This window comes from Bubalus bubalis, chromosome 5 (assembly GCF_019923935.1).
Source record: "Bubalus bubalis isolate 160015118507 breed Murrah chromosome 5, NDDB_SH_1, whole genome shotgun sequence".
Taxonomy (NCBI): Eukaryota; Metazoa; Chordata; class Mammalia; order Artiodactyla; family Bovidae; genus Bubalus; species Bubalus bubalis.
The window spans coordinates 74,596,905-74,668,993 of record NC_059161.1 but is presented as its reverse complement, the minus strand read 5'-3'; the positions used below and the strand labels follow the sequence as shown (position 1 = coordinate 74,668,993).

General features: G+C 40.7%; 1 protein-coding gene across 4 annotated transcripts; it reads left to right on the top strand.

Moving 5' to 3' along the window:
* Positions 1-13,243: 13,243 nt before the first annotated feature.
* Positions 13,244-66,139, top strand: LOC112585126. Of its 4 annotated transcripts, XM_044943220.2 has the most exons (15): positions 14,168-17,076; positions 18,833-18,903; positions 19,384-19,408; positions 20,867-20,937; positions 21,390-21,414; positions 23,068-23,141; positions 23,599-23,623; positions 25,914-25,981; positions 26,396-26,420; positions 38,534-38,581; positions 49,110-49,157; positions 59,687-59,734; positions 64,856-64,884; positions 65,577-65,664; positions 66,089-66,139. In XM_044943220.2, exons 1-13 carry the CDS (start codon positions 16,917-16,919, stop codon positions 64,879-64,881), a joined length of 714 nt encoding a protein of 237 aa, XP_044799155.2. In that variant the 5' UTR covers positions 14,168-16,916; the 3' UTR covers positions 64,882-64,884; positions 65,577-65,664; positions 66,089-66,139. The 4 variants fall into 4 exon arrangements, with proteins under 4 accessions (XP_044799153.2, XP_045021695.1, XP_044799155.2 ...); XM_044943219.2 differs by lacking the exon at positions 66,089-66,139 and having other exon boundaries at positions 14,172-17,076; positions 64,856-64,982; XM_044943218.2 differs by lacking the exons at positions 64,856-64,884; positions 65,577-65,664; positions 66,089-66,139 and adding an exon at positions 13,244-14,043 and having other exon boundaries at positions 16,954-17,076; positions 59,687-62,679.
* Positions 66,140-72,089: the final 5,950 nt, after the last annotated feature.

The window sequence follows — 72,089 nt, the reverse complement described above, 5'->3', positions numbered from 1 at the left end:
TACATGTTATTAATGTCAAACTCTATAAAACTAAAAGTAATTCAATTTAGACCTAGCATATTTCACTGTATTGGGTTTTATATTTGAATAGATTAATCTTAAAACATGATTTTTTTCCCTAGTAGACTATTTCCCTGATAACTTAATTTGCAATAATTATGAAAGGAAATTACATTTATTTTGTTGGAAGACTTGATAATATTTTAACTTTTGGATAAGACAGTATGACATTTTAAAAATGAACTATTATTTGAATCAAATTAAATTTGGCAATGCTATTAGAATTAAAAAAAAATAAAAAATCTTGGAACATTGGAGCACACAATTCTGAGAATCTCTTAAAATGCTGAAGGGTACGAAATGTAGAGATGACCATCCATGGTGAGGGTTTTAACATGTTCTACAAAATAACTGAATGTTAGTTAAACACCCTATTCCAAAGGAGTGAAACTCACCTTATTGGGGGTAACTTATATTCAAAGAATTAAAAGTCACAGTATTCATGATGAATGATGAATTTTTTTTGCTCTAAGAAAGTATATTTTACATGCAGCAGTAAGAATTATATGAGTGTTAAGCCATAGAATTCATAAAACAAGTTCTGATTATAAGCAATTATTGATGCAAGAGAGGAAAGAGGCAGCTTCCTTGAAGAACATAAAATAAAAATATCGATTATTCTTTTAGTGAGGAGTCTCAAAAATACTCTTAAAACTTATATTTTGATATGACTTTACTTGGCTTCTAATACTATGACTCTAACCATAAATGCACATCACCTCTGAAACAGCAATGTTAGGGATTGAAATAAAGGTCCATAATAACGATCCTGAAGGCTAGAAAGGAAGAGGGAGCTTAGTATGAAAGGCAGGTACACTTGACAACTGAGGGAGGCATTCCTGAAAATGTGCTGATCTTAGAAAAGCTTTTCAAAAGCAATTTTCTGTATGAAATAATGGGAAAAGATGTCATTATCTAGTTTCAAGATGCTGAACACTTTGTTGCCAGTCTCTGGGCTGCAATGAAGGGCTGCTGGGTGTACCCATGTTTGCTTCTTGTCCAGGGAAGAACTGGTGCTCTGAGCAGAGAGGACCCACTCACAAACCATCCCTGGGTTCCTTCCATACTTACTCTACCTACAGAATACTAGGGATGAAAAGCAATTTCAGTGAATGGCTTTCATGTACCAAATGAAACAGTGAACCAAAATGATGCCAACTTGACAGGTGGTAAGGGCACAGTGCAAGTGATCAGAAAGTCAGTGTCAGCTTCCACCAGCGCTGATGACCATGAAGAGCTCTTCCAGGCAGGAGAGGAAGTGAAGCCTTGTAGGTGGTGCAGCTGCATCTTACCAGCCACTGGTGGTGACGAGTTATCATCCCTCAATGAATCTTAATACCCATCTTTTGAGAGGCAGCCTGTTATTGCACCCTTTGAGATGGTGCTATTTAAGCAATGTGTAGCAGTGCTGTTTTAGAAGGGATCTAACAGTGAACCCATCACTTCATGGGAAATAGATGGAGGAACAGTGGGAACAGTGTCAGACTTTATTTTGGGGGCTCCAAAATCACTGCAGATGGTGATTGCAGCAATGAAATTAAAAGACACTTACTACTTGGAAGGAAAGTTATGACCAACCTAGATAGCATATTAAAAAGCAGAGACATTACTTTGCCAACAAAGGTCTGTCTAGTCAAGGCTATGGTTTTTCCAGTGGTCATGTATGGGTGTGAGAGTTGTACTGTGAAGAAAGCTGAGTGCCGAAGAATTGATGCTTTTGAACAGTGAACCAAAATGATGCCAACTTGACATCACAATGTTGGAGAAGACTCTTGAGAGTCCCTTGGACTGCAAGGAGATCCAACCAGTCCATCTTAAAGGAGACCAGTCCTGGGTGTTCATTGGAAGGACTGATGCTGAAGCTGAAATTCCAATACTTTGGCCACGTCATGCGAAGAGTTGACTCATTGGAAAAGACTCTGATGCTAGGAGGGATTGGGGGCAGGAGGAGAAGGGGACGACAGAGGATGAGATGGCTGGATGGCATCACCGACTCGATGGACTGAGTTTGGGTAAACTCCAGGAGTTGGTGATGGACAGGGAGGCCTGGCGTGCTGCAGTTCATGGGGTCGCAAAGAGTCGGACACGACTGAGCGACTGAACTGAACTGAACTGAACAGTGAACAAAGGGGTTAAATCTTGTTTTCAAAAGAATTGCAGGAAATACTGACAAACAGATAAGCAAACAAACATGCATTATAAAATGACTGAATTCTTCATAGGGACTATGAAGAAAAATAAACCACGATAAGGGGTCAAAATGTGATGGCAATTACTACATTAGGTAAAGGGGTTATGGTAGCCCCATAAATAACACTTTTATGGATGATGTAGTATGTATAAATGTAAAAGAGTCAAAATGCATGGATCATGGTGCGGGAAGGATGGAGTAATTGTGTTTAGTGTCTAGGTTGCTTAGAGAAGAAATCATCTTCCAATAAATCTCAAATCCATCGATATTCCTCTAGACCGGTAATCCAATGCCCAATCATCTCCCACTTGAAGCACACTTTAATTGTGGTCCCTCCTCCCTTCATAAAGCACACCCATGATTTTCACAAAAGTTTGTCTTTTAGCTTTGTGCCTCAACTTGCAGAGTTCCCTCTGCCTGAACTGCTGCATGGCTAAGTCACTTCAATCGTGTCCAACTCTGTGTAATCCCATAGACAGCAGCCCACCAGGCTCCTCCATCCCTGGGATTCTCCAGGAAAGAATACTGGAGTAGGTTGCTATTTCCTTTTCCAATGCATGCATGCATGCTAAGTCACTTCAGTCATGTCCAACTCTATGCGACCCCATGGACAGCAGCCCACCAGGCTCCCCTGTCCACAGGACTCTCCAGGAAAGAACACTGGAGTAGGTTGCCATTTCCTGCTCTGCTGCCTGAACTACTTTATCCGTCTTGCCCCTTACATTTCAAAGGTTAACTACTAGCATCTCCTCAAACCTCAAATATCTGAGCAGTTTCATTCTTTACAAAATCATCCTTAACACTGAAATGATTCCAACCAACAGATTTAGATTTTGTCTGAACTGAACCTCCCTTACCTTATTGATTCTGGTAGAATTTTTAATAAAGTGATTCCCCTCCACCAAAAGGAAAAGGAGACAGCAGAGGATGAGATGGTTGGATGGCATCCTTGACTCAATGGACATGAATTTGAGCAAACTCCAGGAGTTAGTGGAGGACAGGGAAGCCTGGAGTGCTGCAGTCCATGGGTTCACAAAGGGTTGGACACAACTTAGCCACTAAACAACAATCTCTGCCAGGGTAAGCATATTTGCCAGGCTAAATTTAAAGAGCCCCTTACACCCCTGAAGTCAGTGATTGTTCCAAGAAATGGTGCAAGGTCTACCAATGAGCAGTCAAATAGTCTGTGACATACTTACAAAATGATAAAGGAAAACCTTCTAAAAAGGAGCCAATGATAGGGAAGAGAATGAAAAATGGAGAGAAAGTGAGACAGTGCTGACAACAGTGATCAGTCTGTGGCCCAGCCTTTCCTGAAGCCAGTCAGCCTTCAGAATCCCTGGTTTTATATGAGAAAAAGACACAGAAATGTAATGGGTTTTAAAACTTAATTTAAAATTAAATTTGCTAACTAATACTGCTCTCCCATATCTTCACCAACAAAGCACATAAGACATAAGTTTGTAACTCTTCCTACTTATTCCTCCCTAGACAAGTGGGGTACAGTCTGTGGGGCTGCAAAGAGCTGGACACAACTGAGTGAGCACATACACACAGACTCTAAAATATGGTGGGAGAAGGAGAATGTTGCTCGTTTCCTGTACTAGTCCCAGAGATCAGTGTTGTGCCTATTATATTTTATCATTTGGAAAATATAAGAATCTGAATCAAAATAAATGATCTTTATCATGTTGTCCATGTCACTTTATATCATAACCCTGAGCTGGACACCTCCAAGTCTATGTTGAGGTTTTTTACTTTTGTTTCTTCTTTTTATTTCAGCGGAATTGTCTCTCCCCCTTCTGTTGATCCCTATAATAACACATTGCAGGGGCTGCAGGTTATTCTCTCCTAACTATAGTAATAGTTAGGATAGACATTTCTCCAAAGAAGACATACAGATGGCTAACAAACACATGAAAAGATGCTCAACATCACTCATTATCAGAGAAATGCAAATCAAAACCACAATGAGGTACCATTTCAGGCCAGTAAGAATGGCTGCAATCCAAAAGTCTACAAGCAATAAATACTGGAGAGGGTGTGGAGAAAAGGGAACCCTCTTACACTGTTGGTGGGAATGCAAACTAGTAGAGCCACTATGGAGAACAGTGTGGAGGTTCCTTAAAAAACTGGAAATAGAACTGCTTTATGACCCAGAAATCCCACTGCTGGGCATACACACCGAGGAAACCAGAACTGAAAGAGGCATGTGTACCCCAATGTTCATTGCAGCACTGTTTATAATAGCCAGGATATGGAAGCAACCTGGAGAAGGCAGTGGCACCCTACTCCAGTACTCTTGCCTGGAAAAGCCCATGGACGGAAGAGCCTGGCAGGCTGCAGTCCATGAGGTCGCTAAGAGTCGGACACAACTGAGTGACTTCACTTTCATTTTTCACTTTCATGCATTGAAGAAGGAAATGGCAACCCACTCCAGTGTTCTTGCCTGGAGAATCCCAGGGATGGTGGAGCCTGATGGGCTGCCATCTATGGGGTCACACAGAGTCGGACACGACTGAAGCGACTTAGCAGTAGCAGCAGGAACCAACCTAGATGTCCATCAGCAGACGAATGCATAAGAAAGCTGTGGTACATATACACAATGGACTATGATTCAGCCATTAAAAAGAATACATTTGAATCAGTTCTAATGAGGTGGATGAAACTGGAACCTATTATACAGAGTGAAGTAAGCCAGAAAGAAAAACACCAATACCGTATACTAACGCATATATATGGAATTTAGAAAAATGGTAACGATAACCCTGTATGTGAGACAGCAAAAGAGACACAGATGTATAGAACAGTCTTTTAGACTCTGTGGGAGAGGGAGAGGGTGGGACGATTTGGGAGAATGACATTGAAACATGTATAATATCATATATGAAACGAATTGCCAGTCTAAGTTCGATGCATGATACTGGTTGCTTGGGGCTGGTGCACTGAGACAACTCAGAGGGATGGTACGGGGAGGGAGGAGGGATGGGGTTTGGGATAGGGAACACGTTTTATACCTGTGGCAGATTCACGTTGATGTATGGCAAAACCAATACAATATTGTAAAGTAATTAACCTCCAATTAAAAGAAATAAATTTATATTAAAAAAAAGGAAAGTCTCAGTAATTGTTGGGGATTTCCAATCAATTTATGACCTATTTCATAACAGAACATTTCTGATTATTTAGACCACCACTAATAAAATAGCACTCAAGTATCTAGGGGCTTTCAGTCATTCATGATTACTGTTGTGGGTCAGTCACTCAGTTGTGTCCAACTCTTTGCTACCACATGCACTGCACCACACCAGGCTCCTCTGTCCTCCACTATTTCCCAGAGTTTGTTCATCATCATTGAGTTGATGATGCCATTTAACCATCTCATCATCCTCTGTTGATCCCTTTGGTTCCTGCCCTCAATCTTTCCCAGCATCAGGGTCTTTTGCATTGAGTCAGTTCTTCACATCAACTGGGCAAAGTATTGGAGCTTCAGCATATCCTTCCAGTGAATATTCAGGGTTGATTTCCTTTTGGATAGACTTGTTTGAGCTCCTTGCAGTCCAAGGGACACTCAAGAGTCTTTTTCTGCACCTCAATTTGAAAGTATCAATTCTTTGACATGTAGCCTTCTTTATGGTCCAACTCTCACATCCATACTTGACTACAGGAAAAACCATAGCTTTGACTAGATGGACCTTTCTCAGAAAAGTGATGTGAAAAAATAAATAAATAAATAAAAAAGAAAAGTGATGTGACACTTTTGTAAGTACCAGTTATCTATATTATATATATATATTTGCTTGAAGTACCCAAAGTAGGCAGTGGTTTCTTCACAAAACTATAAGTGAAATAGACTAGATCATCAAAGTGTTTCCAATTAAATAACCATGAAAAATGGTAACTTGGATATCTTTTTGTCCATTTGGGGTTGATTTTTGTGTATGATGTAAGACAGAGACCTGGTTTCATTTTTAGATGTGACTTTCCATTTTCCCCAATATATTTATTGAAGTGACTATTCACAATTAATTGTATTCTAAATTAATCGATCACTGATGAGTGGATTGATTACTGGGTTCTCTATTTTGTTCCATTGATTTATGCCTATTTTTCTATCAACATCATATTGTTTTGACTACCGTAACTTTGTAATGTAATTTTAAAAGAGCATGAAGCATCCAGCTTTGTTTGTTTTTCTCAAGGTTATTCTTGCTATTTGGGCCTTTTATGTTGCTGTACACAAAACAGGATTGTTTCACTCCTCTGAATAATGCCACTGATATTCTGATAGAGGTTTCATTTACTCTGTGGATTCCTTTGGGTAGTATGGTGACTTTAGCGATAATAATTCTTTCAATTCATGAGCACAGAATATCAGTTTGCTTCTTTTGCCTTTCCCAAGTTCTTTTCTCAATGTCTTATTGTTTGCAGTTTAAAAAATTCTCACTTTTCTTTACTAAATTTATTCATAGGTATTTTATTCTTTTTTTGATGAAATTATAATTTAATATCTAAAGTTTAGGTACATTTTCTGCAGACCTTATCTCTTTTTTATTGAATAGCTGTTAGAGAGACCACCATTTATTAAGAAAGTTTGATAAGATATTGATCATGTGGTTATATGAAGTTTTCTTCAATATTTACACTTAAATAAGTGCCTCCTTTATTAAGTTATAGCCTCAAATTTCTATGTGAGATATATATATATATATATAAAGTATATTAGCAAGTTAGGTAGGTAATTAAAAAAAATCAAACACTAGTCATTGATTTTCTTCACTTTGGTAAGACAAATGCAAATTTTATATTAATTCAATCAAGTTATTTGCTGTATTTCTACTTAGGAAAGTTTTAATTCTACTTAGGAAAGTCATAAATAAAAGATTTTTTGTTGTTTGGTTTTTCTGTGTCTTTGGTTCTTTTAATGCCCTAAGATGACCATCATGTATTCTCATTACATCATACCACACTGAATTCTTCTAAAACTATTGGGCTGGCCAAAAAGTTTGCCCTGGTTTTTCCATAACGTCTCATGGAAAAGTCAAAGTGAACGTTTTGGCCAACCCAATACTGTAGTTGACCATGACTACAAAAGAGAAAAAGTATTACCCTTGAGTGAATTATTTTATGTATATTGTCAGTTTCTCATAAAGATTCTTTGATTTTACATCTTATAAAAAGGGTAGAGGATAAACACAGACTGCCTGAGAAACAGTATACTGTTTGCTACTTAAGAAGGAAAATATTAGTAGCTCTGTTTGTCCAACTCTTTGAGACCCCATGGACTGTACCTCACCAGACTTGTCTGTCCATGGAGTACTCCAGACAAGAATACTGGAGTGGATTGCCATTCCCTTTTACACGGGACCTTCCCAATCCAGGGATCAAACCCAGGTGTCTCCAACAGCAGGCAGATTATTTACCATCTGAGCCACCAACGTAGGCCCAAAGAAGGAAAAAACAAGTTCTCATTTCAAAATTCAAGATTAGCTATAGAATACTACAGATAACATAAAGAGTTTGACAACTTCAACCAACCATATCACATGTGAAGACCACATATTTGAAACAAAACAATCAAGGAAATATCTCTCTAAACACAATATCAAACTATAGAAGCAACAGTTGGAACCTTGCATGAAACAATGGACTGTTTCAAATTTGGGAAAGGAGTAGGTCAAGGCTGTATATTGTCACTCTGTTTAATTCACTCCTATGCAAAATGCATCCTGTGAAATGCTGGACTGGATGAATCACAAGCTGGAATCAAGATTGCCAGGGGAAATATCAACAACCTCAGATATGCAGATGATACCAGCCTTATGGCAGAAAGTGAAGAAAAACTAAAGAGCCTCTTGATGAAAGTGAAAGAGGAGAGTGAAAAAGTTGGCTGAAAGCTCAACATTCAGAAAACTAAGATCATGGCATCCGGTTTCATCACTTCATGGCAGATAGATGAAGAAACAGTGGCTGATTTTATTTTTCATGGCTTCAAAATCACTGCAGATGGTGATTGCAGAAATGAAATTAAAAGACACTTACTCCTTGGAAGGAAAGTTATGACCAAACTAGACAGCATATTAAAAAGCAGAGACATTACTTTGCCAACAAAGGTCCATCTAGTCAAGGCTATGGTTTTTCCAGTGGTCATGTATGGATGTGAGAGTTGGACTATAAGGAAAGCTGAGTGCCGAAGAATTTGTGGTGTTGGAGAAGACTCTTGAGAGTCCCTTGGGCTGCATGGACATCCAACCAGTCCATCCTAAAGGAGATCAGTCCTGGGTGTTCAATGGAAGGACTGATGTTGAGGCTGAAACTCCAATACTTTGGCCACCTGATGCAAAGCGCTGACTCATTGGAAAAGACCAAGACCCTGATGCTGGGAAAGATTGAAGGCAAGAGGAGAAGGGGATGACAGAATATGAGATGGTTGGATGGCATCATCTACTCGATGGACATGGGTTTGGGCAGACTCCAGGAGTTGGTAATGGACAGGGAGGCCTGGTGTGCTGTGATTCATGGGGTCGCAAAGAGTCGGACACAATTGAGCAACTGAACTGAACTGAATGGCAGAAAGTGAAGGGGAACTAAAGAGCCTCTTGATGAGGGTGAAAGAAGAAAGTGAAAAATCTGGCTTAAAACTCAGCATTCAAAAAACTAACATCGTGACATCCAGCTCCATCACTTCATCCCATGTAGATGGGGAAAAAGTGGAAAATGTGGCAGATTTATTTTCTTGGGCTCCAAAATGACTGATGACAGTGACTGCAGTGATGAAATTAAAAGACACTTTCTGCTTCAAAGGAAAGCTATGACAAACCCAGACAGCATATTAAAAAGCAGAGACATCACTTTGCTAACAAAGGTCCCTAGAGTCAAAGCTATGGTTGTTCCAGTAGTTGTAGTTGTACAAATGTAAGAGTTGGACTGTAAAGAAGGCTGAGTGCCAAAGAATCGATGTTTTTTAATTGTGGTGCCGGAGAAGACTCCTGAGAGTCTGTTTGACTGCAAGGGGATCAAACCAGTCACTTTAAAGGAAATCAACATCAAATACTCATTGGAATGATTGAAGCTCAAGCTGAAGCTGAAGTTCCAATATTTTAGCCCCCTGTTGTGAAGATCAGACTCATTGGAAAAGTCCCTGATTCTGGAAAAGACTGAAGGCCAAAGGAGAAGAGGGCAGCAAAGGATGAGGTAGTTTGAGGTAGTTAGTTAGCATCACTGACTCAATGGACATGAATTTGAGCAAACTCCAGGAAATTGTGAAGGACAGGGAAGTCAGGCATACTGCAGTTCATGGGGTTGCAAAGAGCTGGCCATGACTTAGCAACTGAATAATAACAGTGTCACACAGTGACTACTCTGTTTTAGATTTAAAAGTAAGATCAAGACTTTTTAAATTACACTCTCACTTCCAGAAAATTATATTATATAAGAAATATTTTCAATGAGAAATAAGTGATGCCAGGTACTCACAAATGGATTTAATTATGATACAAATACCATAAACTGTGAAGGACTAGGAAACCTGGCGTGCTGCAGTCCGTGGAGTTGCAAAGAGTCAGACATGACTTAGTGACTGAACAACAAAAATAAGCTGTATTTTAATAAGTTTCCTTCTTTACCCTGGCTAATATGCTTGCAAATAGGAATAAGCATGTATCTATAGGTGTTCAGGGGTCTGGGTGTCTCAGCGGGATCCCAAGTTGATACAAGTCTGGCATGGCTCAATGTTATATCTAGCCCCTCACACTGTTATCACTACAAGAATAGTCATTATAGTATATAATCTAATTATCATAGAGCAAAACAAACAGAAGCTTTGATTTGTTGTCATTATCGTATTTGTTCCTCATTAAAATGTAGAATTGTAAAGTATGTATTAATTAAAAGATATTAAAGAGAATGCTGAGGGATTATTTTTATTGCTTCATTAATTCAGAAGTTCTTTACGAATAAACCACAATTTAAAATGATTAACAGTGCATTTCTATCAGATTTTCTTTTGTTTATTTTTGCCTTGCTATCAAGTATTAATAAACAAGAACTAGAACTTTACCAAAAAGGCCTTAACAGTCTGCACAGCTTGTCTAAACTTCAGACATTTGTCTTGGAGTATAGTTGCTTTACAATGTTGTTTTAGTTTCTGCTGCACAGCAAAGTGAATCAGTTGCATATATGCACTCATTTTTAGACTCTTTTCCGGTACAGGTCATTATAGAGTACTGACAGAGGAGCCTGATGGACTACAGAGGGTCACAAAAAGTTGGACACGACTGAGTGACTAAGCAGAGCATATAGAGTTTTGAATAGAGTTTTCTGTGTTATATAGTAGATCCTTATTAGTTTTTTTACCTTGTATATAACAGTGTATAAATATCAATGTCAATCTCCCAATTTATTCCAGACACTTTTTCTTGATCTTATTCTTTGACCATCTACTTTATAAGGTGTGTCAATTCCTTCTCTACCATGATGACATATGAACATTTTACAACCCAGGAATGTCTTTCTCGAGAACCTGCAAGCCTGCCCTCCTAAAAGTAATAATTAAGTTATATGGGTCCCTTTATCCCAGTCTGTGTGGAAAGGTGGAAGCCTCATTTCCACAAGTACCGATGACTAAGCACAGATGGGAACCCTGAGCCTGAGGAACCTGTGTTATGTTCTCATTACCTCACTCAGTGTTTACAAACGCCTCCACTCCCAGTCACTTGTTTCAGGGGAGTTGAGTTCAGTCTTTCTCCTTCCAGTAGTCTTGACCTTTATCACAGTGCCTTGAATAAAGTTTTCCTTGCCTATTTAACTCTGTCCAGTGCAATGTTCATGGGAGGATCTGTGGCTCCTTTCTGTTAACTAAATAACTGAAGAAAAATGTTACTCTTAAAATCCATAATGATAGGTGCTTCAGTCAGTTAGGGGTGCAGTAACAGAATGCCTTGGATGAGGGTGCTTATACAATAACTATTTCTTTCTCATAGTTGAGAGTCAAGGTCAGGATGCAGCAAGGTCAGCTTCTGGTGAATGTGTTCTTACTTAGATTTTGCCACCTTCTCATTTATCTTCACGTGGCAGAAAGAGAGAAAGGACTAGCTCTACTCCTCTTTTATAAAGATGGTAATGTCATGGGGACTCCACCCTCATGGCCTAATTACCTCCCGAATGTCCCACCTCCTGGGACCATCCCACTGCAGGTTAGCCTTTCAACATATGACTTTATGTGGGGGCACAAAGATTCAGTCCATAACAATAAAAGCTCACACTACTTATAGCCAGCAGAATTTAGTTAGGATGTTTGAAGTACTATGTACTTAACAGAGTGATATTCTCTAAGTTGGTCCTATTTCCTTGTGTTACATAATTTATCCTGTTTAATTATTATAAATATTCACCAATTTTTATAAATCATTCTTGAATCAACTATAGGAAAATTTTCAAAAAGTCCAGTATGTTGCTTGGTCAAAGAAACACAAATCTACTTGGCAAATTGGAGCTATATTAAAACTCAGTGAATTCTCCACCATTGAAATCATTAATAGGATGTAACAAATTTAATCACAAATTCTTTTAAAGTTCTTTAACTAACATTAATTGAACATGCCCCTCTTTTCTCAGAAAACAACTACAAGTTCATTATCTGATGAATAGACACATTGTAAATGAAATCTGTTAAAATGACTGAATCATTGATGTACCATCATTATCACTTCCAAAATGTTCTAAGGTTTTTGAGACATAAATTACCACATGTGCTTTACAAAATACTCAGTTCCATTTATGACATTATCAGGATATTTCTACTCTATATCATTTCTGGGGGGAAATTTCTATCATTATCCTAAAAAATTAATTAGTCCATTTTGACAAACATCTTTAGAAATATTCAGAATTGTTTAATAGAAAAGTTTGTCTTGAAACACCTGCTTTTATTTTCTTATTTATTAAAATATTTTTAAAGGAATACTTAACCTTTAATAAGAATACTAGTCATAACATCCTTCCCCTCTTCCTTCTCACAAAGAAAATAACAAAAATATTTAACTTACTGATGTTTTTGAAAATAAATGTCTTCTTGATATAAGTAAAAGTAACCATAATAAAAAGACACTGATGGAATTCCTTTGTGGCCCAGGGGTTAAGAATCTGCCTGCCAGTGCAGGGGACATGGATCTGATCCCTGGTCTGGGAAGATCCCACATGCCGCTGAGCAACTAGCCCGTGCACCACAGCTACTGACCCAGGGCTCTAGAGCCTGCGAGTTACAGCTACTGAAGCCTGTGCACCTAGAGCCTGTGCTCCACAACAAGAGAGCAGTTCCCCACTCAGGACTGCTAGAGAGAATCGAGCACAGCAATGAAGACCCTGCCCAGACAAAAATAAATAAAATGTAAATTTTTTAAAATGATAGTGATAAATAATAAACATACTTGCTACATAAGACAAAACATTCATTTTTGTGAGAAGAATTTACAGGGCTCCAAATAAAGAATGCAACTCGATATATTAGAGGTGAAAAACTTAATTTTGTTTATAAGGTTAAATCTTACACTTTGTTTCCTCTAGGGAAGTCTGGGGACTCAGGAAGAGTAGAAATGGATGGAGACTGTGCTGGGGTGGAGTGGGCACACAGTCAATATTGTAAGACCTTTAGCGGGACCCTTAGACTAGGGGTTAGAGGTCATGCTCCACCAACGGAGCATGTCCTCACCAGAGTGTGGTGAGTGTGGGGCAGAGGCCTTCTCTATGTGCTATCCAGGCCTTCAGGCCTCAGGACAGTCGGATGAGATGGGGGCCCAGGACAGCTTGGGGACTGTGTCCCACAGAGCCCCAGAGCGCTTGCCACAGATGCCCATAGGCCAGATCCAGGCCACAAAGCAGCGAACCTCTTCCCAGTCCCCACCTCCATGACCTATTAGCTGCAGAGGTCAATACAGGCGTGGTCTCCGGAGTCCTGGGCAGCTGGAGGATCTGACCCTGGCTACTAAGGTAAGAGTTCACCAGCTTCTGTCTCTCCATTCCCATTTCCACACTTGGTCCAGTGTTGACCCGTTGTCCACCCCTAGGAGGTGGCAGGAGGTTGGGTTGGTGTACAAGGATCTTATACATCATTACTTCAGGTTCGCCTCTGTGGTTGGGACCTCATGAACAAAGGCTCTGACACAAGAATTAACCAGACCACTCCCTCAGCTTCCCTAGAAAATGGTTTTGCTGAGAGCTTTTGCGGAGCTCAGGTTTTTTGTTTGTCTTTTCTCCTTGTGTGGCCCTGCAGTAAGGCATTCTCTGCTCCAGGCTCCTGATTCTTGGTATTGTTTGGCCTCACTGTGTGTTAGGAACACAAACTTGTGATCAGTACCAAGAGGATATTCTAATCAAGAACAGAATCTCTTTTTATTCTCAATGTGTTAGCTTTGTCCCTTTTCACCCTGACATGTTCACTATCAACTATCTTTGGGGGCAGGACATTTTCTCTCATATAAATCATTTTCTTCATCAGAAAAGAATATGTGACCCTGAGATTCAATTTTTGAAATTAAATCCTTACTCTGAAAATCCCAGTTTGCCCATAGAAACACACTTTCTGGGCAGTAGCACTTTGGACTCATCCTGTGCAGAGTCCAGTTCACTCTGAAAGTTCTGTGATGTATCGTCGCCATGGTAATGTGGTAATGCACTTTCTGCATTCTGTACCAAGTGCCAGTTAGTGAGCTGAGAGGTTCACATAAGGTACAAGTAGAAGGGCTCACCTTCAAACTAGAGTTTGAAAATGGGAAACCTCAACTGCTGTTGTGGAGGTAGGTTTCTGCTGATCCCCTGAATGCTGTTCCTTCAAATGGGCTGGTTAACTTTGATGAATTTTCCTTGTCTTTTTTTTTTTTTTTTTTCTTTTCCCTCACTCTAATTTACCTACAGAGCTATAAATGTGTTTTATACTTTTGCTTCATTCCTTAAATTATATTTTGATTCTTTGGTCAGCTGGCTGCCTTAAATATCTTCCTAAATTTAGAATGTTTGAATATTAATTACCTGAAAATGTACACAATAATTTAAGAACAATTTCTTGAATATTCTTATGATGTGCTATAATTTAAGAACAATTTCTTGAATATCTTTATATGACAGACATTGAAACACATTGTTCGGAAGATGTTGACTCATGATATAGAAAAAACCACTACTTAAATTGTTGTCCCAGAATAGTTATCTAAAAAGGTATATGTAAAACTGTTGTAGCTGGAGCTAGTCCACATGACTTTCTCTAGTTTCTTCCAACCTACAGAGGTTGTCATTGAGGAATAAGAAGAGAAACATCATCTTCTAAATCTTTACTCCAGGATTCCTCTGTTGTATTATTGGATACTTTCTGATGTGTGTTTTTGCTGATACAGAACTTTGCTACACATATTAATTTTTACTTCAAAACTGCTTTCCAAAAAAATAAAAATATACAATTTCGCAGTGCCAGTTTTGTACACATCCTAGCAGAGAACAGATGGAAAGACCTGAAGCAGGAGGTCTCCCCAACAATGGACATTACAGGAAAAGGAAATTACAGCTCAACTCTTCTAAATGTTGCTGCCCAAATATACAAATACTAGCAGTGTAAATCCAGAGACTTTTAAAAAGGAACGAAACTGGGGTTTATGGTGGGATTTCCATGGGTTGATATGGACAGGATCACTGTTTGACTGGTGCCCGGGAGTTTGGTCAGATGGGGCAGTGCTGTCGGGTTAGGGAAAGTGAAGTTGCTCAGTCATGTCTGACTCTTTGTGATGTCATGGACTGTAGCCTACCAGGCTCCTCCATCCATGGGATTTTCCAGGCAAGAGTACTGGAGTGGGATCGAACCTGGGTCCCTGAATTGTAAGCAGACACTTTACTGTCTGAGTCACCCGGGAGGTCCCAAGTCGGTTTAGTAGGATAAACATTTGGTCACTGAGGGAAGAAGAATCTTTCTGTTGATCCTCAAGGAGAATCTTGGGTTGCGGTCTCCAGGCTGTGAGTATCAAGATAATTTTCAAAAAGAATATGGGGCTCTGTTGTCTTCCACTCCAAGGTCTAGAGCATGATGAGGAATTGATGAGGTCAGAATTTTAGTGAGGACAGACTTGAACTCCTGCCCATTCTTAGCTAGCCCTTGGTCCAGGCTGCTCAAATCAGTGCTCAGATCATCTGTGAGACTTTGAGCATCACAGACTTATTTAAGCCATGAAAGCCTAGAACAGATGGCCACCTCACCTCACATTAACTGCTCATCCAGACTTAGTCAGTGGAAGGGAAACTAATTCTTGGTAAAGCCATCATGTGGCCTTTGGTTTAGAAGATTCTGAGCACTGAGCAACTTGGTGGCCAAAGAGACCACTGGCCACTTAGCAAGGTAACAGCTGCCTGTGAGATGGTTGAGTGTGTGAAGAGGCTGGGGAGGATGAAAAAGTTGGAATCCTGTGGTCTTTCTGAAGGGCTTTGCTCAGAAGAAACATGTATTTTGGATCAGGAGCTGAAATATAGAGACAAATGGTAGAAGGAGGATTTGAGTTCTTTCTGGGCTCAGGCATCTTCTCCAGGGCATCAGCTCTCATCCACAGAAAACTAGGGGGAGAGGATTTTGAGGGGGGATGAGCTCCTGGTTCAGGGGTTCAGCACAGGTCTCAAGGGTGCAAGCATCTGTGTCCTCAGGGAACCAACTACAGTCCTGTCCCAGATCCACTATTTATCATCATGTGACTGTTGGAAAGTCACTTGATCTCTCTAAATTTCAACAACCTCCAAAGTAACATATGTGTTACAGCCCCTACTTTGTCCTCCCTTCCTCCCCAACAATGCTGGGTGTCAGAGGAGGTGATAATAGATACTCTCCATGAGAAACCTTGCTTCTGTGAAAAAGCTGAAGAATACGCTTCCATTTCCACTTATTGGAGCCATCCAGATGCCCCCTTTGCCTTCAACCACTACTAAAGGTCCACCTTATTCTTGCCATCATTCAAGGTTGAACACTTACAGAGCAATTATGAAGCACCATTCCTTTACTTTTCTATTTATTCATTTGTCTATATCTATTTATTAATTTGGCTGCATCGGGTTTAGTTGTGGCACATGGGATCTTTGTTGCATCATACAGATCTTTCGTTTCAGGGCACTGACTCTCTATTTGTGGTGCTTGGGCTTAGTAGTTGCAGCCTGTGGGTTTAGTTGCTCTGAGGCATGTGGGGCCATAGTGTTCCAACCAGAAATCAAACCCCCGTCTCCTGCATTGCGAGGCTGATTCTTAACCACTGGACTGCCAGGGAATCCCTCCTTTATTTTTCTAATATTTTACCTGTATTTAATCATTCTTGGCCTCATAATACTAAAAATAGGCCATATTAACATTTCTCCTACTCAGGACAGGGAACTGAGGCAAAGAGGAAACCATATGTCTTTCCCAAATACCTGCTTCTCCTAAATGGGATTTGAATACAGTTCATCAGTCACGGTCACCATGCTCTGCTGAGCTTCTGGGTCTCAGTTAAATAGAGATATTTGCCTGAACAACCAGTCTGTTGGGTGCCAGATGCCTAGAAGGACCTCCTGGTCCTGCCTCTTGCTAGGCATCTGCTGAGGAAGGGGACTGGAGGACTGAACTGTGGGTCAATTGTTATTAGTTTCCGGGTGGTCTTCTGCCAGCAAGATGTCAACAGCTCTCTCCATTATAATGCATTTCCCAGGATGTTATCCCCGGAAGACCAGAAGGAACACTCCCAAGAGGTCAACATCCACCACCAGCTGGGTCAGGAGGTTTCGTAGTTGGCCACGAAATAGGGTGCACCCTACAACTGACACAGTTGAAGGTACCGTGGAAATTTTCTCATTCAGCTCACTTAAGAATAGTTATAGTTTATGTTTAGTGCCTCATATTTAAGAAAAAAAACTGTGAAATATTAAGCAATGTTCTTCTTTTATCTCATGTGTTTAAACTGAAACTTACTATATCTGTTGGTACTGTTTTAACTATGGGAGGAAAGCATTTTAAATTCAACATTTGCTTCATGCTTAAGAGTGGAGATGGTCTCTAGCTATGGTTTGGACACTAGCTAATTGTTTTAACATAGGCTGTGATATGTTCCTCCCTGAAGACATGTTTTAGGATTTCTTTAAATTATTAGACTTTATTTAGAACAGGATTAAATTGACATAAAAGTTATACAGATAATACAGAAAATTGCTGTATCCTATCACTTCAGTTTATGCTATAATATGATACTCACAGATAACATATATGTGGTCCATTTATTACAATTAGTGAGATAATATATTTTTAGTAATTAAAAGTCCATAGTTCACCTTAGATTCACACTTTGTATTGTTACCTTCAATGATATTTTAAATATGCACAATATTATTTATTACCATTATGGTACCATACAAAAATCTGTACACTAATGTTCACAGTGTATTATTAGCACTCAAATGATACAAACAACCCAAAGACCATCATGTGATGAATGAATAAAAGAAATATGATATATACTCAGAATGAAATATTATCCAGCCATAACAATGAATTAAGGATTGAAATATGCTGCAAAATGGATGGACCAGATAATACAAAAAATGTATTATGGTTAGTGAAATAAAGCAGGCACAGAAATAAAAATATTGCATGATTCCACTGGTTTAAAGTACATAGGATAGGCTAACTCACAGAAACTGGAAATAGAAATTATACCAAAGCCAGGAGGCAAGAAGGAAGGTGGATTATGACTTAATGGGTACAGAGGTTGTATCAGAACTAAAGAAAAAGATTTAGATGTAGATGGTGTTGATAGGTACACAGCATTGTGAGTATAGAAAATGCTACATAACTTTTTAATTCTTAAAAGTTATGAAAATAATAAATATAATGTATCTTTGACCACAATGCTCAATTGCTAAGTTGTGTCTGACTGTTTGTGAGCCCATGGGCAGCAGCACACCCGGCTTCCCTGCCCTTCACCATCTCCCCGAGTTTGCTCAAATTCTTGTCCATTAAGTGATTATGCTATCCAGACATCTCATCCTCTGTGGCCCCTCCTTTTCCTCTTTCCCTCAGCCTTTCCCAGTATCAGGGGCTTTTCCAGAGAGTCCTCTCTTCACATCAGGAGGCCAAAGTATTGAAGTTTCAGTGTCAGTCCTTCCAATGAATATTTAGGGTTGATTTCCTTTAGGATTAACTGGTGTGATCTTGCTGTCCAAGAACTCTCAAGAGTCTCTTCAGCAACAGCATTCTAAAGCATCAATTCTTTGGCACTCAGCCTTCTTTATGGTCCAGGTCTTACAACTGTACATGACTACTGAAACATAGTGTGATTTTCTGTTTACCTTTGTCAGACTGACAATTTCAAGTCAATCAGGTTCCCCTTAGTTAGAAAATTAAAAGCTCTCTGACTCATTTCTGAAATATCCATCTCCTTAGCCTTCCCCCACCCACTAGGAAGGCTGTCCAACAGATTTCAGCCCACACTGATTAACCACCCACATCCATACAGTTCTTCCATGTGTCCACCTTAACAAGGTCTTCCCGATCAGCATCACAGATATCCTGACAATCCCTCTATGTCCTCCTAGAGCTCCCTGAGGATGAGCTGGAGGAGCTATCCAATTCAAATTTGCAGGAAGAATCTCTGCCCACCTCTGTGGTAAGTGCCCCTTATTTATCTGAGATAATAGTGTTGCTTTATGACTTGACTTTTTTGCTGAATTCAGATAAGGTTTCAAAATATTCAAGACAGCTGATATAGTTTTTAATTTGATGGATGAATGTTGAGTCTTTCCTGGCAGATAACTTATTCAAAAGGACATTTTGAACAAATGACAGTGTAAATTAAAAACTGTAGTTGGGAGAAATTTCCTCCGTAGAAAATGTTCCTTCTTGAAATAAAAATTTTTAATCGCTGGTTAAAGTGGGCTGGAGAGATCTTCCAGGAAAGACTCCAGCCTTTCCCACAGGCGTCCTCTATGTTTTCTTTTGGGCTATGGACTAAACAACACTTTGAGTTGAACAAAGAAACAAACTCAAACCATTTGGTTTTATGAGAGCAAAATGAGAATGAAAGACCGGAATGCATAGTATTCAAGATGCTGGGACCCTGACACTGTTTTCTTCTCTCTATTCACAGGCATGCGGAGCAGCCTACGAACATGGTAAATATTCATGGACCGTTCCTCTGCTGAGGAACAATCTAGCTGATGAAGGTGGGGTTCTCTGACTGGCTCTGGTTGGAGAGTCACCCTGATGCTGGATTCCTACAGGGGGTGAGGGCTGGGGTGCAGAGAAGAAACTGATCTCAAAGAAAGAACAATGTCTGTGTTCAGTGATCCCTGAAAACAACTCCATCATTTAGAAGATTAGGGTTTGTGTGAATCAGGGTTGGGGGCCCATGTGTGGGCCCATGTGGTGTGACTGTGAAACTCTCTCTGTGTGTGTATGATTCCTCAGGAGATGTTTCCTTCTCAGACACAACAAGACCTTACCTGCCTTTGTCACTCAGCCTAGTCATGGAGCAAGGGGGTCCCTGAATCTCTATTTATGCCTGGAGGTACTGGCAGCTCCAGAGGTCCAGACTGTGCCCATCATTTTAAGGTGGGCTCAGTGATCATGAAACCAGGGCAAACACAGGTGTATTAACAGCTAACTTTGGCAAGGTCATTAGCATGAAAGTCACCTCTGGACTCACATCTTCCTGGTCAACTCACAGTTTCTGAGAGTTGTGTGGGTTTGTGTAGACAATTTAGGTCATATCTGTTGGTGTTAGTGTTCTTGATTAAAGAAGGAAAAAAGCAGATTATCATTAGGGAGAGATTTCATTGTATTGGGTGACATAAGCCTTACATTGATTAAACCGTGTAGCACAAACTCAAGGGAAGGTGTCAAACAGACCTGACATTGGAACTTGATAGTCAGCCTACTGACCATGACTTTTGTTGTAAATCTACTGCACAGTTGGGTCAGAGACACTCAGCACTCACTTAATGGTTTCTCTCCATAATGAACTGTTCCAAAAATGTAAGACTTCTGTGAATGTGGACAGCCTCTGACTCAGTGGACATGCACACATTACTTGGAAAATGAGGACTGAAAACAACAACAACAACAACACAGGAATGATAATAGCTATTTGGAAAGGTAGGACTGAATTCAGTCATCTAACAAGAATTTGCTTTTAATCCAGAACAAAGTCTCACAGAAGACTCGGTAAGTACAGTAAGCTATAATGGTGGATCCTGGGGAGGCCATGATCTAGGAAGAAATCCAGAAGACAGGAGAAGATTTAGAAGAAACTCTAAACAGGCAGGAGGGTCATGAGTCTCTGTCATTGAAAGCTGGCATGCACTTTAGTCTTTCTTTTTTCCCCAGCTGTTAGGGTTTCACTAGATAAAAGGCATAAACTCTGTTTCATTTCTTTCCTGTTCCTGTCTTTTGCTCTCCTCCTCCTCTGGCAAAAAAGATGATTCAACAGCAGCTCAGTCCATAGTTACTAACCTCCCTTACACATACACTCCATCACATGTCTCCATCAAAAAAAAAAAAAAAAAAAAAACTGCCGAGTGATTGATGAGCAGCCTTACCAGTGTTCCTATGGCTATTCTGTGTCCCTCTAGGTCCCCAGAACATCCTGGTGGTGGAAGTGCACCAGGCTTATGATGAGGAAGAGCCTCTGAAGAACCTGAAGGTAAGCTTATCTGTCTTTATTGGGATAATACTGTTGCTTCACTTTAATTTTTTTTGAGTGGAAACCAGTTATAGTAATCTGACAATGTATATTATCACTGATGTATGCAATTCCTTGTCTGGGGAAAAATTGAGGATGAGTCTATTATCAACACAGACTTGATTCTAAAGGACATTAATAAAATAACAGTATCCATTACTCTGTAGGTACTTTGCTCAGTAGAAAATTTTCCTGCCTCAAAAATAATTTTGTAATTGTTAGTCATATTGAAAGTGAGAGCTCTTACGTGAAAGAGTCCAGCCTTTTCAACAAAGGTCCTGTCTGTTTTCTTTTGGAGCCATTGACTTAAAGAGTTTTAGTCATCTAAGGACAAAAATTAGATAACAGAAGGCTTACCTAAGAGAATACATGATGCTGACACCTTTATATTGTTTCCTTCTTTCTAATCACAGACTTACGGAACAGCCTATGAACACGGTAAATATTCAGAGATTATCCCTTTGCTGAGGAACAATCTAGTTGTTGAAGGTGGGGCTGTCTTGCAGACTATATTTGAAGAGTTGCTCTAATGCTGGATTACTGCAAGGGGTGAGGCTGGGGGGTTCAGAGAAGAGACTGATCTCATGGAAAAAACATGACTGTAACTACAGTTTCTGGAAAAAAAACTCCATCATTTAGATGCTGTGGGTTTGTGTGAATCAGGTTTGGGGGACCATAAATTGGCACATGTGGTGAGATTTTGAAGCTCTGAGTGTGTGTGTTTCCTCAGTAGATACTGCCCTCAAACAGCACAAGTCAACTGTGAACTTTCTAAACACTTCTCATCACCACAGCACCCTCGCTATACATTACCTGATTCTTTCCCCAGCTCAGCCATTTCTCAAGTTTGGTTAATATTCATTTTCCTCAGTTGGAGATGGTGCTGAGAAAAATGGCCCAAGCTCTTGACCTCCTAAGTGGACAAGCCAAACAGAGAACCTAGGGGTGGTCCCAGTGTGACTACTCTGGACCCCTGACCTGCACTGACCACTCAGCCTTGAAATCCTAGTCATGGAACAAGGGGGTCCCTGTTGCATCTATATCCATGCCTGGAGGTACTAGCAACTAGAAATCCAGACCATGCCCATCATTATAAGGTGGGATCAGTGGTCATGGAACCCAGGGCAAGCATAGGTGAATTAATAGCAAACTTTGGCACAGTCATTAGTTTGAAAGCACCTTGGGACTTTCATCTTCCTGGTGAACACACATATTCTGAGAGTTGTATGGCTTTGTGTAGACAATGTAGGTCATTCTGTTGGTGCTAGTTTCATTGCTGAAACAAGGAAAAAAGATTATCATCCAGGAGAGATTTCATTGCACTGGGTGACATTACCATAAGCCCTACAATGATTAAACATGGTAGAACACACTCAAAGGAAAGTTTCAAATAGATCTCACAGCGGAACTTGATAGTTAGCCCACTGACCATGCCTCTTGTTGTAAATCTCCTGCACAGCTGGGTCCGACAGGGTCAGCGTTCACCCCATGCTTCCTCTCCATAATGAACTTTCCCACTAAATGCATGACTTCTGTGATTGTGGATAGCCACTGACTCAGTGGACATGCAAACATTGTTTGGAAAATGAAGACTGGGAAAAAATATTACATGACTGATAGAAGCTATTTGGAAAGATATGATTGAATTCAGTCCTCTTAACAGAGTTTTCTTTTAATCAAGAACAAAGTCTCATAGAAGACTAGGTAAATATAATAGCTGTAACTGAATTCTGTGGAAGGAGTGGTCTAGGAAGAAATCTGCAAGAGAGGGGTGATTTACCAGTAACTCTAAACAGGCAGGAGGGTCATGGATTGCTTTCATTGAAAGCTGGCATGCATTTTGGTGTTTATTTCTTCCACATCATTTAGGGTATCACTAGTTAAAATGCAGAAGCTCTGTTACATTTCTTTCCTGCTCCTCTCCTTTGCTTTTCATCCAGAAAGAGGATGATTCAACAGTATTTCAGTCCATTGTTACTAAACTCCCTCATGCACACACTATACCCCATGTCTCCATCAAACAAACAAAAATACTGAGAGATTGGGGAGCAGTCTCACCTGTGTCCTGACGGCTGTTCTTTGTCCCTCTAGCTCCCCAGGAGGGCCTGGTGGTGAAACAGCAGCGTGAGATCTGGGTTGAGAAGCAGCCTCTGAGGGCCCCGAAGGTAAGCTCACCCAGCTGCATCTGGGATAAGGGTGTTGCTTCACTTCTTCATTCCCATTCAGTCAAATACAGTCACAGTAATCTGAGGTATACATTATCACTGATGTATGCAGTTTCTTGGCTGGTGAAATATTGAGGATAAATATATTATCAACATAGACTTGATTCAAAAGTACTCTTAAGAAAGACAGCATCAGTTACTACTGTAGGTACTTTGCTCAGTAGAAATTTTTCCTGCTTCAAAAATAATTTTCTAATTGTTGCTAAAATTGAAACTGCAGATTTTATATAAAATACTCCAGAGTTTTCAACAGGGGTCCTCTCTGTTTAATTGTGGGGGTGGGCATTGACTCGAAAAGTTTTAGTTATCTGAGGACCAAAATCAGATAACAGAAGACTAACTGCAGAGAACACATGATGCTGACAGCCTCATTCTGTTTGCTTCTCTCTAATCACAGGAATCCGGAGCAGTCTTTGAATATGGTAAGTACTCAGTGACCATCCCTCTGCTGAGAAACAATCTAGCTGATGAAGGTGGGGCTATCTTGCCAGCTCTGGTTGGAGAGGCCCCCTGATGCTGGATTCCTACATGGGGTGAGGGCTGGGAGTGCAGAGAAGAGACTGATGTCCCAGGAAAGAACAATGTCTGTGTTCTGTGGTCTCTAAAACAACTCCATCATTTAGATGCTGTGGGTTTGTGTGAATCAGGCTTGGGGGGCCATGTGGTGGGATTTTGAAGCTGTGTGTGTGTGTCTTTCCTCAGAAGATATTTCCCTCTTACACAGAATAAGTCAACTGTGAAGTTTCTAAACACTTCTCATCACCACAGCACACTGGCTATACATTACCTGATTCTTTTCTCAGCTCAACTATTTCTCAAGTTTGGTTAATATTAATTTTCTTCAGATGGAGATGGTGCTGAGAAAAATGGTGCAAGTTTTTGACCTTCTAAGTGGAAAAGCCAAACTGAGGACCTAGGGGTGATCCCAATGTGACTTCTCTGGACCCCTGACCTGCACTGATCACTCAGCCTTGAAATCCTAGTCACAGAGCAAGGGTGTCCATGCATCTGTGTCCATTCCTGGAGGTACTAGCAGGTTGAGGGATCCAGACCGTTACATTCATTATAAGGTGGGCTCAGTGGTCATGAAATCGAGGAAAACCAAAGGTGAATTAACAACCACATTTGGCTCAGTCAGTAGTATGAAAGGAGCCTCAGGACTTGCATCCTCCTGGTCAACTCTCAGATTCTGAGAGTTGTGTGGCTTTGTGTAGACAATGTAGGTCATATCTGTTGGTGCCTGTGTCATTGCTTAAACAAGGAGAAAAGCAGATTATAATTGGGGAAATATTTCATTGTACTGGGTGACATTACCACAAGCCTTGCATTGATTAAACCATGTAGCATACACTCAAAGGAAGATATCAGATAGATCTCACAGTGGAATTTGTTAGTTAGTCTAATGACTATTACTCTTGTTACAATCTCCTGAACAGCTGGATCAGAGACAGTCAGTGTTCACCCTATGTGTCCTCTCCATAATGAACTGTCCCACTAAATGTATGACTTCTGTGAGTGTGAACAGCCACTGACTCAGTGGACATGCAAACATTGTTTTCTTTTAATCAAGAAAAAAATCTCATCGAAAATTTGGTAAATTCAAGAGCTACAAATGTGGATCTTGGAGAGGCAGTGATATGGGAAAAAAATCCAGAAGACAGGGGCCATTTAAAAGATGCTCTAAAAAGGCAGCGAGGGTCATGGGTCTCTGTCATTGAAAGCTGACATGCATTTTAGTGTTTATTTTTTCCCCATCATTTAGGTTATCACTAGCTTAATGCAGAAGCTCTGTTTCATTTCTCTCCTGCTCCTCTCCTTTACTCGCCTTCAACCAGCAAAGAGGATGATTCAACAGCAGCTCGTTCCATAGTTGCTAACCTCCCTCATGCATACACTCCACCATCCCACATCCCATTAAAAAAAAAGAGAGAGAGAATCATTGAGTGATTTGGTAAGCATCCTCACCAAGTGTCTTGACATCTCAGCTACTCCATGTAGCTAGCTCCCCAGGAAGACCTGGTGGAGGAACTGTGCTTTCTATAATCAACTGTCCCACTATACATATTGCCCCTGTGAGTATGGACAGTGACTGATTCAGTGTACATGTACACACTGTGTATAAAACAAATACTGATATAAAAATATGATATTATTCATAGTGGCTGTTTTTAAATGATAAGAATTCAGTATTATCAAATCGTGTACATTTGATTGTATTTAAAACACTTGATTAGTGAACTAATAGAATAGCACACTTTGCCCAGATTTGAATTCAGTCCTCTACAGAGTTCACTTTTAATCAAGTACAAAGTCTCATAGGAAACATGATGGGTGGAGTAGCAGCAACTGTGGATCCTGGAGGAAGAGTGATCTGTAAAAATCAAGAGACCATGGTAATTTAGCAGGAGCTCAAAGTAAGCAGAAGGAGTCATGGGTCTCTTTCATTGAACACATTTTAGAGTTTTCCTTTTTATAGAATGAATATTTCTTCTTGATTAGGTTCTTCCTAGCTAGAAAACCAAAGCTCTGCTTTCATTTCCTTCCTCCTCCTCTTTACTTTCCTTCCTCCTCCAAAGAGGATCAAGTTCAGCTCATGCTTATTAACTTCCTGCATCCACACACACCACTCCATGTCCACACAAAGTGAAAACCCCCTGCATGATTCATGAGCAGCTTCACCACTGTTCTAACAGCTATTCTGTGTCCCTCTAGGTTTCATTGAGGACCTGCCAATCAACCCAGCTTGTGACAGGACCGAAGAGACTCCCTGTGTCTCCAAGGCAAGCTATTAGAATTAAGCTATGAGTCTTTGAGGGTGTTAGTTTCAGATAGAGACGATTCCCTTGATTGAGATAATGTTGAGTGAGTCTTATTACCAACTCACGATGCCTCCGTCCCCAGGATATTAAAATTGTTAGCATCCATTACGCTCTGTAAGAGTACAGATTTCTCTCTCCTGCAGCAACATTTCTTCTAGGAAAAGAATTCTGCAATTTCCAGCCTAAATTGGCTTGGAGTTCCATCCTCCAGGCACAGGTCTTGCCTTTCATCCTGAGTATGTGTGTGCTGATCTTGCTGGGTTCCCTGGACTCCACCACTGCTCCTCATCAGGTTTCCTACTGTCCCCAAATGAACCAAAGACTGTACATCTATGTGATCTTACCCTCATAGAGTCTTCTCTTCTGTACTTGCAGGTGGCCCTTCCAGGATGTGACAGTGGTATGTATTCTAGAATCATTACCTTTGGGAGAAAAAACTTTGTAGATGAGAAAGTTGGGGCTTTCTCGCTGGTTTTAGTGTAGAGGCCAAACTGATTCCAAATTCCTGCTGGGAATGAGTATAGGGGTCCTGTTGATAGAAAGTAATTTACAAGAGATCAATGTGGATGATTACTGTAGTTCCAGGAAGAAGCTGTATTATGGTTAATAGTGTAGGTTTGTGTGCATGGAACTGGGTGTGTGTCCATGTGTGGTATTTTTTTTTGTGTGTGAATTTTTTGTGTTGTGTTTTCCTCAATATTTGTCACCCTAACCATCACTCTTCCTGGTGTTAACTTCCCCCTAAAATTTCCCAACACAGTGCACCATGAATGTGTATATTAAAAATTAAAGAAAGTATACATATTTACTGTATGCATTGGTTTTACAACAAGTGAACATCCTTTTCCCAGGAAGAGAAACCCCATCACTACCCAGGAAAATATTTGCAGGATTCTTTTTAATTTTTATTAAAACTTTTATTGGCTCTGCTGGGTCTTCATTGCTGTGCAGGCTTTTCTCCACTTGTAAAAAGCCAGGGAAACTCTCTAATTCTGGTTCGCAGACTTCTCACTTTGGTGGCTTCTTTTGTTGCAGAGCATGGGTTCTAGGGCTCTCAGGCTTCCATAGATTTGGCATGTGGGCTCCGTAGTTATGGCTCCTGGGCTCTAGAGCATGGGCTTGGTAGTTGTGGCAAACAGGATTAGGTCCTGCACAGCATGTGCAATCTTTCCAGGCCAAGGATTGAGCTCATATCTCCTGCATTGGTAGGTAAATTCATAACCACTAAGCCACCAGGGAAGCCCTACACGCTTCTTAATGTGCAAAACTGTGTTTCAGAATCCCACTTACTGGCTCAATCACACCTTTGTTTAATAGTAAATCTCATGTATTAATAGGTCTTATAGATTTCTTTTGGTCATGATTCATCACTCTGCCACTTCCCTCATTCAAACTCTTTCCTATTAGTGCCTCAGAATGAGTCCTCCCCCCTCACCAAAGGCCCCCAGTACCAGGCAGCCTCCTTCATTCTTCAGGGAGCCCCTGGTGGTACACACATGCCACTTCCAGTTCTAGAGGAGTCTGAGAAAGGAGGAGCCTCCAGGCATAGATGGAGGAAGTTCAGTTCAGCTTTGCCTCTTAAGCTTTGAAGTGTCCAGTCAGTCTTGTTAACTCAATGCAACTTGTTGTTCAGCACAACCCTAGAAATTTTCCATTCTGCAACTAAAATTTTATAACCACTAAACAGACATTCCCTGTGTCAACCTCTTCCCAGCTCTTGTAACCACCCTTCTACTCTATACTTCTCTGATTTTTCCTTTAGATGCCACAGGTAAATGAAATTGTTCAGTATTTGTCCTCCTGTGACTAGCTTATTTTACTCTTACCAATATCCTCCAGCTTCATTCATTGCTGCAAATGACAAGATAACATTCATTTTAAAATGCTGAATCACATTCCAGTGTATGTATACACCACATTTTCTTTCTTGATTTATCTGCCCGTGAACACTGGGCAGTTTTTCTATCTTGGTTGTTGTGTGCAATGTGGCAATGGATATGAGATTCTAGATATCCCCTCAACATTCTAGTTTTATCTCCTTTGGACATAAACTCAAATAAGTGATTGCTGGATCTTATGATAATTTTTGGACCTTAATAATTTTTGGAGGGATTTCCAAACTGTTCCATAATGGGCATGCCATTTTCCATTCCTACCAAGAGGGTACAAAAGTTGCACTTCTCCACACCCTTGCTAGCATTTGTTATTTTCTTTTTATAATACACATCCTGAAAGGTGGTTTTTTTGTTTTTTTTTTTAACTTGGTTTCCATTTCACTGATACTTAGTGATGCTGAGAATATTTCCTATATATATTGGTCACTTCTATGTCTTCTATGAGGAAATGTCTATTGACATTTTTTGCACATTTTTTAGTCAGTTATTTGCTTTCTATTTTTCAAGTTATATTATAGTAGTTACTTATATGTTCTGGATATTGATCCTTCATTCAGATACAACGCTTGCAGATACTTCCTCTCATTCTATAGGTTGTCTTTCTATAGATGTTGAGGAGACTATTCTTTTTTTTATTTGTTTTAATTGGAGGCTAATTACTTTACAGTACTGTGGTGGTTTTTGCCATACATTGACATGAATCAGCCATGGGTGTACTTGTGTACCACATCTTGAACCCCCCTTCAACATCCCTCCCCATCCCATTCCTCAGGATCATCCCAGTGCACCTGCCCTGAGCACTCTGTCTCATACATCAAACCTAGACTGGTGATCTATTTCACATATGATAATATACATGTTTCAATGCTATTCTCTCAAATCATCCCACCCTCACCTTCTCCCACAGAGTCCAAAAGTCTATTCTTTACATCTGTGTCTCTTTGGCTATCTTGTATATAAGGTCATTATTACCACCTTTCTAAATTCCACATATATGTGTTAATGTATTGGTGTTTTTCTTTCTGATTTGCTTCACTCTGTATAATAGGCTCCAGTTTCATCCACCTCATTAGAACTGATTCAAATGCATTCTATTTAATAAATGAGTAATACTTGATTGTGTATATGTATCACAACTTTCTGAGCCATTCATCTGCCGTTGGACATCTAGGTTGCTTCCATGTCCCAACTATTGTAAACAGTTCTGAGATGAACACTGGGGTACACGTGTCTTTCAATTCTGGTTTCCTTGGTGTGTATGCCCAGCAGTGGGATTGCTGGGTCATATGGCAGTTCTAGTTCCAGTTTTTAAAGGAATATCCACATTGTTCTCCATAATGGCTATACTAGTTTGCATTCCCACCAACAGTGTAAGAGGGTTCCCCTTTCTCCGCACCCTCTCCAGCATTTATTGCTTGTAGACTTTTTGATAGCAACCATTCTGACTAACATGAAATGGTACCTCATTGTGGTTTTGATTTGCATTTCTCTGATAATGAGTGATGTTGAGCATCTTTTCATGTGTTTGTTAGCCATCTGTATGTCTTTGGAGAAATATCTGTTTAGTTCTTTGGCCCATTTTTGATTGGGTCATTTATTTTTCTGGAATTGAGCTGCAGGTGTCGCTTGTATATTTTTGAGATTAACTCTTTGTAAGTTGCTTCATTTGCTATTATTTTCTCCCATTCTGAAGCCAGTCTTTTCACCTTGCTTAGAGATTCCTTCATTGTGCAGAAGCTTTTAAGTTTAATTAGGTTCCATTTGTTTATTTTTGTTTTTATTTCCATTACTCAGGAAGGTGGATCATAGAGGATCCTGCTGTGATTTATGTCAGAGAGTGTTCTGCCTATGTTTCCTCTAGGAGTTTTATAGTTTCTGGTCCTACGTTTAGGTCTTTAATACATTTTGAGTTTATTTTTGTGCATGGTGTTAGAAAGTGTTCTAGTTTCATTCTTTCACAAGTGGTTGACCAGTTTTCCCAGATTCACTTGCTAAAGAGATTGTCTTTTCTCTATTGTATATTCCTGCTGCCTTTTCAAAGATAAGGTGTCCATAGGTGTTTGGATTTATCTCTGTGATTTCTATTTTGTTCCATTGATCTATATTTCTGTCTTTGTGCCAGTACCATATTGTCTTGATGACTGTAGCTTTGTGGTATAGTCTGCAGTCAGGCAGGTTGATTCCTCCAGTTCCATTCTTCTTTCTCAAGATTTCTTTGGCGATTCCAGGTTTTCTGTATTTCCATACAAATTGTGAAATTATTTGTTCTAGTTCGCTGAAAAATACCGTTGTTAGCTTGATAGGGATTGCATTGAATCTATAAATTGCTTTGGGTATTATACTCATTTTCACTATATCGATTCTTCCAATCCATGGACATGGTACATTTTTCCATCTATTTGTGTCATCTTTGATTTATTTCATTAGTGTTTTATAGTTTTCTATTTAAAGTCTTTTGTTTCTTTAGGTAGATTTATTCTGATGTATTTTATTCTTTTCATTGCAATGGTGAATGGAATTGTTCCCTTAATTTCTCTTTCTGTTCTCTCATTGTTAGTGTATTGGAATGCAAGGGATTTCTGTGTGTTGATTTTACATCCTGCAACTTTACTATATTCATTGATTAGCTCTTGTAATTTTCTGGTGGAGTCTTTAGGGTTTTCTATGTAGCGGATCACGTTATCTGTAAACAGTTGAGAGTTTTACTTCTTTTCCAATCTGGTTCTTTTTATTTCTTTTTCTTCTCTGATTGTTGTGGCTAAAACTTCCAAAACTATGTTTAATTGTAGTAGTGGTGAGAGTAGGCACCCTTGTCTTGTTCCTGACTTTAGGGGAAATGATTTCAATATTTCACCATTGAGGATAATGTTTGCTGTGGGTTTATCATACATGGCTTTTATTATGTTGAGGTATGCTCCTTCTCAGAGAAGGCAATGACACCCCACTCTAGTACTCTTGCCTGGAAAATCCCATAGATGGAGGAGCCTGGTGTGCTGCAGTCCATGGGGTCACAAAGACTTGGACACGACTGTGTGACTATACATTCACTTTTCACTTTCATGCATTGGAGAAGGAAATGGCAACCCACTCCAGTGTTCTTGCCTGGAGAATTCCAGGGACGGGGGAGTCTGGTGGGCCGCCGTCTATGGGGTCGCGCAGAGTCGGACACGACTGAAGCGACTTAGCAGCAGCAGCAGCATGCTCCTTCTGTGCCTGCTTTCTCGAAGGTTTTTTCATAAATGGATGTTGAATTTTGTCAAAGGCTTCCTCTGCATCTATGGAGATAATCATATGGCTTTTATCTTTCAGTTTGTTAGTGTAGTGCATCACATTGATTGATTTGTGAATGTTGAAGAACCCTTGCATCACTGGGCTAAAGCCCACTTGGTCATGGTGTATGATCTTTTTAACATGTTGTTGGATTCTCTTTGCTAGAATTTTGTTAAGGATTTTTGCATCTATGTTCATTAGTGATATTGGCCTGTAGTTTTCTTTTTTTGTGGCATCTTTGTCTGGTTTTGATATTAGGGTGATGGTGGCCTCAGAATAAGTTTGAAAGTTTACCTTCCTCTGCAGTTTTCTGGAAGAGTTTGAGTAGGATAGGTGTTAGCTCTTCTCTAAATTTTTGGTAGAATTCACCTGTGAAGCCATCTGGTCCTAGGCTTTTGTTTGTTGGAACATTTCTGATTACAGTTTTGATTTCTGTGTGTGTGATGTGTCTGTTAAGATTTTCTATTTCTTCTTGGTTCAGTTTGGAAAGTTATACTTTTCTTAGAATTTGTCCATTTCTTCCAAGTTTTCCATTTTATTGGCATAAAGTTGCTGATAGTAGTCTCTTATGATCCTTTGTATTTCTGTGTTGTCTGTTGTGACTTATCCATTTTCATTTCTAATTTTGTTGATTTGATTCTTCTCCCTTTTTTTCTTGATGAGTTTTGCTAATGGTTTGTCTATTTTATTTGTCTTCTCAAAGAATGAGCTTTTAGCTTTGTTGATTTTTGCTACAGTCTCTTTTGTTTCTTTTTCATTTATTTCTGCCCTAATTTTTGTGATTTCTTTCCTTCTACTAACCCTGGGGTTCTTTGTTGCTTCTTTTTCTAGTTGCTTTAGCTGTAGAGTTAGGTTATTTATTTGATTTTTTCTCTTCTTTCTTGAGGTAAGCTTGTATTGTTATTAACCTTCCCCTTAGCACTGCTTTTACTGAATCCCATAGGTTTTGGGTTCTTGTGTTTTCATTTTCATTCATTTCTATGCATATTTTTATTTCTTTTTTGATTTCTTCTGTGATTCGTTGGTTATTCAGAAGCATGTTGTTTAGCCTCTATATGTTTGTATTTTTAATTTGTTCCCGGTAGTTGACATCTAATCTTACTACATTGTGATCAGAAAAGATGTTTGGAATGATTTCAATTTTTTTTTTTTTTTTAATTTACCAAGGCTAGATTTATGGCCAAGCATGTGATCTATCTTGGAGAATGTTCTCTGTGCACTTGAGAAAAAGGTGAAATTCATTGTTTGGGGTGAAATATCCTATAGATATCAGTTAGGTCTCACTGGTCCATTTTACCATTTAAAGTTTGTGTATCCTTGCTAATTTTCAGTTTAGTTGATCTATCATAGGAGTAAGTGGGGTAGTAAAGTCTCCCACTATTATTGTGTTACTGTTAATTTCCCCTTTCACACTTGTGAGCATTTGCCTTACATATTGTGGTGCTCCTATGTTGGGTGCATATATATTTATAAGTGTTATATTTCTTTTTGGATTGATCCTTTGATCATTATGTAGTGTCCTTCTTTGACTGTTTTCACAGCCTTTATTTCAAAGTCTATTTTATCTGATATGAGTATTTCTATTCCTGCTTTCTTTTATTCTCCATTTGCATGAAATATATTTTTCCAGATATTCACTTTCAGTCTGTATGTGTTCCTTGTTTTGAAGTAGGTCTCTTGTAGACAACATATGTAGGGGTCTTGTTTTTTTATCCATTCAGCCAGTCTTTGTCTTTTGGTTGTGGCATTCAACCCATTTACATTTTAGGTAATTGTTGATAAGTATGATCCCTTTGCAATTTACTTTGCTGTTTTGGGTTCGAGTTTATAAACCTTTTCTGTGTTTCCTTTCTAGAGAAGATCCTTTGGCATTTGTTGAAGAGCTGGTTTGGTGGTGCTGAATTCTCTCAGCTTTTGCCTGTCTGAAAAGCTTTTTATTTCTCCTTCATATTTGAAAGATATTCTTGCTGGGTACAGTAATCTAGGTTGTAGGATTTTCTTTTTCATCACTTTAAGTATGTCCTGCCATTCCCATCTGGCCTGAAGAGTTTCTATTGAAAGATAAGCTGTTATCCTTATGGGAACCCCCTTGTGTGTTATTTGTTGTTTTTCCCTTGCTGTTTTAATATTTGTTCTTTGTGTTTGATCTTCATTAATTTTGATTAAAATGTGTCTTGGGGTGTTTCACATTGGGCTTATTCTTTTTGGGGTCTCTGGATTTCTTGGATTTGGGTGGCTATTTCCTTCCCCATTTTAGGGAAGTTTTCAATGATTATCTCAAGTATTTTCTCATGGCCTTTCTCTTTGTCTTCTTATTCTGAGACTCCTATGATTTAAATGTTGGGGAGTTTGACATTGTCCCAGAAGTCTCTGAATTTGTCCTCTTTTAATTCTTTCTTTTTTTTCCTCTATGCTTTATTTATTTCCACCATTCTATCTTTCACCTCACTTATCCTATCTTCTGCCTCATTTATTCTACTGTTGTTTCCCTCCAAAGTGTTTTTGACCTCGGTTATTGAATTATTCATTATTGACTCTTTTTTATTTCTTCTAGATTCTTGTTAAACATTTCTTGTATCTTCTCAAACTTTGTCTCCAGACTATTTATCTGTAACTCCATTTTGTTATCAAGATTTTGGATCATTTTTAATGCAAAATACTATCATTATTTTGAATTCTTTTTCAGGTAGACTCCCTATCTTCTCCTCTTTTGTTCTATTTGTTGGGCATTTATCATGTTCCTTTACCTGCTGAATAGTTCTCTGTCTTTCGTCTTGTTTATACTGCTGTGTTTGTGGTGGCCTTTCTGTATGCTGGAAGTTTGTGGTTCCTCTTTATTGTGGTAGTTCCTCCCCGTGGGTGGGGTTGAATGAGTGGTTTGTCAAGGTTTCCTGGTTAGGGAAGCTTGCATTGGTGTTCTGGTGGGTGGAGCTGGATCTCTTCTCCCTGGAGTGCAATGAAGTGTCCAGTGTGAGTTTTGAGGTGTCTTGGGTTGGTTACTTTTGGCAGCCTGTATTTTAATGCTCAGGGTTATGTTCCTTTGTTGTTGGAGAATTAGCTTGGTATGTCTGGCTCTTGAACTTGTTGGTTCTTAGGTGGATTTTGGTTTCAGTGTAGGTATGGAGGCTTTGTATGAGCTCTTATTGATTAATGTTCCCTGGAGTCAGTATTTTTCTGGTATTCTCAAGTTTTGGATTTAAGTGTCCTGCCTCTGACTTTTAGTCTTATTCTTACAGTAGTCTCAATACTTCTGATCCATACAGCACTGATGATAAAGCATCTAGGTTAATGTTGAAAAGATTCTCCATAGTGAGGAACACCCAGAGAGGTTCACAGAGTTACATGGAGAAGAGAAGAGGGAGGAGGTAGATAGAAGTGACCAGAAAGAGAAGAGGGGGAATCAAAAGAGGAGAGAGCAATCTAGCCAGTAATCAATTTCCTATGTGCTCTCCAGAGTCTGGAACACTGAGAGAGGTTCATGGAGTTACAAAGAGAAGAGAAGAGGGAGGCAGGAGAAAGAGGTGGCCAGGAGGAGAGAGGGGAGTTAAAAGGAGAGAGACCAGTCTAGCCAATAGTCAGTTACCTAAGTGTTCTCCACAGCCCAGAACACCCAAAAAGATTCACAGAGTTGGGTAGAGAAGAGAAGGGGTAGGGAGGAGATAGAGGTGACCTGGGGGAGAAAAAGGATAATCAAAAGGGGAAGAAGGCAATCAAGCCAGTAATCACACTGCTAAGTAAAAATGGGTACTGAATATTGGATTCTTAAAGGTACAAAATTGATGACAAAAATCAAAAGGCAAAGATTAAAAATCTAGAGTAGATGTTAGACTCTCAAAAATACAATATTAAAAAAATCACAAAAATTATAAAAAATGTATTTATGAAATTCGCTTTAGAAATAGGGTGTGTTTTTTTGCAAGGTAATAGGTTACAAAAATGAAAATTAAAGGAGTAATAAAGAACTTTAAAAATTTTAAAAATTGAAAAATTAAAAATGGATAATAATAAAATATATCTAGGAGATTTCTGGAGATGTTGAGGGCAGTGTGGGGTCAGTTCAGTTTCAGATAGTTCCTTGTTCACACTTATACTTCTTTAGGTGTTTAGGCCCCTTCCAATGTAGTCAGTACTAACTCTGGGGTTTTAATCCGTTGCACCTGTAACTTCCAGAGCAGTTCCCTCTTCTTTGTTAATTTTGGCTTCCTCTGTTTGCAAGCCTCTTCAGTGTCTAATTTCTGCCCTGACACAAGCGGGCGGAGGTGGCCACTTATTTAGGCTTCAAAGGTTGTTGTTGAATCACGTGAATACACCGGGATTCTTGGCCCCCGGAGGAGAAGAATTCAATCCGGGGCCAGAGACGAGGCTTGATCACTCAGAGCTTTTGTGTAATAAAGTTTTATTAAAGTATAAAGGAGATAGAGAAAGCTTCTGACATAGGCATCAGAAGGGGGCAGAAAGAGTACCCACTTGCTAGTGTTAGCAATGAAGTTATATACTCTCCAATGAATCCAAAGAATGTCTGGAGGTTGTAAAGACCTCATCAGACCTACTCCCATAATTTACATTTTAAGATAACACTGTCCTCAGGCAGGATACATACTTGTAAAGACCAGGTCTACTCCCCATAATTTACATTTTAAGATAACATAAGGTTGAATCCAAAGACTGTCCTTAGGCAGGATACATTATTGTTATATAATCCTAAGGAATGTGGAGAAAGAAAAAAAGTTTGTCCTTTCTTCCTCCTTGAGAATTCCAGACCCCTCTCTCCTTGGGGACCCCTAGACTCCCTATCAACCTGCCTGGGAACTGACTCTCTCAGGCTCACTTGTTCAGTTCTGCTGTGGGAAGGGAGGAACACTGCAAACAAATAACACTGGCATGTGTGGGGAATGCTCGCAGTGTAGGGGGTCACACTGGGTTTGCCCCCACTCACGACTTGTGTGTTTTCCCAATCTACACTGCTCAGGCTCCAGGTTGCTCTGCAGAACTGTCCAAAGCCAGCCCTGGATTGCGTGCACTTCCCAGGTCTAAGCTGCTCAGGTTCAGGTTCTCAGGTACTCCACAAAGGCACAGAGTGTTGGGCCTGCGTTTAGTGCCCTTCTCAGGCCCAAGCAGTTCAGGAGACCAGGTGCTTGGTGATTGCACTCTCCTAGCTGGGTGGTGCATCTTATCACCTCCCTGGTCCCAGCCCCTCCATTTCCTGGGTGCACCGTGAGAGCACCATCTCAGGTGGGCCATGTGTCTCCTCTAGGGAGCTGATCCTGGCTGTGACCCTCCTGGTGGATGTCAGCCGTCCAGGATCCAGGAAAACTTCGTTAGTAACTGGGAGCCTTCTCACAGTTTGGTGGAGGATGCCATCTCTGGGGCCGAAATTGCCCCTCGCCTTCCAACTCTGGCTGTCACCTGGCTGCCTCTCTGCTTCCAGTGGGGGAGGGGTAGGTCCACAGCTGGCCAGCTCTCCTCTGGTATTCACTCAATCCTTTGTTCTGTGAGCGGGCCAAGCTGTGCCTCAGAGCTTTTTGCGGGAATGTTCTCACTCTCTCTCTCTCTCTCTTTTTTTTTTTTACTTCTTTTTGGCTATCCCACAGTTTTTGTTGCTATCTCACATTAGCTCCCTCAGCTTGTCCTCGGGGCATTCAGGTCCAGTCCCCAGCCTATGCATCCAGCCTGTGCCTCCCTGTTCAGCCCCTGCTCGCTGCTGGCGAATGCGAGCGACTGGGCTACCTCGCGTAAACTTTGGGTTCTTTTTTTTTTTTCCCCTCCCGGTTATGTTGTCCTCCAAGATTCCAAAACTCCCCACAGGCTCGCTGGTGAGAGGGTTTCCTGGTGTTAGGAAACTTCTCCCCCTTCATGACTCCCTCCCTGGGACGGGTTTCCAACCCTAACTCTTTTTTCTCTCTTTTTGTCTTTTATATTTTGTCCTACCTCCTTTTGAAGAGAACGGGCTGCCTTTCTGGGTGCCTGGTGTCCTCCTCAAGCTTTCAGAAGTTGTTCTGTGAAATTTGCTCAGCATTCAAATGACCTTTTGATGAATTTGTGGGGGAGAAAGTGGTCTCCCCGTCCTATTCTGCCATCTTAGCAACCTCCGAGACTATCCTTTCTTCACTTGGTAATTTTAGGAACTTGGCAAAGATATTTTGGCCACACATGTGTCAGTTTATTCAAGATTTCCTCCTTATGATTCATTGGTCTCTCTGCCTGTTTTGTTGCTGGTACAACACTGTTTTGACTGTTGTGGCATTCTTATCTGTTTTGAATTCAGGAAACCTGAAATCTCCATTGTCGTTCTTTGCTCTCAAGATTGTTTTTGCTCTTAGGTTTCTTTGGATTTCATAAGGTTTAGTATTTGGGCAGTGTTTTTTTTTTCTATTTCTATAAAAGTGACATGGGATTTTGTGAGTGGTTTCAATACATATGTACATCACTTTTAGGAGTATAGGAAGGTCAACAACACTAAATATTCCAGTCTATGAGTATGTATGCCATTCCACTTACTTCTCTCTTCTTTCTTTCAACAGTGTTCTATGGTTTTCAGAGTACAAAGCTTTCATTTCCTAATGAGCCTTTTCCATTGCCTTGCTTGGGTCCTCTAGAGTCAGGTATTAGGAAGATGGGCTCATGAAGAGAGTGAATGTCCCTCCCTCCCCTCTGTACCTACTCTCTGGTTACTTGTAGCACAGGATCACTAGGTCATGACCTTCACCTCTGCCTACAAATGAGCCCCCTACTGGGAATTTTATTTTAATCTGAGTGTTCACCTTAGTATTGGAATGTCCACAAGCATTCTCCCAATACCTGGTCTGGGTTCAAATGCCCCACGTATACCTACGTGTGAATGATCTTATCAGGCCATCAGATCATCTGGAATAAACAAACAAACAAACAAACAAACCAGAGCAGGCAATTAGTTGCCTTTTTCCTGGTCTTTGAAGCTCTTAGAGCTGAACTTTCCAGTGTAGTATTAGATCTGCCTATTTATAACGAACATAGTTCAAACAATAATTAACTTGTTACATTAAGAAAATCACAGAAATCACACAACTGCTTGGTCACATTAGCCATATTTCAAGTGTGTCCATAAGTGTTGGAATTTCAGCTTTGTAAACTTGAATATAAGAGCTATATTGGGCCTTAGAAGTGTAAGGTTGAATGGTAATTCTCTCCACATCTCTCTCTCATGTAAATTTTGCAACTGTGATCAACACCTTGTTGAAAAGCTCTGACTCTTTCCTCCTGTGAACTTGGAGGAAAGACCAGGGAGATGCTATGTGAGCCAAGTGGAGGAGGAGAAATGGGTGGATCAACTTGTATAACTAAATTATTGCTCTTGATTGTCTTTCTACAGAGTGCTTCCTGCAAAGTATCAGCAGCAGTGATGAGGAAGAGAATGCAGGTAGGAAACAACTCTCAGGTGGGATTTAGAGGGAGAGGGTCCCAGGACCACTCAGATTACACCAGCTTCTTTGGAGATGAAGGAAGGTGAATATAAACTGAGAAGGAAGAAGGGAATATGTTTAGAAAGGTGATTTGTCTTTTTCATATTTTAATGATGTAATAGAGCTGTGTGTCCCTGTGCTTTATTGTGCTGTGCTTATATGCTGTGCTTATCTCTTCTTGCTTTACAATTAAGAAATATCTTTTCTCACAAGACTATTCTTTCCTTGTCCTTTCGCTGCCAAATGTGAAAGCCTAGGTTCTGGTTAGTACCTGCAGGGTATTACGTATGAGGGACTTTGGCTTTATGTTTAAATTCTCCTATGATGGCCACATCCTAGTGGGCACAAAAGTCTCATAGTCACTTGACACTGGAGACCAAGTTCTTGCAGTGAGTGTCAGGTAGTGGGTGAGACATGAACGCTCTCCCTCTGCATTTTCAGGATGTGTGGCTTCCCCTCACGTTTGTCCTCACTGTTTGTTCCTTGTATGAAGGGTGCTCTCAGGGTTGGATGAGTCAAAGTACACATGCTCTGGAATCCCTGCCTGGGTTGAGTCTCCTGGAGCTCATCTCAGCACCACACCTCCCCAAGGATGCTGTGCTGAAGGTGCTTCCATGTGAGAGCAGTCCATGTCCTCCTAAAGAACAGTATGGTTTCAGATTCTAGAGACTGTGAAGGGGCTGCTGGCTTTTTTATACATTTGCTCTCATAGCCCTGATGTCCTGGGACTGACCAGACCTAGGTCAGAGACTCAAAAGAGTAGGACTCTGGGTCACTGCTCCTCTAGAACTCACTACTCCCTCCAGAAAAAAAGCTCCAAATGGTTTTGATCACCATCTTTGCAAACTCCTCAACTCATTTACTTTTTATTTTATTATATGTTTTGCATTTGAGTTGTGCTGTTTTCCTTTATATTTTGAGTATAAGCTGCTTATCTGATGCATGGTTTGTAATTTTCTGGAGGTTATCTTTTCATCATAGTGAATGTTGAAGACACTACACTTTCCCTATTGTGCTGTCTTAGAAACCTGGTGAATTTCATTTGACCATGTATCTTTGAGTTTACTTGGGGCTCTTTATTCTGGTATTTAGGGCTATGCATCTGTTTTTATATAAGTATAATACAGCTTTGATTCTGATAATTTTGTAATGTGTTTTGAAATCAGGAGGTGAGAAACTTTGATCTTTGTTCTCAAGATTATTTTGTCTGTTTGGAGTCCTTAGTGATTCCATATATATTTTTAGATTTGTTTTTTCCATTTCTTTGAAAATGATGTTAATATTTTGACTGGTGTTGCAATGAAACTTTACTTGGCTTTGGGTAGTGTAGAAATGCCAACAGTACTAAGTCTCCAGTCTATGAGCATGATCTGTTATTTCAATTCTGTGCACCTTGTTTCACTCTCTCAGTGGGGTGTGTAGTGTTCATTGTGCTGGTCGTGTCTCTCTGAAGGCCCTGTGTCCCTCCCTCCCTGATTTCAGAGCCAGTGGTGGAGGGATGCGCTCATGAGGAGATGCAGTGTGCCTTGCTCCTCATCTCTTCTCTGATGATGTATCAGCACAGGGGCACTGGGCCCTGTGTCCATACCTGAACACCTGCTGGGAATTCCTCTAAAATCTGGGTGTTGACATTCTGTTTCAGTGTCCTAAAGGCTCATGAGTACATGCATGCATGAGCCCAGGAAGCACATACAAGTTAATCATCAAATCAGACCAGACAAATACTTGGCAGAAGCTGTTGGGCTACACTGCACAGGCCTTAAAGCCCTGTTCTTGCCTGGACTTGAGACCTAAGAAAGATTCCAGAGTCTACAGAGATATCAGAGGGTTTAATAGATGGGATGCCATATATCTGAAGGAAAAGGGTGCTGGAAAGACACCCACTGTGGATAGCAGGGGACAGGCAGAACACAGCAGCTACTGCATTCTTCCCTTAGGGGGGGATAAAGAGCATAACAGATACAGGGGGGATTAACAGCAGATTGGCTCATTTGTTACACTGGTTGCCATGGAAACCAGTATAGGGCAACATCCCTTTCTTAGCCCCTCAGCCTAAATACTTTTATGAGGCAGAATTCTTTTCTTTGTTAATCTATCAGCAAACAGCCATCTTGAAATGGCCAGAAAATGAACAGGGGATAAGAAGGAGAGAGGGGATAACATCGTATACATATTCATGTGTGATTAGTCACTCAGTGTGTCCAACTGTTTGTGATCCCATGGACTATATCCCACCAGGCTCCTCTGTCCATGGTATTCTCAAGGCAAGAATATTGAAGTGATTGCCATTTCCTCCTTCAGAGCATCTTCCCAACCCAGGGATAGAACCTATGTCCTTTATATTGGCAGGCAGGTTTTTACCACTGAGCTACCTGGGAAGCCCTACACTCTCCCTTGTACCAAAGTTCCCTAGTTTTCAAAAAACTGTTCTGCCAAAATCTGTCAGAAGTGTTAGAACAAGTGGTGCTTGTCTTAAGATTTGTTCAATCTTCCCTGGTGGCTCAGATTGTAAAGAATTCACCTACAGTGCAAGAGACCTGGGTTCGAACCCTGAGACAGGAAGATCCCTTGAAGAAAGAAATGACTATTCACTCCAATATTCTTGCCTGGAGAATTCCATGATAGAGGAGCCATGGGCTACAGCAAATGGGGTCACAGATTGACAAACACAACTGAGTGAATAAGCATGCACACACATATAAACCTATATAATGGCTGCTGTGTATTATAGTGTGGTAGCCACCTCCAGCTGTGACTGTTATAATTTGCTTAAAGGCATGTTTTACATGCGGAGAAGGCAATGGCACCCCACTCCAGTACTCTTGCCTGGAAAATCCCCATGGATGGAGGAGCCTGGTAGGCTGCAGTCCATGGGGTTGCTAAGAGTCGGACACGACTGAGCGACTTCACTTTCACTTTTCACTTTCACGCATTGGAGAAGGAAATGGCAACCCACTCCAGTGTTCTTGCCTGAAGAATCTCAGGGACGGGGGAGCCTGGTGGGCCGCCGTCTATGGGGTCGCACAGAGTCGGACACGACTGAAGCGACTTAGCAGCAGCAGCAGCATGCTCCTTCTGTGCCTGCTTTCTCGAAGGTTTTTTCATAAATGGATGTTGAATTTTGTCAAAGGCTTCCTCTGCATCTATGGAGATAATCATATGGCTTTTATCTTTCAGTTTGTTAGTGTAGTGCATCACATTGATTGATTTGTGAATGTTGAAGAACCCTTGCATCACTGGGCTAAAGCCCACTTGGTCATGGTGTATGATCTTTTTAACATGTTGTTGGATTCTCTTTGCTAGAATTTTGTTAAGGATTTTTGCATCTATGTTCATTAGTGATATTGGCCTGTAGTTTTCTTTTTTTGTGGCATCTTTGTCTGGTTTTGATATTAGGGTGATGGTGGCCTCAGAATAAGTTTGAAAGTTTACCTTCCTCTGCAGTTTTCTGGAAGAGTTTGAGTAGGATAGGTGTTAGCTCTTCTCTAAATTTTTGGTAGAATTCACCTGTGAAGCCATCTGGTCCTAGGCTTTTGTTTGTTGGAACATTTCTGATTACAGTTTTGATTTCTGTGTGTGTGATGTGTCTGTTAAGATTTTCTATTTCTTCTTGGTTCAGTTTGGAAAGTTATACTTTTCTTAGAATTTGTCCATTTCTTCCAAGTTTTCCATTTTATTGGCATAAAGTTGCTGATAGTAGTCTCTTATGATCCTTTGTATTTCTGTGTTGTCTGTTGTGACTTATCCATTTTCATTTCTAATTTTGTTGATTTGATTCTTCTCCCTTTTTTTCTTGATGAGTTTTGCTAATGGTTTGTCTATTTTATTTGTCTTCTCAAAGAATGAGCTTTTAGCTTTGTTGATTTTTGCTACAGTCTCTTTTGTTTCTTTTTCATTTATTTCTGCCCTAATTTTTGTGATTTCTTTCCTTCTACTAACCCTGGGGTTCTTTGTTGCTTCTTTTTCTAGTTGCTTTAGCTGTAGAGTTAGGTTATTTATTTGATTTTTTCTCTTCTTTCTTGAGGTAAGCTTGTATTGTTATTAACCTTCCCCTTAGCACTGCTTTTACTGAATCCCATAGGTTTTGGGTTCTTGTGTTTTCATTTTCATTCATTTCTATGCATATTTTTATTTCTTTTTTGATTTCTTCTGTGATTCGTTGGTTATTCAGAAGCATGTTGTTTAGCCTCTATATGTTTGTATTTTTAATTTGTTCCCAGTAGTTGACATCTAATCTTACTACATTGTGATCAGAAAAGATGTTTGGAATGATTTCAATTTTTTTTTTTTTTTTTAATTTACCAAGGCTAGATTTATGGCCAAGCATGTGATCTATCTTGGAGAATGTTCTCTGTGCACTTGAGAAAAAGGTGAAATTCATTGTTTGGGGTGAAATATCCTATAGATATCAGTTAGGTCTCACTGGTCCATTTTACCATTTAAAGTTTGTGTATCCTTGCTAATTTTCAGTTTAGTTGATCTATCATAGGAGTAAGTGGGGTAGTAAAGTCTCCCACTATTATTGTGTTACTGTTAATTTCCCCTTTCACACTTGTGAGCATTTGCCTTACATATTGTGGTGCTCCTATGTTGGGTGCATATATATTTATAAGTGTTATATTTCTTTTTGGATTGATCCTTTGATCATTATGTAGTGTCCTTCTTTGACTGTTTTCACAGCCTTTATTTCAAAGTCTATTTTATCTGATATGAGTATTTCTATTCCTGCTTTCTTTTATTCTCCATTTGCATGAAATATATTTTTCCAGATATTCACTTTCAGTCTGTATGTGTTCCTTGTTTTGAAGTAGGTCTCTTGTAGACAACATATGTAGGGGTCTTGTTTTTTTATCCATTCAGCCAGTCTTTGTCTTTTGGTTGTGGCATTCAACCCATTTACATTTTAGGTAATTGTTGATAAGTATGATCCCTTTGCAATTTACTTTGCTGTTTTGGGTTCGAGTTTATAAACCTTTTCTGTGTTTCCTTTCTAGAGAAGATCCTTTGGCATTTGTTGAAGAGCTGGTTTGGTGGTGCTGAATTCTCTCAGCTTTTGCCTGTCTGAAAAGCTTTTTATTTCTCCTTCATATTTGAAAGATATTCTTGCTGGGTACAGTAATCTAGGTTGTAGGATTTTCTTTTTCATCACTTTAAGTATGTCCTGCCATTCCCATCTGGCCTGAAGAGTTTCTATTGAAAGATAAGCTGTTATCCTTATGGGAACCCCCTTGTGTGTTATTTGTTGTTTTTCCCTTGCTGTTTTAATATTTGTTCTTTGTGTTTGATCTTCATTAATTTTGATTAAAATGTGTCTTGGGGTGTTTCACATTGGGCTTATTCTTTTTGGGGTCTCTGGATTTCTTGGATTTGGGTGGCTATTTCCTTCCCCATTTTAGGGAAGTTTTCAATGATTATCTCAAGTATTTTCTCATGGCCTTTCTCTTTGTCTTCTTATTCTGAGACTCCTATGATTTAAATGTTGGGGAGTTTGACATTGTCCCAGAAGTCTCTGAATTTGTCCTCTTTTAATTCTTTCTTTTTTTTCCTCTATGCTTTATTTATTTCCACCATTCTATCTTTCACCTCACTTATCCTATCTTCTGCCTCATTTATTCTACTGTTGTTTCCCTCCAAAGTGTTTTTGACCTCGGTTATTGAATTATTCATTATTGACTCTTTTTTATTTCTTCTAGATTCTTGTTAAACATTTCTTGTATCTTCTCAAACTTTGTCTCCAGACTATTTATCTGTAACTCCATTTTGTTATCAAGATTTTGGATCATTTTTAATGCAAAATACTATCATTATTTTGAATTCTTTTTCAGGTAGACTCCCTATCTTCTCCTCTTTTGTTCTATTTGTTGGGCATTTATCATGTTCCTTTACCTGCTGAATAGTTCTCTGTCTTTCGTCTTGTTTATACTGCTGTGTTTGTGGTGGCCTTTCTGTATGCTGGAAGTTTGTGGTTCCTCTTTATTGTGGTAGTTCCTCCCCGTGGGTGGGGTTGAATGAGTGGTTTGTCAAGGTTTCCTGGTTAGGGAAGCTTGCATTGGTGTTCTGGTGGGTGGAGCTGGATCTCTTCTCCCTGGAGTGCAATGAAGTGTCCAGTGTGAGTTTTGAGGTGTCTTGGGTTGGTTACTTTTGGCAGCCTGTATTTTAATGCTCAGGGTTATGTTCCTTTGTTGTTGGAGAATTAGCTTGGTATGTCTGGCTCTTGAACTTGTTGGTTCTTAGGTGGATTTTGGTTTCAGTGTAGGTATGGAGGCTTTGTATGAGCTCTTATTGATTAATGTTCCCTGGAGTCAGTATTTTTCTGGTATTCTCAAGTTTTGGATTTAAGTGTCCTGCCTCTGACTTTTAGTCTTATTCTTACAGTAGTCTCAATACTTCTGATCCATACAGCACTGATGATAAAGCATCTAGGTTAATGTTGAAAAGATTCTCCATAGTGAGGAACACCCAGAGAGGTTCACAGAGTTACATGGAGAAGAGAAGAGGGAGGAGGTAGATAGAAGTGACCAGAAAGAGAAGAGGGGGAATCAAAAGAGGAGAGAGCAATCTAGCCAGTAATCAATTTCCTATGTGCTCTCCAGAGTCTGGAACACTGAGAGAGGTTCATGGAGTTACAAAGAGAAGAGAAGAGGGAGGCAGGAGAAAGAGGTGGCCAGGAGGAGAGAGGGGAGTTAAAAGGAGAGAGACCAGTCTAGCCAATAGTCAGTTACCTAAGTGTTCTCCACAGCCCAGAACACCCAAAAAGATTCACAGAGTTGGGTAGAGAAGAGAAGGGGTAGGGAGGAGATAGAGGTGACCTGGGGGAGAAAAAGGATAATCAAAAGGGGAAGAAGGCAATCAAGCCAGTAATCACACTGCTAAGTAAAAATGGGTACTGAATATTGGATTCTTAAAGGTACAAAATTGATGACAAAAATCAAAAGGCAAAGATTAAAAATCTAGAGTAGATGTTAGACTCTCAAAAATACAATATTAAAAAAATCACAAAAATTATAAAAAATGTATTTATGAAATTCGCTTTAGAAATAGGGTGTGTTTTTTTGCAAGGTAATAGGTTACAAAAATGAAAATTAAAGGAGTAATAAAGAACTTTAAAAATTTTAAAAATTGAAAAATTAAAAATGGATAATAATAAAATATATCTAGGAGATTTCTGGAGATGTTGAGGGCAGTGTGGGGTCAGTTCAGTTTCAGATAGTTCCTTGTTCACACTTATACTTCTTTAGGTGTTTAGGCCCCTTCCAATGTAGTCAGTACTAACTCTGGGGTTTTAATCCGTTGCACCTGTAACTTCCAGAGCAGTTCCCTCTTCTTTGTTAATTTTGGCTTCCTCTGTTTGCAAGCCTCTTCAGTGTCTAATTTCTGCCCTGACACAAGCGGGCGGAGGTGGCCACTTATTTAGGCTTCAAAGGTTGTTGTTGAATCACGTGAATACACCGGGATTCTTGGCCCCCGGAGGAGAAGAATTCAATCCGGGGCCAGAGACGAGGCTTGATCACTCAGAGCTTTTGTGTAATAAAGTTTTATTAAAGTATAAAGGAGATAGAGAAAGCTTCTGACATAGGCATCAGAAGGGGGCAGAAAGAGTACCCACTTGCTAGTGTTAGCAATGAAGTTATATACTCTCCAATGAATCCAAAGAATGTCTGGAGGTTGTAAAGACCTCATCAGACCTACTCCCATAATTTACATTTTAAGATAACACTGTCCTCAGGCAGGATACATACTTGTAAAGACCAGGTCTACCCCATAATTTACATTTTAAGATAACATAAGGTTGAATCCAAAGACTGTCCTTAGGCAGGATACATTATTGTTATATAATCCTAAGGAATGTGGAGAAAGAAAAAAAGTTTGTCCTTTCTTCCTCCTTGAGAATTCCAGACCCCTCTCTCCTTGGGGACCCCTAGACTCCCTATCAACCTGCCTGGGAACTGACTCTCTCAGGCTCACTTGTTCAGTTCTGCTGTGGGAAGGGAGGAACACTGCAAACAAATAACACTGGCATGTGTGGGGAATGCTCGCAGTGTAGGGGGTCACACTGGGTTTGCCCCCACTCACGACTTGTGTGTTTTCCCAATCTACACTGCTCAGGCTCCAGGTTGCTCTGCAGAACTGTCCAAAGCCAGCCCTGGATTGCGTGCACTTCCCAGGTCTAAGCTGCTCAGGTTCAGGTTCTCAGGTACTCCACAAAGGCACAGAGTGTTGGGCCTGCGTTTAGTGCCCTTCTCAGGCCCAAGCAGTTCAGGAGACCAGGTGCTTGGTGATTGCACTCTCCTAGCTGGGTGGTGCATCTTATCACCTCCCTGGTCCCAGCCCCTCCATTTCCTGGGTGCACCGTGAGAGCACCATCTCAGGTGGGCCATGTGTCTCCTCTAGGGAGCTGATCCTGGCTGTGACCCTCCTGGTGGATGTCAGCCGTCCAGGATCCAGGAAAACTTCGTTAGTAACTGGGAGCCTTCTCACAGTTTGGTGGAGGATGCCATCTCTGGGGCCGAAATTGCCCCTCGCCTTCCAACTCTGGCTGTCACCTGGCTGCCTCTCTGCTTCCAGTGGGGGAGGGGTAGGTCCACAGCTGGCCAGCTCTCCTCTGGTATTCACTCAATCCTTTGTTCTGTGAGCGGGCCAAGCTGTGCCTCAGAGCTTTTTGCGGGAATGTTCTCACTCTCTCTCTCTCTCTCTTTTTTTTTTTTACTTCTTTTTGGCTATCCCACAGTTTTTGTTGCTATCTCACATTAGCTCCCTCAGCTTGTCCTCGGGGCATTCAGGTCCAGTCCCCAGCCTATGCATCCAGCCTGTGCCTCCCTGTTCAGCCCCTGCTCGCTGCTGGCGAATGCGAGCGACTGGGCTACCTCGCGTAAACTTTGGGTTCTTTTTTTTTTTTCCCCTCCCGGTTATGTTGTCCTCCAAGATTCCAAAACTCCCCACAGGCTCGCTGGTGAGAGGGTTTCCTGGTGTTAGGAAACTTCTCCCCCTTCATGACTCCCTCCCTGGGACGGGTTTCCAACCCTAACTCTTTTTTCTCTCTTTTTGTCTTTTATATTTTGTCCTACCTCCTTTTGAAGAGAACGGGCTGCCTTTCTGGGTGCCTGGTGTCCTCCTCAAGCTTTCAGAAGTTGTTCTGTGAAATTTGCTCAGCATTCAAATGACCTTTTGATGAATTTGTGGGGGAGAAAGTGGTCTCCCCGTCCTATTCTGCCATCTTAGCAACCTCCGAGACTATCCTTTCTTCACTTGGTAATTTTAGGAACTTGGCAAAGATATTTTGGCCACACATGTGTCAGTTTATTCAAGATTTCCTCCTTATGATTCATTGGTCTCTCTGCCTGTTTTGTTGCTGGTACAACACTGTTTTGACTGTTGTGGCATTCTTATCTGTTTTGAATTCAGGAAACCTGAAATCTCCATTGTCGTTCTTTGCTCTCAAGATTGTTTTTGCTCTTAGGTTTCTTTGGATTTCATAAGGTTTAGTATTTGGGCAGTGTTTTTTTTTTCTATTTCTATAAAAGTGACATGGGATTTTGTGAGTGGTTTCAATACATATGTACATCACTTTTAGGAGTATAGGAAGGTCAACAACACTAAATATTCCAGTCTATGAGTATGTATGCCATTCCACTTACTTCTCTCTTCTTTCTTTCAACAGTGTTCTATGGTTTTCAGAGTACAAAGCTTTCATTTCCTAATGAGCCTTTTCCATTGCCTTGCTTGGGTCCTCTAGAGTCAGGTATTAGGAAGATGGGCTCATGAAGAGAGTGAATGTCCCTCCCTCCCCTCTGTACCTACTCTCTGGTTACTTGTAGCACAGGATCACTAGGTCATGACCTTCACCTCTGCCTACAAATGAGCCCCCTACTGGGAATTTTATTTTAATCTGAGTGTTCACCTTAGTATTGGAATGTCCACAAGCATTCTCCCAATACCTGGTCTGGGTTCAAATGCCCCACGTATACCTACATGTGAATGATCTTATCAGGCCATCAGATCATCTGGAATAAACAAACAAACAAACAAACAAACCAGAGCAGGCAATTAGTTGCCTTTTTCCTGGTCTTTGAAGCTCTTAGAGCTGAACTTTCCAGTGTAGTATTAGATCTGCCTATTTATAACGAACATAGTTCAAACAATAATTAACTTGTTACATTAAGAAAATCACAGAAATCACACAACTGCTTGGTCACATTAGCCATATTTCAAGTGTGTCCATAAGTGTTGGAATTTCAGCTTTGTAAACTTGAATATAAGAGCTATATTGGGCCTTAGAAGTGTAAGGTTGAATGGTAATTCTCTCCACATCTCTCTCTCATGTAAATTTTGCAACTGTGATCAACACCTTGTTGAAAAGCTCTGACTCTTTCCTCCTGTGAACTTGGAGGAAAGACCAGGGAGATGCTATGTGAGCCAAGTGGAGGAGGAGAAATGGGTGGATCAACTTGTATAACTAAATTATTGCTCTTGATTGTCTTTCTACAGAGTGCTTCCTGCAAAGTATCAGCAGCAGTGATGAGGAAGAGAATGCAGGTAGGAAACAACTCTCAGGTGGGATTTAGAGGGAGAGGGTCCCAGGACCACTCAGATTACACCAGCTTCTTTGGAGATGAAGGAAGGTGAATATAAACTGAGAAGGAAGAAGGGAATATGTTTAGAAAGGTGATTTGTCTTTTTCATATTTTAATGATGTAATAGAGCTGTGTGTCCCTGTGCTTTATTGTGCTGTGCTTATATGCTGTGCTTATCTCTTCTTGCTTTACAATTAAGAAATATCTTTTCTCACAAGACTATTCTTTCCTTGTCCTTTCGCTGCCAAATGTGAAAGCCTAGGTTCTGGTTAGTACCTGCAGGGTATTACGTATGAGGGACTTTGGCTTTATGTTTAAATTCTCCTATGATGGCCACATCCTAGTGGGCACAAAAGTCTCATAGTCACTTGACACTGGAGACCAAGTTCTTGCAGTGAGTGTCAGGTAGTGGGTGAGACATGAACGCTCTCCCTCTGCATTTTCAGGATGTGTGGCTTCCCCTCACGTTTGTCCTCACTGTTTGTTCCTTGTATGAAGGGTGCTCTCAGGGTTGGATGAGTCAAAGTACACATGCTCTGGAATCCCTGCCTGGGTTGAGTCTCCTGGAGCTCATCTCAGCACCACACCTCCCCAAGGATGCTGTGCTGAAGGTGCTTCCATGTGAGAGCAGTCCATGTCCTCCTAAAGAACAGTATGGTTTCAGATTCTAGAGACTGTGAAGGGGCTGCTGGCTTTTTTATACATTTGCTCTCATAGCCCTGATGTCCTGGGACTGACCAGACCTAGGTCAGAGACTCAAAAGAGTAGGACTCTGGGTCACTGCTCCTCTAGAACTCACTACTCCCTCCAGAAAAAAAGCTCCAAATGGTTTTGATCACCATCTTTGCAAACTCCTCAACTCATTTACTTTTTATTTTATTATATGTTTTGCATTTGAGTTGTGCTGTTTTCCTTTATATTTTGAGTATAAGCTGCTTATCTGATGCATGGTTTGTAATTTTCTGGAGGTTATCTTTTCATCATAGTGAATGTTGAAGACACTACACTTTCCCTATTGTGCTGTCTTAGAAACCTGGTGAATTTCATTTGACCATGTATCTTTGAGTTTACTTGGGGCTCTTTATTCTGGTATTTAGGGCTATGCATCTGTTTTTATATAAGTATAATACAGCTTTGATTCTGATAATTTTGTAATGTGTTTTGAAATCAGGAGGTGAGAAACTTTGATCTTTGTTCTCAAGATTATTTTGTCTGTTTGGAGTCCTTAGTGATTCCATATATATTTTTAGATTTGTTTTTTCCATTTCTTTGAAAATGATGTTAATATTTTGACTGGTGTTGCAATGAAACTTTACTTGGCTTTGGGTAGTGTAGAAATGCCAACAGTACTAAGTCTCCAGTCTATGAGCATGATCTGTTATTTCAATTCTGTGCACCTTGTTTCACTCTCTCAGTGGGGTGTGTAGTGTTCATTGTGCTGGTCGTGTCTCTCTGAAGGCCCTGTGTCCCTCCCTCCCTGATTTCAGAGCCAGTGGTGGAGGGATGCGCTCATGAGGAGATGCAGTGTGCCTTGCTCCTCATCTCTTCTCTGATGATGTATCAGCACAGGGGCACTGGGCCCTGTGTCCATACCTGAACACCTGCTGGGAATTCCTCTAAAATCTGGGTGTTGACATTCTGTTTCAGTGTCCTAAAGGCTCATGAGTACATGCATGCATGAGCCCAGGAAGCACATACAAGTTAATCATCAAATCAGACCAGACAAATACTTGGCAGAAGCTGTTGGGCTACACTGCACAGGCCTTAAAGCCCTGTTCTTGCCTGGACTTGAGACCTAAGAAAGATTCCAGAGTCTACAGAGATATCAGAGGGTTTAATAGATGGGATGCCATATATCTGAAGGAAAAGGGTGCTGGAAAGACACCCACTGTGGATAGCAGGGGACAGGCAGAACACAGCAGCTACTGCATTCTTCCCTTAGGGGGGGATAAAGAGCATAACAGATACAGGGGGGATTAACAGCAGATTGGCTCATTTGTTACACTGGTTGCCATGGAAACCAGTATAGGGCAACATCCCTTTCTTAGCCCCTCAGCCTAAATACTTTTATGAGGCAGAATTCTTTTCTTTGTTAATCTATCAGCAAACAGCCATCTTGAAATGGCCAGAAAATGAACAGGGGATAAGAAGGAGAGAGGGGATAACATCGTATACATATTCATGTGTGATTAGTCACTCAGTGTGTCCAACTGTTTGTGATCCCATGGACTATATCCCACCAGGCTCCTCTGTCCATGGTATTCTCAAGGCAAGAATATTGAAGTGATTGCCATTTCCTCCTTCAGAGCATCTTCCCAACCCAGGGATAGAACCTATGTCCTTTATATTGGCAGGCAGGTTTTTACCACTGAGCTACCTGGGAAGCCCTACACTCTCCCTTGTACCAAAGTTCCCTAGTTTTCAAAAAACGGTTCTGCCAAAATCTGTCAGAAGTGTTAGAACAAGTGGTGCTTGTCTTAAGATTTGTTCAATCTTCCCTGGTGGCTCAGATTGTAAAGAATTCACCTACAGTGCAAGAGACCTGGGTTCGAACCCTGAGACAGGAAGATCCCTTGAAGAAAGAAATGACTATTCACTCCAATATTCTTGCCTGGAGAATTCCATGATAGAGGAGCCATGGGCTACAGCAAATGGGGTCACAGATTGACAAACACAACTGAGTGAATAAGCATGCACACACATATAAACCTATATAATGGCTGCTGTGTATTATAGTGTGGTAGCCACCTCCAGCTGTGACTGTTATAATTTGCTTAAAGGCATGTTTTACATGCGGAGAAGGCAATGGCACCCCACTCCAGTACTCTTGCCTGGAAAATCCCCATGGATGGAGGAGCCTGGTAGGCTGCAGTCCATGGGGTTGCTAAGAGTCGGACACGACTGAGCGACTTCACTTTCACTTTTCACTTTCACGCATTGGAGAAGGAAATGGCAACCCACTCCAGTGTTCTTGCCTGAAGAATCTCAGGGACGGGGGAGCCTGGTGGGCCGCCGTCTATGGGGTCGCACAGAGTCGGACACGACTGAAGCGACTTAGCAGCAGCAGCAGCATGCTCCTTCTGTGCCTGCTTTCTCGAAGGTTTTTTCATAAATGGATGTTGAATTTTGTCAAAGGCTTCCTCTGCATCTATGGAGATAATCATATGGCTTTTATCTTTCAGTTTGTTAGTGTAGTGCATCACATTGATTGATTTGTGAATGTTGAAGAACCCTTGCATCACTGGGCTAAAGCCCACTTGGTCATGGTGTATGATCTTTTTAACATGTTGTTGGATTCTCTTTGCTAGAATTTTGTTAAGGATTTTTGCATCTATGTTCATTAGTGATATTGGCCTGTAGTTTTCTTTTTTTGTGGCATCTTTGTCTGGTTTTGATATTAGGGTGATGGTGGCCTCAGAATAAGTTTGAAAGTTTACCTTCCTCTGCAGTTTTCTGGAAGAGTTTGAGTAGGATAGGTGTTAGCTCTTCTCTAAATTTTTGGTAGAATTCACCTGTGAAGCCATCTGGTCCTAGGCTTTTGTTTGTTGGAACATTTCTGATTACAGTTTTGATTTCTGTGTGTGTGATGTGTCTGTTAAGATTTTCTATTTCTTCTTGGTTCAGTTTGGAAAGTTATACTTTTCTTAGAATTTGTCCATTTCTTCCAAGTTTTCCATTTTATTGGCATAAAGTTGCTGATAGTAGTCTCTTATGATCCTTTGTATTTCTGTGTTGTCTGTTGTGACTTATCCATTTTCATTTCTAATTTTGTTGATTTGATTCTTCTCCCTTTTTTTCTTGATGAGTTTTGCTAATGGTTTGTCTATTTTATTTGTCTTCTCAAAGAATGAGCTTTTAGCTTTGTTGATTTTTGCTACAGTCTCTTTTGTTTCTTTTTCATTTATTTCTGCCCTAATTTTTGTGATTTCTTTCCTTCTACTAACCCTGGGGTTCTTTGTTGCTTCTTTTTCTAGTTGCTTTAGCTGTAGAGTTAGGTTATTTATTTGATTTTTTCTCTTCTTTCTTGAGGTAAGCTTGTATTGTTATTAACCTTCCCCTTAGCACTGCTTTTACTGAATCCCATAGGTTTTGGGTTCTTGTGTTTTCATTTTCATTCATTTCTATGCATATTTTTATTTCTTTTTTGATTTCTTCTGTGATTCGTTGGTTATTCAGAAGCATGTTGTTTAGCCTCTATATGTTTGTATTTTTAATTTGTTCCCAGTAGTTGACATCTAATCTTACTACATTGTGATCAGAAAAGATGTTTGGAATGATTTCAATTTTTTTTTTTTTTTTAATTTACCAAGGCTAGATTTATGGCCAAGCATGTGATCTATCTTGGAGAATGTTCTCTGTGCACTTGAGAAAAAGGTGAAATTCATTGTTTGGGGTGAAATATCCTATAGATATCAGTTAGGTCTCACTGGTCCATTTTACCATTTAAAGTTTGTGTATCCTTGCTAATTTTCAGTTTAGTTGATCTATCATAGGAGTAAGTGGGGTAGTAAAGTCTCCCACTATTATTGTGTTACTGTTAATTTCCCCTTTCACACTTGTGAGCATTTGCCTTACATATTGTGGTGCTCCTATGTTGGGTGCATATATATTTATAAGTGTTATATTTCTTTTTGGATTGATCCTTTGATCATTATGTAGTGTCCTTCTTTGACTGTTTTCACAGCCTTTATTTCAAAGTCTATTTTATCTGATATGAGTATTTCTATTCCTGCTTTCTTTTATTCTCCATTTGCATGAAATATATTTTTCCAGATATTCACTTTCAGTCTGTATGTGTTCCTTGTTTTGAAGTAGGTCTCTTGTAGACAACATATGTAGGGGTCTTGTTTTTTTATCCATTCAGCCAGTCTTTGTCTTTTGGTTGTGGCATTCAACCCATTTACATTTTAGGTAATTGTTGATAAGTATGATCCCTTTGCAATTTACTTTGCTGTTTTGGGTTCGAGTTTATAAACCTTTTCTGTGTTTCCTTTCTAGAGAAGATCCTTTGGCATTTGTTGAAGAGCTGGTTTGGTGGTGCTGAATTCTCTCAGCTTTTGCCTGTCTGAAAAGCTTTTTATTTCTCCTTCATATTTGAAAGATATTCTTGCTGGGTACAGTAATCTAGGTTGTAGGATTTTCTTTTTCATCACTTTAAGTATGTCCTGCCATTCCCATCTGGCCTGAAGAGTTTCTATTGAAAGATAAGCTGTTATCCTTATGGGAACCCCCTTGTGTGTTATTTGTTGTTTTTCCCTTGCTGTTTTAATATTTGTTCTTTGTGTTTGATCTTCATTAATTTTGATTAAAATGTGTCTTGGGGTGTTTCACATTGGGCTTATTCTTTTTGGGGTCTCTGGATTTCTTGGATTTGGGTGGCTATTTCCTTCCCCATTTTAGGGAAGTTTTCAATGATTATCTCAAGTATTTTCTCATGGCCTTTCTCTTTGTCTTCTTATTCTGAGACTCCTATGATTTAAATGTTGGGGAGTTTGACATTGTCCCAGAAGTCTCTGAATTTGTCCTCTTTTAATTCTTTCTTTTTTTTCCTCTATGCTTTATTTATTTCCACCATTCTATCTTTCACCTCACTTATCCTATCTTCTGCCTCATTTATTCTACTGTTGTTTCCCTCCAAAGTGTTTTTGACCTCGGTTATTGAATTATTCATTATTGACTCTTTTTTATTTCTTCTAGATTCTTGTTAAACATTTCTTGTATCTTCTCAAACTTTGTCTCCAGACTATTTATCTGTAACTCCATTTTGTTATCAAGATTTTGGATCATTTTTAATGCAAAATACTATCATTATTTTGAATTCTTTTTCAGGTAGACTCCCTATCTTCTCCTCTTTTGTTCTATTTGTTGGGCATTTATCATGTTCCTTTACCTGCTGAATAGTTCTCTGTCTTTCGTCTTGTTTATACTGCTGTGTTTGTGGTGGCCTTTCTGTATGCTGGAAGTTTGTGGTTCCTCTTTATTGTGGTAGTTCCTCCCCGTGGGTGGGGTTGAATGAGTGGTTTGTCAAGGTTTCCTGGTTAGGGAAGCTTGCATTGGTGTTCTGGTGGGTGGAGCTGGATCTCTTCTCCCTGGAGTGCAATGAAGTGTCCAGTGTGAGTTTTGAGGTGTCTTGGGTTGGTTACTTTTGGCAGCCTGTATTTTAATGCTCAGGGTTATGTTCCTTTGTTGTTGGAGAATTAGCTTGGTATGTCTGGCTCTTGAACTTGTTGGTTCTTAGGTGGATTTTGGTTTCAGTGTAGGTATGGAGGCTTTGTATGAGCTCTTATTGATTAATGTTCCCTGGAGTCAGTATTTTTCTGGTATTCTCAAGTTTTGGATTTAAGTGTCCTGCCTCTGACTTTTAGTCTTATTCTTACAGTAGTCTCAATACTTCTGATCCATACAGCACTGATGATAAAGCATCTAGGTTAATGTTGAAAAGATTCTCCATAGTGAGGAACACCCAGAGAGGTTCACAGAGTTACATGGAGAAGAGAAGAGGGAGGAGGTAGATAGAAGTGACCAGAAAGAGAAGAGGGGGAATCAAAAGAGGAGAGAGCAATCTAGCCAGTAATCAATTTCCTATGTGCTCTCCAGAGTCTGGAACACTGAGAGAGGTTCATGGAGTTACAAAGAGAAGAGAAGAGGGAGGCAGGAGAAAGAGGTGGCCAGGAGGAGAGAGGGGAGTTAAAAGGAGAGAGACCAGTCTAGCCAATAGTCAGTTACCTAAGTGTTCTCCACAGCCCAGAACACCCAAAAAGATTCACAGAGTTGGGTAGAGAAGAGAAGGGGTAGGGAGGAGATAGAGGTGACCTGGGGGAGAAAAAGGATAATCAAAAGGGGAAGAAGGCAATCAAGCCAGTAATCACACTGCTAAGTAAAAATGGGTACTGAATATTGGATTCTTAAAGGTACAAAATTGATGACAAAAATCAAAAGGCAAAGATTAAAAATCTAGAGTAGATGTTAGACTCTCAAAAATACAATATTAAAAAAATCACAAAAATTATAAAAAATGTATTTATGAAATTCGCTTTAGAAATAGGGTGTGTTTTTTTGCAAGGTAATAGGTTACAAAAATGAAAATTAAAGGAGTAATAAAGAACTTTAAAAATTTTAAAAATTGAAAAATTAAAAATGGATAATAATAAAATATATCTAGGAGATTTCTGGAGATGTTGAGGGCAGTGTGGGGTCAGTTCAGTTTCAGATAGTTCCTTGTTCACACTTATACTTCTTTAGGTGTTTAGGCCCCTTCCAATGTAGTCAGTACTAACTCTGGGGTTTTAATCCGTTGCACCTGTAACTTCCAGAGCAGTTCCCTCTTCTTTGTTAATTTTGGCTTCCTCTGTTTGCAAGCCTCTTCAGTGTCTAATTTCTGCCCTGACACAAGCGGGCGGAGGTGGCCACTTATTTAGGCTTCAAAGGTTGTTGTTGAATCACGTGAATACACCGGGATTCTTGGCCCCCGGAGGAGAAGAATTCAATCCGGGGCCAGAGACGAGGCTTGATCACTCAGAGCTTTTGTGTAATAAAGTTTTATTAAAGTATAAAGGAGATAGAGAAAGCTTCTGACATAGGCATCAGAAGGGGGCAGAAAGAGTACCCACTTGCTAGTGTTAGCAATGAAGTTATATACTCTCCAATGAATCCAAAGAATGTCTGGAGGTTGTAAAGACCTCATCAGACCTACTCCCATAATTTACATTTTAAGATAACACTGTCCTCAGGCAGGATACATACTTGTAAAGACCAGGTCTACCCCCATAATTTACATTTTAAGATAACATAAGGTTGAATCCAAAGACTGTCCTTAGGCAGGATACATTATTGTTATATAATCCTAAGGAATGTGGAGAAAGAAAAAAAGTTTGTCCTTTCTTCCTCCTTGAGAATTCCAGACCCCTCTCTCCTTGGGGACCCCTAGACTCCCTATCAACCTGCCTGGGAACTGACTCTCTCAGGCTCACTTGTTCAGTTCTGCTGTGGGAAGGGAGGAACACTGCAAACAAATAACACTGGCATGTGTGGGGAATGCTCGCAGTGTAGGGGGTCACACTGGGTTTGCCCCCACTCACGACTTGTGTGTTTTCCCAATCTACACTGCTCAGGCTCCAGGTTGCTCTGCAGAACTGTCCAAAGCCAGCCCTGGATTGCGTGCACTTCCCAGGTCTAAGCTGCTCAGGTTCAGGTTCTCAGGTACTCCACAAAGGCACAGAGTGTTGGGCCTGCGTTTAGTGCCCTTCTCAGGCCCAAGCAGTTCAGGAGACCAGGTGCTTGGTGATTGCACTCTCCTAGCTGGGTGGTGCATCTTATCACCTCCCTGGTCCCAGCCCCTCCATTTCCTGGGTGCACCGTGAGAGCACCATCTCAGGTGGGCCATGTGTCTCCTCTAGGGAGCTGATCCTGGCTGTGACCCTCCTGGTGGATGTCAGCCGTCCAGGATCCAGGAAAACTTCGTTAGTAACTGGGAGCCTTCTCACAGTTTGGTGGAGGATGCCATCTCTGGGGCCGAAATTGCCCCTCGCCTTCCAACTCTGGCTGTCACCTGGCTGCCTCTCTGCTTCCAGTGGGGGAGGGGTAGGTCCACAGCTGGCCAGCTCTCCTCTGGTATTCACTCAATCCTTTGTTCTGTGAGCGGGCCAAGCTGTGCCTCAGAGCTTTTTGCGGGAATGTTCTCACTCTCTCTCTCTCTCTCTTTTTTTTTTTTTACTTCTTTTTGGCTATCCCACAGTTTTTGTTGCTATCTCACATTAGCTCCCTCAGCTTGTCCTCGGGGCATTCAGGTCCAGTCCCCACCCTATGCATCCAGCCTGTGCCTCCCTGTTCAGCCCCTGCTCGCTGCTGGCGAATGCGAGCGACTGGGCTACCTCGCGTAAACTTTGGGTTCTTTTTTTTTTTTCCCCTCCCGGTTATGTTGTCCTCCAAGATTCCAAAACTCCCCACAGGCTCGCTGGTGAGAGGGTTTCCTGGTGTTAGGAAACTTCTCCCCCTTCATGACTCCCTCCCTGGGACGGGTTTCCAACCCTAACTCTTTTTTCTCTCTTTTTGTCTTTTATATTTTGTCCTACCTCCTTTTGAAGAGAACGGGCTGCCTTTCTGGGTGCCTGGTGTCCTCCTCAAGCTTTCAGAAGTTGTTCTGTGAAATTTGCTCAGCATTCAAATGACCTTTTGATGAATTTGTGGGGGAGAAAGTGGTCTCCCCGTCCTATTCTGCCATCTTAGCAACCTCCGAGACTATCCTTTCTTCACTTGGTAATTTTAGGAACTTGGCAAAGATATTTTGGCCACACATGTGTCAGTTTATTCAAGATTTCCTCCTTATGATTCATTGGTCTCTCTGCCTGTTTTGTTGCTGGTACAACACTGTTTTGACTGTTGTGGCATTCTTATCTGTTTTGAATTCAGGAAACCTGAAATCTCCATTGTCGTTCTTTGCTCTCAAGATTGTTTTTGCTCTTAGGTTTCTTTGGATTTCATAAGGTTTAGTATTTGGGCAGTGTTTTTTTTTTCTATTTCTATAAAAGTGACATGGGATTTTGTGAGTGGTTTCAATACATATGTACATCACTTTTAGGAGTATAGGAAGGTCAACAACACTAAATATTCCAGTCTATGAGTATGTATGCCATTCCACTTACTTCTCTCTTCTTTCTTTCAACAGTGTTCTATGGTTTTCAGAGTACAAAGCTTTCATTTCCTAATGAGCCTTTTCCATTGCCTTGCTTGGGTCCTCTAGAGTCAGGTATTAGGAAGATGGGCTCATGAAGAGAGTGAATGTCCCTCCCTCCCCTCTGTACCTACTCTCTGGTTACTTGTAGCACAGGATCACTAGGTCATGACCTTCACCTCTGCCTACAAATGAGCCCCCTACTGGGAATTTTATTTTAATCTGAGTGTTCACCTTAGTATTGGAATGTCCACAAGCATTCTCCCAATACCTGGTCTGGGTTCAAATGCCCCACGTATACCTACGTGTGAATGATCTTATCAGGCCATCAGATCATCTGGAATAAACAAACAAACAAACAAACAAACCAGAGCAGGCAATTAGTTGCCTTTTTCCTGGTCTTTGAAGCTCTTAGAGCTGAACTTTCCAGTGTAGTATTAGATCTGCCTATTTATAACGAACATAGTTCAAACAATAATTAACTTGTTACATTAAGAAAATCACAGAAATCACACAACTGCTTGGTCACATTAGCCATATTTCAAGTGTGTCCATAAGTGTTGGAATTTCAGCTTTGTAAACTTGAATATAAGAGCTATATTGGGCCTTAGAAGTGTAAGGTTGAATGGTAATTCTCTCCACATCTCTCTCTCATGTAAATTTTGCAACTGTGATCAACACCTTGTTGAAAAGCTCTGACTCTTTCCTCCTGTGAACTTGGAGGAAAGACCAGGGAGATGCTATGTGAGCCAAGTGGAGGAGGAGAAATGGGTGGATCAACTTGTATAACTAAATTATTGCTCTTGATTGTCTTTCTACAGAGTGCTTCCTGCAAAGTATCAGCAGCAGTGATGAGGAAGAGAATGCAGGTAGGAAACAACTCTCAGGTGGGATTTAGAGGGAGAGGGTCCCAGGACCACTCAGATTACACCAGCTTCTTTGGAGATGAAGGAAGGTGAATATAAACTGAGAAGGAAGAAGGGAATATGTTTAGAAAGGTGATTTGTCTTTTTCATATTTTAATGATGTAATAGAGCTGTGTGTCCCTGTGCTTTATTGTGCTGTGCTTATATGCTGTGCTTATCTCTTCTTGCTTTACAATTAAGAAATATCTTTTCTCACAAGACTATTCTTTCCTTGTCCTTTCGCTGCCAAATGTGAAAGCCTAGGTTCTGGTTAGTACCTGCAGGGTATTACGTATGAGGGACTTTGGCTTTATGTTTAAATTCTCCTATGATGGCCACATCCTAGTGGGCACAAAAGTCTCATAGTCACTTGACACTGGAGACCAAGTTCTTGCAGTGAGTGTCAGGTAGTGGGTGAGACATGAACGCTCTCCCTCTGCATTTTCAGGATGTGTGGCTTCCCCTCACGTTTGTCCTCACTGTTTGTTCCTTGTATGAAGGGTGCTCTCAGGGTTGGATGAGTCAAAGTACACATGCTCTGGAATCCCTGCCTGGGTTGAGTCTCCTGGAGCTCATCTCAGCACCACACCTCCCCAAGGATGCTGTGCTGAAGGTGCTTCCATGTGAGAGCAGTCCATGTCCTCCTAAAGAACAGTATGGTTTCAGATTCTAGAGACTGTGAAGGGGCTGCTGGCTTTTTTATACATTTGCTCTCATAGCCCTGATGTCCTGGGACTGACCAGACCTAGGTCAGAGACTCAAAAGAGTAGGACTCTGGGTCACTGCTCCTCTAGAACTCACTACTCCCTCCAGAAAAAAAGCTCCAAATGGTTTTGATCACCATCTTTGCAAACTCCTCAACTCATTTACTTTTTATTTTATTATATGTTTTGCATTTGAGTTGTGCTGTTTTCCTTTATATTTTGAGTATAAGCTGCTTATCTGATGCATGGTTTGTAATTTTCTGGAGGTTATCTTTTCATCATAGTGAATGTTGAAGACACTACACTTTCCCTATTGTGCTGTCTTAGAAACCTGGTGAATTTCATTTGACCATGTATCTTTGAGTTTACTTGGGGCTCTTTATTCTGGTATTTAGGGCTATGCATCTGTTTTTATATAAGTATAATACAGCTTTGATTCTGATAATTTTGTAATGTGTTTTGAAATCAGGAGGTGAGAAACTTTGATCTTTGTTCTCAAGATTATTTTGTCTGTTTGGAGTCCTTAGTGATTCCATATATATTTTTAGATTTGTTTTTTCCATTTCTTTGAAAATGATGTTAATATTTTGACTGGTGTTGCAATGAAACTTTACTTGGCTTTGGGTAGTGTAGAAATGCCAACAGTACTAAGTCTCCAGTCTATGAGCATGATCTGTTATTTCAATTCTGTGCACCTTGTTTCACTCTCTCAGTGGGGTGTGTAGTGTTCATTGTGCTGGTCGTGTCTCTCTGAAGGCCCTGTGTCCCTCCCTCCCTGATTTCAGAGCCAGTGGTGGAGGGATGCGCTCATGAGGAGATGCAGTGTGCCTTGCTCCTCATCTCTTCTCTGATGATGTATCAGCACAGGGGCACTGGGCCCTGTGTCCATACCTGAACACCTGCTGGGAATTCCTCTAAAATCTGGGTGTTGACATTCTGTTTCAGTGTCCTAAAGGCTCATGAGTACATGCATGCATGAGCCCAGGAAGCACATACAAGTTAATCATCAAATCAGACCAGACAAATACTTGGCAGAAGCTGTTGGGCTACACTGCACAGGCCTTAAAGCCCTGTTCTTGCCTGGACTTGAGACCTAAGAAAGATTCCAGAGTCTACAGAGATATCAGAGGGTTTAATAGATGGGATGCCATATATCTGAAGGAAAAGGGTGCTGGAAAGACACCCACTGTGGATAGCAGGGGACAGGCAGAACACAGCAGCTACTGCATTCTTCCCTTAGGGGGGGATAAAGAGCATAACAGATACAGGGGGGATTAACAGCAGATTGGCTCATTTGTTACACTGGTTGCCATGGAAACCAGTATAGGGCAACATCCCTTTCTTAGCCCCTCAGCCTAAATACTTTTATGAGGCAGAATTCTTTTCTTTGTTAATCTATCAGCAAACAGCCATCTTGAAATGGCCAGAAAATGAACAGGGGATAAGAAGGAGAGAGGGGATAACATCGTATACATATTCATGTGTGATTAGTCACTCAGTGTGTCCAACTGTTTGTGATCCCATGGACTATATCCCACCAGGCTCCTCTGTCCATGGTATTCTCAAGGCAAGAATATTGAAGTGATTGCCATTTCCTCCTTCAGAGCATCTTCCCAACCCAGGGATAGAACCTATGTCCTTTATATTGGCAGGCAGGTTTTTACCACTGAGCTACCTGGGAAGCCCTACACTCTCCCTTGTACCAAAGTTCCCTAGTTTTCAAAAAACTGTTCTGCCAAAATCTGTCAGAAGTGTTAGAACAAGTGGTGCTTGTCTTAAGATTTGTTCAATCTTCCCTGGTGGCTCAGATTGTAAAGAATTCACCTACAGTGCAAGAGACCTGGGTTCGAACCCTGAGACAGGAAGATCCCTTGAAGAAAGAAATGACTATTCACTCCAATATTCTTGCCTGGAGAATTCCATGATAGAGGAGCCATGGGCTACAGCAAATGGGGTCACAGATTGACAAACACAACTGAGTGAATAAGCATGCACACACATATAAACCTATATAATGGCTGCTGTGTATTATAGTGTGGTAGCCACCTCCAGCTGTGACTGTTATAATTTGCTTAAAGGCATGTTTTACATGCGGAGAAGGCAATGGCACCCCACTCCAGTACTCTTGCCTGGAAAATCCCCATGGATGGAGGAGCCTGGTAGGCTGCAGTCCATGGGGTTGCTAAGAGTCGGACACGACTGAGCGACTTCACTTTCACTTTTCACTTTCACGCATTGGAGAAGGAAATGGCAACCCACTCCAGTGTTCTTGCCTGAAGAATCTCAGGGACGGGGGAGCCTGGTGGGCCGCCGTCTATGGGGTCGCACAGAGTCAGACACGACTGAAGCGACTTAGCAGCAGCAGCATGTTTTACATGTGTCAAAACCTCTTGGAATTTCAGGTTGGTTACATGAAGGTGAGACCTCTAATGGGCCTGTAGAAGTGAGAGGCTGAGACTTGACTCTTTCAGCATCTCTATCTTTAGGTTTGCAACTGAAATCAGTGTCTTATTGAAGGGCTCTAACTGCACAGAGCACAGACGACTGCCACCTGCTATCCACAGTGGAGTGTCTCTTCAGGACCCTGGGAAAAAGATCAAAGTGATGCTGTGAGAGCCAGCAGGGCCTCAACTGGAGCAGAAGTGGGTGGGTCGCTCATTCTAATCACCTTGTTACTGATGGTTGTGTTTCTATGGAAGGCATTGTGGACAGCTTTTGGTGCAGTGGTAAGGAAGTGACACAGGCAGGAAACATTCAGTTGGGACCTGATAGGAGAGGGCTCCTGGAACTTTAGGGTTAAACACTCTGCTTGGAGGCTAAAGAGGGTGAACAGGAAATTAGGAAGAAGGAAATGTGTGTAGAGTTTTTACTTATTCTTTTAATATTTTAATGATATCATAGAGAAATTTTGTCCTGGACTTGCATTGAGTTCTGTTTTATAATCACCTTTTCTTTCTTTGCTCTTCAAAAATTAATTTTCCCATAAGAGATGCTGTTTTCTGCTTTTGTCACTGACTAATACAGAAGCTTGGATTCAGGTCAGCACATCTAGGGTATTGTGTACTGCAGACTCTGTTTTCTATTGCATGTTGAACTATGATGGTCATATCCTAGTGGGCACAATGCTCTCATTGTCACTTGACATTGGAAACCATGTACTTATAGCTCATGTGAGGTACTGTGTGAGATGTGAACTCTGTCCTGCTGAGCTTTCAGGACTTGTGACTTCCCCTCATGTTTGCCTTCCCTGTTAATTCCTCATGTAGAGGTCGCTCCCAGGGGTGGATGAGTCACAGCATACAGGCTCTGGGTCCCTGCCTGGGCTTGGTCTCCTGGAGCTCATTTCACCCTTAGCACACCAGCCAAGGCTGATGTGTTGAGGGTGCTTCCATGTGAGAGGTCCATGTCCAGCTGCTCCTAGAGACCCTCCATGGCTGCAGATTCTAGAGTCTGTGAAGGGGCCACTGGGCTTCTTCACACACTTGCTTTCACAGCCCTGCTGACCTGGCCTGGGATTGAGCAGTCCCAGCACAGCCTGTCCTGGGGGCACTGCTGCTCTCAGAACCCACTGCTCCATCCAGACAGACTTGCCCATTCTCCCCAACCCTAGGCTTGCCCCATCCTCAACCCTTTCCTTAACCTTTCCCAGGTTTCATCCCTCCAATTTTCCAAGTCTTAGTGCAAACCTGGCAGCTACCAGCTGTTTACAGAGAACCCCTGTCACATTATTCTGGCTAAATGAAATTGGAAGTATTTGCCTCTATCCTCTCTAGGGGTCTGGGAAACTGAAGGTGTCTTTGTGAGCATTAAACATCTCCCAGGTATCTAAAGTCACCCCAATAATGGGAGAGTCTCTGTTATGTGGAATTTTTGTCCTTCCCTCCCCCAGGGCTCAGCACACTCTCAGGTCCATGCCAGGTACTCCCTGAGAGGAATGGATTGGTTAATTAAATAATGGTCTGATTGGAGATGGTGACCATACACTTACGTTCCTTCTTCCAAAGTGTCCACGTTGGAGAACTCTAGGGCTGGTTGGAGGTTCAAGGAACAGGGACTAGAGGAGAGAAATGAGAAAGGAAGAGAGAGGAAACAGTGGAAGAAGGAGGCAAGCAAGGTTGTGAGCAGAGATGCATGGAGACAGTGACCACCTAGATGTGGAACAGGTTGACACGGCCTCATTCCTGGTCACATGTAGACAAGTTGAGGGTGGCAATAGGATGTTGGATGTCAGCAACCCACTTTTTCATTGCACAGTTGAAACACTGAGTCCCTGGGAAGTCCCTGGACTAAAGGACACCAGGGGTCCCAACGCCAGGCTGTGAGGAGCACAGGGTCCCCTGGTCACATCCTGACTCTAAGTCTCCCCTTTGCTTTCCCACAGACTCTCCACATGACTGCTGCCCTTAAAAGGTTGTTGAATCACGCGAATACACCGGGATTCTTGGCCCCCCGAGGAGAAGAATTCAATCCAGGGCCAGAGACGAGGCTTGATCGCTCAGAGCTTTTGTGTAATAAAGTTTTATTAAAGTATAAAGGAGATAGAGAAAGCTTCTGACATAGGCATCAGAAGGGGGCAGAAAGAGTACCCCCTTGCTAGTCTTTAGCTGGATGTTATATAGTCACTAGCAGTCTGTTAATGAAAGAAAGGAATGTCTTATAATTCAGAATAGCACCAGGCCCCTCGCCTATAAGATGCATTTTGGGATAATCTTGGGCCATAAAATAATTAACTTGAATCTTAAAGAAGGGCAGACCACCATACAAATAGTTTCATTTACATAGATTAGGGGAACAATATCTGAGTATAATATACTGGTTTGTCAAGTAGGTTTTGGGCCAAGAGGCGGAACCGACTTGGAGACAGAGTTTGGGGTAAAGGTGTAGTACATTAGCATAGCTTAAGACAAACATTTCCATAAGAAAAAGGCATTGGTTATCTCTAGGCTCAAGAATAGCTAACTTCAGGAGAAACCAGGTGTCATTATGGCAACACAGTATTTTAAGAGAAACCTCTCTTTAAATTTGTATAGAGAAGGAAAAAAATATTGCTAGTTTGTTTCCTCCTGCCGCTTAAGAGAGATAAAAATGTCTGACACTTGCAGGCTATGTCCTCCATTTGGAGACCTCCAGACACCAGAAAACTTCATGGAAGATATTGAAGATTTGGAGCAAGATAACAAGAATACGGAGGTCATTTATTTCTTCTCTCATATCTTTTAAATTTTTTCTCTTTTTCTGATCCATAGACTCTTTTTGCAACCCTTCCATATCTGCTCTTTCCATCTTTTAATATTATCCTTCTGGATAATCAAGGACCTGGTCTCTTGTAGGCACTTGGGGATCTGGGAACTTATATAAAATCTATGAAATCTGTCTGCAGCCCTCTTCCCCCATTTTCTTAGCATTGCCCTGGCTCCTGAACTCAGGTCTGCATCCTTGAACCTGGCTTTGTCACCATGAGTTGCCTGAGCAGGAGTTGAGGCTGTAATCAGTAGGTCAGGACCCACATGGCTGAAGGGGCCCCATGAAATTTGCACTGCCCTGGGCTACCTCATATGGTTGCTTTTCTGCCCTGGGAGGGCTTGGACCTGCCTGATGAATCTTTTCCTTCCAGATGTCAAAAAGCTCTCTGGTCATCTTTGTGAAGAGTGCTTTTGGGAATATCATCAATGATGAAGAAGAAGACCTGGAAGAGCAAGTGTGAACATGGGACCTGAGTTGAAAAGGTGAGGCAGATGAGGGCCCGTGTCTCCATCATGACCCCAATTCACTTTTTGGTGCTTCAGAAATAGGAGCAAAACCCCTGGGGTACGCTTCTGAGTGTGACCACAAAAGTGGAGATGAGAGTGTTGTAACAATCCATGCAGATGAGTGGAGGATGCCCTGAGCACATCTCCCCAGGGTACAGGTCCCGTCCACAGATGCCCCCGAGGTTGCTGGGCTGGCTTCTCTGACAGCTCTTACATTTGCGGGGAGGCTGGGGGCACTGTGGGGCCACCATGTGCAGGAGTCTAGGAGCTGCTGTTCCAGCATGTTCTCTTTGAAAATCCTCCCTGGGGGCTTCCTCATCAGAACCCAGCTCTGCCCTCTTAACCCCCTAAAGGCAGCAGGGGGCATCTCTAGTCTATCACCAGCTGCAGAGAGAAGTTGGGGCAGCCCCTCCCTCCCCAGTCCTAGGCTCCTGGGAACAGAGTGAAGGAGACACAGGCGCCCAGAGTTCATGCAGGCAGGAGTCACCTGGCAGCTCTGCATCCTTGTGGGTTCTCCCTGGTCCTGAGGGTCCCAGCCAGTCTATGGGTGCCCGAGTCAGGGGACCCTCCGGACCTGGAACTCTAGAGTCTTGGGTCACCTCATGCACCTTTCCTCAAGCTAAAGTTGGAGGTTCTGTAGAGGTTCTGTATGTGTCCAATTCCAACTAAAGAAACACCAGAATACAATTCAGTGGAATGTGCACTTGGCATGGTGGGGCTAAGAACCCGTCTGCCAATCAAGAGACACAGAGACTCAGGTTCAATCTCTGGGTAGGAAGATTCCCTGAAGAAGTAAAGGGCAATCCACTTCAATATTCTTGCCTGGAGAATCCCAGTGACTGAGTAGCCTGGTGGACTATAATCCACAGCATTGCACAGAGTCGGACATGACTGAAGCAAATGAGCAGCACACTTGGGATGAGTGGCAGGATTCAAGTTACTCATGTTCCTTTTATTTTTTTCCCAATTCTGTCATTGCTAGCATATCCTGTTTTATTACAGTTTAAAACACAGTGTCTTCTCTCAAATTTTAATGTTGCAATATGCTAAATAAATATAATGTACTTTTTAAATAATATAACAATATAATAACAATTTAAAATCATAAACCTCAGGAGTTTGGCCGGGGGTTAGAAATGATTATTCAGGAAAACAGAGACTTCAGGTGTCTGTCCATTTCTAATGCTCAGGTCTCAGGAGCAGTTGTACTGAGTGTAGGATGGGTGGGAAGATTCTCATACCTCCTGTGGCATCTGATCCCTGCTCCTCCCAGGGCCTAGAGGGAAGGGGAGACCCAAGCTTTTAGCTCTGGATCCCAGAGTGCCCTGTTCCTCTGCCTGGATCTCACTGTCCAGGGGACCCATCAGTTGAGGGTTGCCGGCTATATGCCCAGGTGTACTTGCTCCTGTGGGACATTTTTAAACAATTCCCGCTCACAGAAAACACCCTCACCAAAGAGCAGCAAACAGGCCCAGTGCCCTGTAGATCTGAGCCCCAAAGCCAAGTCTAGATCCTGGGAAGTCTTCTGGGTCCTGCACACCTTCCCCAGGGAGCCCTCTTCTGTCTGACTCTTAACCTCCCAGGGAGGTTCACCATCACCTGTGTTGGTGTTGTAGGCTCTGCTCTGAATCCCTGAAGACCTGGACCTGGATGCCATCGTGGACCCCAGCGGGGATGGAGCGCCCACAGCACCAGGAGCCTCACCTGGACCAGATCAAGGGAGGCCTCATTCCTTCTCTCCCGAGGGTCCTCATTTAGTACAGTTTCACTTGTTATGTTGTATAGATTTAGTATTAGTTTTTATCTATATGTTCCATATGTATCTATATGTTCTATATTTACATGTAAGTTTTTTCATTAAAATTTTTTATCTGTTACTTTTAAAATATTCTTTTGTAAAACACACATGCATAGAGTAGCTCCCTCAACAGAGGTAGAACTTAATCAATTGTTGTAAGCCAGTTACCTTAGTGTCCACCACCACGATCACTCCCCTTTGTATACAATTCAGTCTTTGTTGTCAAGGAACTGCAGATTTAGTTCTTACATCTGTCCTACTGTCATTGTCTTTAAGGATTCTGTTTTCTCATGTCTGTTCATTCCACTAGTCATAGGAGATCAATATGACCCTAGAACTTTCCCAACTTGTCAGGATTTTTCGAAACTCAGGCTGCTTTTGTGGTAAAAATTCATTATTCATCATTGCTCTCCTTTTGTAACTTAAGTGTGTTTCTCTCTTTTCTTCTAACAGAGAATTTCTCTCCAAAAAGGCTCTTAAAATTCTAGTTTTTATTCCCTTATATTTCTCCTGCTCTTTTATTCCAGCTGTGCAAAGGACTATATTCTCATGGTGAACATTTTGTCCCCGAAACTCATTTATTTTATAAGAGAAGTTTGTAAGTCTTAAACTCTCTCACCTAGCTTTCTCATCACCACATCCCTCTTCTTTTTGGTAATCACTTCTTTATTCTTTGTATCTATGACTACATTACTGTTTGGTTATTTTGGCTTATTGGTTTTGATATTCGGTTTCCATGTTTAAGTGACATCATACTGTATTGGTCACTCTGTTGGACTTATTATCCTTATTATCCTTAGCATAATACCCTCTAGCTCCAACCATGTTGTCACAAATAACAAGATTTCATTCTTCTATATGGCTGAGTAATAATCCATGCATACTACATCTTATGAATTTATCTCTTGATACAAACTTTGAAAAAATACCCATAGATGGAATTGCTTGATCATAAGGTATTTCTATTTTTAAAATTTTGGAAAAACTCCATACTTAGTGTATATGACTTAAGATATTCCCCAAAATGCAACCTAATACTTAAAGTTGGTATTTCCTGTAACTGAATTATTTAGACTGACACTTGCACACCTATAAAAACTGTAGAAGCAATTTTACATCATCTTGATTAGAAAGCAACTTTTGATCTGTATTGAAGAACGCAATGGAACCCCACTCCAGTACTCTTGCCTGGAAAATCCCATGGATGGAGGAGCCTGGTAGGGCTGCAGTCCATGGGGTTGCTAAGAGTCAGACACGACTGAGCAATTTCACTTTCACTTTTCACTTTCATGCATTGGAGAAGGAAATGGCAACCCACTCCAGTGTTCTTGCCTGGAAAATCCCAGGGATGGGGCAGCCTGGTGGGCTGCCGTCTATGGGGTCGCACAGAGTCTGACATGACTGAAGTGACTTACCAGCAGCAGATCTGTGTTATTGGATTAGTTGGGAGGATCAAGTTTGGAATGCAGAATTATGGAGAAAAGAGACACAGAAAGGGTGGGAATGCATAAAAATGTAGATTTTGCTACAGAGACCAAGTTCATCCTGCTCACCACATAACAGAACAATAAATCCAGAGGCAAGCTGTTGCATTGTGGAATAGCAACTTTATTCAGAAATCAAGCTGACCAAGATGATGGACTAATTTGACTCCAAAGAACCATCTTACTCAATTTATAATTCAAGATTTTTTATATTTAAAGGGGTTATGGCTGATTGTTGCAAATATTTTAGTACCAGAATCCTTTGTTCTTGCAGCTGTGTAATCAGTGTTCTTATATATAAACCTCCAAAAAAAAAAGAATGATAATCATTGTTCTGCATCTTTTAAATATGTGTATATATATACACATACATGTATGTGTGTGTGTATATATATATATATATATATATATAATTGAAGTATAGTTGACTTACAATGGTTCAGGTGCACAGCAAGGTGATTCAGCTATCTATATACACATATTATTTTTGATCTTATTTTCCATCATAATTTATTATAAGGTACTGATTAGAGTTCCTTGTGCTATACACCTTTGTTGCTTGCTGCATATCTGTTTTATAATTATAAATCTAGCATTATATTCATGCTAAGTCAAGCAACTGGAATCAAAATGTTATAAAATTTTTAGTTAGGCAGAAATTCATGTTTTCTAAAATAGATATATTATACAAATTATATACATATATATGTATATGTATACAAAAGCATTTCTACTACACTTGATAAAGGCTTGAGAAAGAACATCAAAAAATAAGTGATGGGGAAATTGGGAAACCTAAACTAAATGAAATAGGACCACTGAATATGAAATAGAAAAAGTGAAACAAAGTAGATAAAAGTAAATATCATCATATAGTCCAGTTATTTTTAACCATGATGGCTTATTAAAAACCTATCACCATATTCTTAACTGGGGTTTATTTTCTGTAGGGTCTTTTCCTTGTCTTTTGTTTCCTGCCTAGAGAAGTTCCTTTAGCATTTGTTGTAAAGATGGTTTGGCGGTGTGAAATTCTCCTAACTTTTGCTTGTCTGGAAAGCTTTTGATTTCTTCATCAAATCTGAATGAAGGTCTTGCTGAGTACAGTATTCTTGGTTGTAGGCTCTTCCCTTTCATCTCTTTAAATATTTAATCATGCCATTCCCTCTGTCTTTTTGAATTTCTGTTGAGAAGTCAGCTGATAGCCTGATTGTATGTTGTCATCTTTCCCTTGTTGTTTTTAATATGTTATCTTTGTCTTTAATTGTTTTCAGTTTGGTTACTCTGGGTCTTGGTATGTTCCTCGTTGGGGTTATCCTGCATGCGACTCTCTGCTTCCTGGACTTGGTTGACTATTTCCTTTCCCATGTTAGGGAAGATTTTAGCTATTATATTCTGCAACTTTTGATCTCTAAATGCATTGAAGTATTATACCTGTAAAGGTCACAGCCTTGAGAATGTATATTTCAGGCCGTGGGCAACATTCTTTTACAAAAGGTGCAGAGCCAGCATATCTAAGCACAGGCAACAGAGCTCAAATGTTAAAGGAATAGATTCAATATGGAGTTAGGTTTGTTCTTCTCTGTTACAATATCTCTGCAAAGGCAGAAAAGAAACAGTAATTTGTCCAGAGAAGAAGAACAGAATGCTATAGAGTTTAGTGGAAAGAGTGTTTTCCTCAATAAAATATCCGAGATTTAATCCCAAGTATTTGGGTGGCACTAGTGGTAAAGAACCCGCCTGCCAGTGAAGGAGACATGAGAGTTGCAGATTCAGTGCCTGGGTTAGAAATATCCCCTGGAGGAGGAAACAGCAGCCCACTCCAGTAATCTTGTCTGGACAATCCCATGGACAGAGGAACTTGGCAGGCCACAGTCCATAGAGTCCACACTGAAGCAACTTAGTGTACTTAGCACATAATAAACTTGTAAATATGTGTCCAGTTTCTGACTGTTTTTTTCTTCCTGGAAGAATAAACATTAATACTTAACTTGGATAGCTGATGTCAATAAAATTTCATTTGTTCAAATATAATAAAGTGATTTGTAAACTTTTTTGCAACTAATTGTATTGTTACATTGTTACCCTAGTTGATATGAACATTATATTTTAAGGAAGAAATACAAAATACACACAAAATTTTGTAGTTAAAAAATTGTGAATAACTTTTGCATTGTATTTAGTAAAGTCTTCAAATTATACTCTTAATAATTGACTGAAACTACAGTTCTAATGGAATGTGATGATTTTGGACTGTCTTGTAACTGTAAGGTCACAATGGGTTGTGTTTGGGGCAGGATATATGTATGTGTGTATAAAGAAGCAATATCTGGAAGTCAGTTATAATAATTGAAAACATTCTCGAAGGGTTTTGTGCTTTTTTGGTCTGGGATCTAACGCCTTTTTTGTTAAAGTTGTACTTTGAAAAGTTTCCATGTCATATCTCATATCTCTGTTGATTTAAGAATATGTCTGTCACTGATGTTTGTTAGCAAACATGATGTTTGCAAATTTTTGGCATCTTGTGGGCACTTTTCCACTTCTCAGTGGGCATCAGGTATGAACAGCTTGCTTGGCCTGGCAATT

Excerpts from the sequence above, each read along its gene's own strand:
- LOC112585126 (XM_045165760.1), top strand. The coding sequence starts at position 16,917 with ATGTCAACAGCTCTCTCCATTATAATGCATTTCCCAGGATGTTATCCC. Across the intron at positions 19,409-20,866 it reads CGGAGCAGCCTACGAACATG|GTCCCCAGAACATCCTGGTG; the intron begins GTAAATATTCAT and ends GTGTCCCTCTAG. Across the intron at positions 23,142-23,598 it reads AGCCTCTGAGGGCCCCGAAG|GAATCCGGAGCAGTCTTTGA; the intron begins GTAAGCTCACCC and ends CTCTAATCACAG.